The following is a 72089-nucleotide window of genomic DNA, read 5'->3' as shown; positions in this document are numbered from 1 at the left end:
CTTGGGCGCAGTTTGTCCAGGCATTCAGTAAGAAGTATTATAGTCCGGCGGTGCTAGCAACTAAGGTTGATGAATTTATAACCCTGGTTCAAGGGAGCTTTTCGGTCACCGACTATGCTCAGAAGTTTGATCGATTGGCCAAGTTTGCCCCTGAGGTGGTGCCGACTGATACAATGCGAATTCAAAGGTTTGTAAAGGGACTCAAACCAATGATAGCAAGGGATGTTAGGATGACCAGCGCTGAGGTGGCCAGTTATGCAGAGATATTGGATAGAGCTCTTGAGGCTGAATATCTGGAGGATCGAATATGGAAGGATAATGCCGCTAGAAGAGAGAGCCACCGCAACAAGAACTTCCATGAGAACAACAAGAGAAAGGCTATCGAAGGGCAGAATAGTGGGGTTGACAAAAGGCCTAGACCTACACTCCCGAACAGCAGCAACCACAACTCTCAGAACCATAACAACCGCAATAACCGCTTCAATGACCGGAACCGTGGGAACCAACAGGGCAACCGAGTTGAGCATCCTACCTGCCCTAAATGCACAAGGAAACACCCAGGAGAGTGTCAGGCCGGTACCAACAAATGCTTCAAGTGCGGCCAGGCAGGACACTTGCGGAAGAATTGCCCACAATGGAAGGCGGGACAGAATACCAATAACAATCTGGTGCCAGCAAGAGTCTTCGCCTTAACTCAGAACGAAGCGGCCAATAGCAATACCGTGGTTACAGGTCAGCTCCCTATATCTGGTACAATGTGTAGAGTCTTAATTGATTCTGGAGCAACTCATTCCTATGTTTCTATGAATGTGATTGATAGACTGAATATGCCTTGTAAGATGTTTACACATAACTTTAGTACATTGTTGCCATCGGGAGATATGATGTTGTCAAATAAGTGGTTACCGTCAACACCTGTAACGGTAGAAGGTAGAGAGTGCCCAGCAGATCTCATAGAACTAAGTATCCCAGATTATGATGTTATACTAGGCATGGATTGGTTATCCAAGCATGGGGCTACTATAGACTGTCGAAAGAAGATCGTAGAGTTCAGGCCAAAGGAAGGAGAGGTTTTCTCCTTTAAAGGTGAAGTAGCAGGCCTTCGAACACCCATAATATCTGCACTGGAAGCACGGAATATGATGCATCATGGATGTTCGGCATTTCTTGCCAGTGTAGTGGATAAGACCAAGGAGTCAGAACTAAAGCCAGAAAATGTTCACATTGTTTGTGAGTTCCCGGAGGTGTTTCCCGAGGAATTACCAGGGCTACCCCCAGACAGAGAGATCGAGTTTGTAATCGAGCTTGCACCTGAAACTGCACCGATATCTAAGGCACCCTATCGAATGGCGCCAGTAGAGTTAAAGGAACTTAAGAACCAACTATAGGAGTTGTTGGACAAAGGATTCATTAGACCTAGCCATTCGCCATGGGGAGCACCAGTCCTATTTGTGAAGAAGAAGGACGGGAGTATGAGGATGTGCATTGATTATCGAGAACTCAATAAGGTCACCATTAAGAATATGTATCCTTTGCCTAGGATAGACGACCTTTTTGATCAACTACAAGGGGCTTCAGTGTTCTCAAAGATTGATCTGCGGTCTGGGTACCATCAGTTGAAAGTGAAAGAGGGAGACATACCGAAAACAGCCTTCAGAACTCGCTATGGACACTACGAATTCTTAGTGATGTCTTTTGGACTCACCAATGCCCCAGCAGCCTTTATGGATATGATGAATAGGGTATTTAAGGATTTCTTGGACAAGTTCGTAGTAGTGTTCATTGATGATATCCTCATTTACTCAAAGACCAAGGAGGAGCACGAAGAGCACTTGAGATTGACTCTAAACAGATTACGGGAACATCGGTTGTACGCCAAGTTCTCTAAATGCGAATTTTGGCTGGAACAGGTAACCTTCTTAGGGCATATAGTCTCCAAGGATGGGATTGCAGTAGACCCATCAAAGATCGAGGCCATTAGAGACTGGCCCCAGCCAAAGAATGCCTCAGAAGTTCGGAGTTTCTTAGGGTTGGCAGGTTATTATAGAAAGTTTGTCGAGGGTTTTTCAAAGATCGCTACCCCGTTGACCAACTTAACCCGGAAACATCAGAAGTTCGCATGGACAGAAAAATGTGAAGAGAGTTTTCAGACCATGAAGGATAAGTTGATTTCCGCGCCTATCCTTTGTGTTCCCACTGAGGGCGGAAAATTTGTGGTATACTGTGATGCATCAAAGAATGGTTTGGGATGCGTGTTGATGCAAGAAGGGAAGGTGGTAGCTTATGCTTCCAGACAACTCAAGGATTATGAGCAGCGGTATCCCACTCATGACCTTGAATTGGCAGTTGTAGTATTCGCACTCAAGATATGGAGACATCACCTGTACGGAGATAGGTGTGAGATATACACCGACCACAAAAGTCTGAAATTCTTTTTCACACAAAAGGAACTAAACATGAGACAGCGGAGGTGGTTGGAATTAGTAAAGGATTACGATTGCGAGATTCTATACCACCCAGGCAAGGCAAACGTAGTTGCCGATGCTTTGAGCAGGCGGGGACATGGGAGTGTCTCAGCACTGCATGCGATAGAGATGCCTCTTCAGAAAGAGATCATAAATGCCAGGATTGAAATGGTGACAGGAAGTTTGGCAAACCTCACATTGCAATCCTCTTTACTAGAGCAAATCCGAGAAGGACAGAAATTGGATGAAGCCTTGGTGAAACAAGAGGCTTTGGTACAAGAAGGTGGTAACAGCGATTTCACGGTGTCTGATGGTGGATTGCTAAGATTCAAGGGTAGGATTTGTGTACCTGACAGTGCTGAAATTAAGGAAAGTATCATGAAAGAAGCGCACACAACTCCTTATTCCTTGCACCCAGGATCCACGAAAATGTACCAAGACCTCAAGGCACTATATTGGTGGCATGGAATGAAGAGGGACATTGCTGAGTTTGTGGCTAGATGTTTGACATGCCAGCAAGTCAAAGCAGAACACCAGAGACCAGCAGGGTTGCTTCAACCGCTCTATATTCCTGAATGGAAATGGGAGGATATCACAATGGATTTTGTGGTAGGGTTGCCTAGAACTACCAAGCAGCATGACTCAGTGTGGGTGATAGTAGATAGACTCACTAAGTCCGCTCATTTTCTGCCAGTTAAGACCACATACTCGGCGGATCAATATGCTGACTTGTATGTTAGTGAAATAGTGAGAATTCATGGGGTGCCAAAGTCGATAATTTCTGATCGAGGGTCAGTTTTCACATCGAACTTTTGGAAAGGGCTACAGAGAGCTATGGGGTCAAGACTGAAGTTCAGCACTGCTTTTCATCCTCAGACTGATGGTCAGTCTGAGAGGACTATACAGATATTAGAAGACATGTTGAGGTGCTGTGCGTTGGACTTTTCAGAGTCTTGGAACCGATATCTACCTCTAATGGAGTTCTCGTATAACAACAGTTACCAATCTACCATAGGGATGGCTCCCTATGAGATGCTTTATGGGCTTAAATGTAGATCTCCTTTGCACTGGGATGAAGTTGGGGAGAAACGGATTTTAGGGCCTGAAGCAGTTAGTGAGGCTAGTGAGGCGATTGAAAAGATACGCCAAAGGATGCTTACTGCGCAGAGTAGGCAAAAGAGCTACGCTGACCTCAAGAGGAGGGACATCGAGTTTGCTGTAGGCGAGTTTGTTTTCTTGAAAATCTCGCCAATGAAAGGTGTGATGCGTTTTGGAAAGAAAGGGAAGTTAAGCCCTAGATATATCGGTCCATTTGAGATATTGGACAGGATAGGGCAGGTTGCGTACCGTTTGGCACTGCCCCCAGCATTAGCTGAAACGCATAACGTCTTTCACATCTCGATGTTGCGTAAGTATGTGTCAGACCCCTCTCATGTGTTGAGTTACGAGCCGTTACAGCTGAAGCAGAACTTGAGTTATGATGAACAGCCTGAGCGCATTTTAGAAATGGGAATCAAGGAACTGAGATCCAAAAGGATTCCACTAGTCAAGGTCCTGTGGAAGAATAGTACGGAACGAGAAGCAACATGGGAGTTGGAGGATGACATGAAAGCAAGATACCCTGAGTTATTTGGTAAGAAAGAATTTCGGGACGAAATTCCTTTTAAGGAGGGTATATTGTAGTGCACCAAAATTTTTTTTTTTAGATTATTTAAATTTTGTGCTTTATTTGATTTAAATGTTAAGTGTGATGAATTGTTTTATTTAAGTGTTGTTATTATATTTAATTGTTTATTTGTTTTATTTGATGGTTTGTTATTTTATTTAATTGTTAGAAATGTTTTGGTTAATTAATTTAATAAGTGATCAAATGTGTAACATGTTATCTTACTATTAGTGTTACATTTTATTTAAGTGTGACAAATGAGGTATTTATGTGAGCTATGGTGGAATGCACTAAGGTGCATGATAGATAGTAATGCACCCTAGTAATTTAGTGTGTGCTAGTGCATGGTAGCATGGTGCACATGTGTAGATTTTTCTACACATTTTAGGTTTCCTTATTTTAGATTTAATGGAGTTATTTATTTAAAAAAAAAAAGAATAAAAGAAAAGGGAAAGGAGGAGTGGGCGTGTGACCTAGTGGGAATGCAATATATCATTAAAATGGTAAAAAGGATCAAAAATTGAAGACTATAATCATTTGGGGATAGGCTTGATCATGTTTTATTCCTTGTATCTTTTTGAAATAAAGAAAAATCAAGGAAAATAAAAGAGAAATGGAAACTTACCTTAATTTTGCTTGGGAGACTTTATGAGAGGATTTGTGATAAAGGGACTAAGAAAGGAGAGAAGAGCCATTGCTCTTGTGTGTGTGTGTGGCTGCCGTGACCTAGAGAGAGAGAGAGAGAGAGAGAGAGAGAGAGGCGTGTAGAGAGAGAGAGAGAGAGAGAGAGAGAGGAAGAAAGAAAGAAAGGAAGAAGGAAGAAGAAAGTGAAGAGGAACCCCCCTAGAGTATGTCTTCTTGTTTTCTCTTTGTTTAATCTTTATTTGATAATATGATATTGATTTGTGTTATGTTTTGTGTGGGTTTGGATTATTCTTTCTCCTCATGGTGGCTTTCCCATAAAACCCTAGGCTTGAACAAGGGTGTGGAGTTTGTGGTATTGATCTTTTGTGTTCTTGATTCTACAATCAAGAGAGGTAATGGTCTTTTCCTTAGCCTTATATTGTTTTTGGTGGTTGTATTTGAGGTTTTGCTAATGGTGTTAATGGTTGATTTTTGGGTAGGAATGATGTATAGGATTTGGATTTTGTGAGAGTATGATTTGTGTTTAAGGGTTGTGATGTTGATTTTGCTATGCATGAAAAATTGTAATAATCTATGAGCACATGTAAGGTGATTTCGGCCTAGGTACACCCAAGGGTGTTCTTGATTTGTTGTGTGATTTACAAAATATTTGATCCATGTTTTAGGACCTTTGATATATGGGTAAGGGAACAAGTGGTAATCTTGATATTTTTGATCATGAAATGTTGTTAGATGCATGTTTTGTTTTGAATGATTAAATTGTGAGATGCATGAAAATAATGATAGAAATATGCTAGGTTAAAATAAGGCACATGTGAATATGGTATAATTTACTATATGCTATTTTATTGAAAAGGTTTTGTTGGCTTTCATGGAATTGCAACAAATGATTTTAAAAGGATTCATGTGATTATGTTAGTGGAATCATGCATATTATAAGAGCATAATGAGATCTTAGGCATGAATGATTTTATGTAAATTTTTGAGACAAAAGTTGGGTTTTACAAAGAATTAAGCTTGCTGTTTTTTTCAAAATAATTGGGTAAAAGTTGATAAAAAGATGAGATTTCATGCATAAACAATGTTCTTAATGTATGTGTAAATTTTTATGAAATTAAAAGAGGATTTTAAGTTTCATGTTATGATATTTTACCCAATTAATTTCCTACAGAATTTTTATTGAATTTTGAAAAAAAAATGAGTTTATAAAATTGAATATGGTGATTTTAATGATAAAAAAATGGTTGCTGGAATTTTGTAATAAAATGTGAAGAAAGTTTCACTAAAAATGAATTTGATTAATTTTTGGAATAAATTATTTTTCCTAAGTTATGGTAATATTGGAAATTGATATTTTAATGGTATGAATGCATACTTTGATAAATAATGATTTTCTTTATTTTGATTGAGAAAAATATTTAGACTCTATTTATTTGTGATTTTTGAATAAAATAAATAGTGGCTGAAAGTTTGTTTTAAAAAGTTAACAATTGTTATTAAATTGTCACATATGGGTTTTTACTACTTAAAAACTAAGTCTTAAATAAATTAAATCAAAATATAATTTTTCCACACTTAAAATATATTTTTCACATCATTTTTGTAACACAATAATAAAGTATATTTTTCTAAAGAAACATGTTAAAATAGGTATTTTAATTAAACCCAAGCTTGTTGGTTAATTCTTGGTAAATTAATATTTATTTAATGAAAATGTCACATATTTTATTTTGAGCTAAAATAAAATAAAGTTTTGAGAAATTTAATCAACTTAGAAATTTTAAAGAAAGCATGTAATATGGCCATTGATTTTCAAACAATAGAAGCAAGAAATGTAGAGTTATCGTTTTTGAAAACGTCTTTATTACGCAACGTTCCCACGTATGCATGTTACATGCAAATCAAATTTTACGTCCAAAATCATGAATATTATTCAACTATGTAATTTTTATAAAGCAAACATGTTAGCAAAATGGGTAGAACGAGCATTATTCTTTTTGGCAATAATTGCATGTTTTAGTGTAATTGTTATCATGAGTGCATAGCCCATGCACACATGAGTTGTATGGAAGGGCAAAATAGTAATTTTATGAACCTAAGAAATGTTATTTTGATTATGATATAGGCTCGTTGAAAGATTGTGAAATTCTTAGCTTGGACCTGAGGTAAGGAAGTTAGATAGATTTTATGTTTCTATGCTATGAATGGTAAGGCTGTTATATGAATGAACTGTTATGCAATTATGAATGCCTTAATGTGATGATATGATTGAATGTGAAATGTGTATGGATGTTAGATACATCAAACAGAATACGATGTTAGATACATCAAACAGATTTCGATGTCAGATACATCGACCGAGTTACTAAGGACATTGAGACGTGACTCCTAGGGCGGACGCGCCGAGGTTATTCAAGGACCAGTGATCTCCTGTTTACCTCATAGGGTGACATGGACAACTAGCGTTCCATGCTCATCATGTATGCTGTATGTTGTGATATGATGATATGTCACATGTATGTTATGATATGTTGATATGTCACGTTTATGTTATGATATGATGATATGTCATATTTATGTTATGATATGCTGATATATTTATGTTATGATATGCTGATATACTTATGTTATGATATGATGATATGTCACATTTATGTTATGATATGTTGATATGTCACATTTATGCTATGATATGTTGATATGTCACATTTATGGTATGATAAGATGAAATGTTACGATTATGTTATGATAGACCATGATGTTTTAGATGAATGTTAGTGTTTGGTTGTTTGTTGTTTTTCTTACTTGCTTGTACTTCCTTACTGGGCTTTTAGCTCACCCCCTTACTTTCCTTCCAGGTAGCAAATAGGTTTTCTCTATGGCACGCGTGGTGACGTGGGGAGTTCTTCATCATGGGGTGTATGGCGTGGGGAAATCCTATGGACGATAAAACGATCAACGTAGAACGCCATTTTTATTATGTTTGTTTTTAAGAGACTTTTTCCTAAAATTATCAGTGGGACTCTGTTATTTAAATTATTTGGTTTTTTTTTCTTGAACTTTGCATAAAAACCTATGTTTTATTTTAAACTTATGGCGCCAACTTGAATGATTTTAAATAAGTCCCCTGAGACTTTAGTAATGGACGGTATTCTTTTATAAGCTATGGATAATTATTGTATTGGCTAAGCATAAATGGACCGTACGTTGGAGGGTGAAATCCTGCTGAGAGCTAAGGACTCCAAGTATGTCTGTAACGTCCTGCGTTTCGAGTACCTTGAAACGACTCGGGTCAGGATTTTTCCCCGAGTTAAGAATATTATTTTAAATAATATTATATTTGTTTGGAATTTATTTCCATGAGTTATTGCTAGCCAAATTATGAATTTTGTGTTCAAAAGTCAAGAAAAGACTTTCGGTCATGGACCAACACAAAAGCCCTGATCAGGTAAAAATATCGGAAAATAAAATGAAAAACTATGGAAAATATATTTTGGTCATAAAATACATTCATAAAAATTAAAGTTTGGTAAAAAATAATAAACCTAAGGGAAAATGGAAATTTTAGGGCATTTTGTGTTAAATGCTTAATTTGACTGAATTGGGGAATTTTATTCCATGAATGGACCTTAGGTTAACATTTATTGTGCGATTAATTAAATTAAATGTGAGAGACATTTAATTGAATTATTATGTGTTAAGATTTATTTTTAAAACTTAATAAGAGTGAAAAAGGTTATGGGAAGTCAAATTGGATTTTTCTTCTTAAGAAATATTTATTAACCTTTATATAATATATATATATATATAAACACATATATAAACTAAGTGGTGGCCGACCATGTGAAAGAATTAATTGGGTTGACAAAATTTTAATTAAGTTTAATCTCATTTATTTAAGTATTAGGGTAAATAGGCAAGTGGGTAGTAAAACACTCAAGTGTTTATAGGATATTTTTAGAGTTGTATAAACCCTTCTAACCCCCCAAAACCGACCCCCCCTCTCTCTCAATCACTCTCATCTTTTTCTTTTGAAAACACTTTCAAGTTTTCTCTTCATTTTCAAGCTCAAGAACACTAAGAAGGCTTGGAAGCTAAGCTTTGGTCTAGGAAGGGTTTCCCTAAGGTAAAGTTTAAAAAAACTAGACTTTTGTAAAGTTTTAACCATAGATTTTCAATAGATAATTGTCTATGTTGTTGGGGGGAGTTGGTTAAGGTATTGAAAGAGTTTTGAAGGGCTCAAAGCTAGTAGGAACATCCAAACCTTAAGCAAGAACAACAAGAGGTAAAAAAATTACTTTTTATGGTTGTTATTTTATGGTTTTTGTTTTTAAGCATTATTTTGTATATTTAACACTTAAAGTTTCTTATTGGTGATGTAATAAGGCTATGTTAGTTTCTCTATAAATTTTATGATGCTTGTGTGTTGATTTTTGAAAATAGGGACCAAAATCCCTAAGGGTTTTGGTGAGAACCTTAAACAAAATACATGTTTTGAGCTGTGACTTCCAATGGGTTAAACATCCACTGTATATTGATTTTGTAAAATTAAATCATACTGTGATGTTGTTGAGATTGAGTACATAAAATTGAGCTTTTGAAACACTCAAAAATGTTTAAATATGAGTGAGTTATGTTATTTCAAAGTTTAGGTAAAAAAACTATTTTTTTGTATTCTTAATTTCGGGACCATGTTTGGACAGACACTGTATAGTGCAAATGAACCCAATTTTTTCTAAACTTTGGTGGACATATTCTTGGCATAACAATGTATTCCACTGTCAAATTTGGTAACAAAATACGGTATGGTTTGAAAGTTATTAAGTGCTAAAGTTTGGAAAAATTAAGGACTTGAAAATAAGGTCATTTTTACCTCATTGTTGGAAAATAAATTCACCAATAAAAATTTCTCATTTTGACCGAAGATATTACAAAGACCTAAATGGCATACCAAAAATGGAAATGGAAAATTTTGATAACAATTGGGTAAGTAAATTTCAAGTTATGACCTAACAAAGTATGTAGTTAAAAATGTGAAAAAATAAAGTTTTCACACTTAATGTTAAAAAAAAAAAGATGAGATTTTGGAACTTAAGGTAAAAAGTAAAATTTTGCTTATTGCAAGAAAAAAAATTGGTAAGTCTTGAAAACATATTTTGACCTAAAATACCACTTTGAGTTTAGTGAAAATTATTTTTATTAAAGAATTTTTATTCTTTCTAAAAATAAAAGAATTAATTTATTAATAAGTTAATAAATTAAAAGAGGGTTTAAAACCCTATATTTTGAGAAAATAATTAAGTGAATTATTTTTCTAGTAAGTAAACTTGATTAATTGACTTTGGAAAAATTAATTAGTCAAGATGAGAATTTCTTAACGGTTTTCCTCATTAAGATAAAATTAGACTATTTTCTTAAAACGATTTTTAGAGATTAAAACCTTAAGAAAATTAAAAGGAAAATTACGAGTTTATTTTCTTGAAAAATAATTAAGTAATTTAATTAGTATTTTCTGGATATAATACCGGCTAAAATCTTCCATATATTTAACCGAATTGTTGAAAGTACGGGTTAATAGCGATACTTTTAAAGAATAAGATTTTTAGCGGATTTTGGGAAAATACTATTGTGATACCCGAGCCTAGGTATTGAGACCATAGGGTAGGTCTCTCCGAGACTTAGGGTTTAGTCTCAAATATTCTTGTATGAATTTCCTTAATGGGTTTAAAACCAAATAAGGATCTTTAATCCTTACTAATAATTTTGAAAACGACCATACTGCCCAAAATAATAATAATGAATTATGAGTTCCATAATTAATCCGACTATACTGTATGGATAACTACAGTATTGGCTAAGCGTAACTAGACTGTACGTTGGAGGGCGAAATCCTGCTGAGAGTTAAGGACTCCAAGTAAGTCAACTTATATTGTTTGGCTACAACATGAAATGACTATTGTATTGTATGTTAGTATAGGGACACATGCACATATATACATTGTCGTAGAAAGTTACTTAGAGACGAGTCTAGTGAGTGTTGATTGAGAAAATATGATCGGTAGAAAACCGTCATATCCTAGATGGCTGATCCCCATCACACTGCTTGATTTTATTATGTCCGGTTCATTACCGCGACGAGTGGCTAAGAGTTGAGGATTGCTGGTTAAACCTAGGGGCGCCAAAATAAATGGGACCTACGGGCCCTCATGCTTACTTAATTAGTGAGCGGTTAAAACCCGAGCAAGTGCTCTGATAAGTTATTCCCGGATATTGGCCATTTAGTGAGAGTGCCTAGAGATAGTAGGGGTTGCCAAGTTGAGTGAGGCTGAACACTATAGGGGCAACTGCTCACCAGCACCACTGATTAACATAGAAGTATCTGTAAACCCATGTAACTTCGATTACACTCTTGAATAGTAGCAATGCCCTAGGTGACTTGATGGTTACCCTTGTGAGGGATTTACTCTTGGATAAGTAGCGATGCCCTAGGTAACTCGATAGTTACCCTTGATGGGGATATTTATTGGCTAGATCTTAGTGTTGAGACTCGGTTCTCTCTTATAGATTAGCATTTATGCTGGAGGGCGTGATATGCCCGAATTGTTGGAAATTTCCGAGCATTGGTCTCGAATAATAGTTGTGGTATATTATATCTACTTGCTCTGGGATTTTCTGAGTGCAGGGATTTATTTGTTTATATGAAATAGTTGTGATATATTATATCTAGTTGTTCTGGGGTTTTTTGAGTGCAGGGATTTATTTGTTTATGAGAAATAGTTGTGATATAATATATCTGCTTGTTCTGGGATTTTCTGAGTGCAGGAATTTATCTGTTTATATGAAATAATTTATCATTGGTTATCAGGCATGACCATAAGTTTGCCAGGACGCTTTTGCATTCTTGAAATCGATTGTGTAGGGTCCGAATGGATCCGGAACCCTAATTCTTTGCATGCTTTTGTTTTAAAGTTGAACTTACTAAGCGTTTTCGATTACCTAGTTGTTTTCTGTTGTAGGTAAGAACATGGGCAAGGCAGAGCAGTGAGCGCTAGAGTCTACCTTGCGAATGTACATGTGGACCGACCTTTCGGAAAGCCATTATATTTTTGGAAATGTTGTGTTATTTTCCTAAACTAGGCTCACTCTACTCTTTATAAAATATGTTTGTATTAAATGTTAAGTATGGCCATATGACTTTTAAAAAGTTTTTTTTTTTATACAGGTTTTTGAGACATTTGGTTAAATGAAAACATTTATATTTCTGCATTATCGAGTCTTAAAAATCTGGGTCATTACAGTTGGTATCAGAGCTCGAGTTAAGCCGGTTTTGTAGACAACCCACATGTACATTTCGCAAAGATAGACCAACACTCATTGTAAGTACTATCTTTTCATATATGTTTCCTTTGCTTTTTTTTTTTAATTTTATTTACCTCAATTCTATAAATTGTAGGTTATGGTCGATATACCTGAGATAGGTGACCTTGTGACAGGAAACCTACCCATGATCCCTATGCCTAGGATTGATTACTATGAATCTTTAACGATGAGAATCTGTGATGCCTCAAGTACGATCAACAACATTGGCGTGTCATTCGGCAATGAACTCATTACATGAAAGAATTCCTTGATAGAGCCAACATACCCGAGCGACAGGGAGTGCGATATGCTAGAACTTATTTGAGAGGCTTAGCACAGATATGGTTACGTCATAGACGTTGGCGACTGATTCGTAACACATGGGATGACTTTTGTATGCAGATCGAGCTAACATTTGGACCATGGGTTGACCTATCTCCGTGGTTGATAGCATACCTCGAGGCAGAGGAGGATCCGAGAAGCCGGACGAGGATACCGACATAAAGTTGGATATCCTGATGGATAGCCTAGATTAGGTTATGCTGTGAGAGTCTTGTTGATACTTTTTTGTAAAGACTTTGCAAACCTACTAGGTTGTAGGACTTTTATATAGTTGTAGCAGGCAGACATAGAAACCCGACGTGTAGCTAGGGTTCTCTTTTGTATTTATCGTCCCGCTAAATAAAATCCTATGCCATGATCTTTCATGATCATTTTGTATTGCTAGGTTATATCCCTGAATATTGTGACTACATGTTTTGAGTTGAATCATTATGGTTCTTCTTTCTTGTTTATGAACAAAACTGGTAGGCTCATTTATTGCTAGGTTAGTATTCTTCCCTACTATACATTGTGGTATAAAGACTTGCGATGGTGCCTAACACTCGAGCCTAGGGAGGTCGAGTTGTTAATCAACCAGACCCAACCGAGAGAGCGGACGTTGACCAAGATGCAGGTCGTGGCCGAGGCAGAGGAAGGGTCGAGGCCGAGGACAAAGAGTACAGTCGGAACCAAATCTGGCAACTCAGATAGAGGATCTTTGACTTTGTGGCGGCTACCAAAAGGGAAAAGGTAATCTGCGTTGGTATTAACTTCCTGTCCCTATGTGCTTAGGAGCTTTATGATTTTAAATCAAACAAAAATGGCAAGGACAAGAGCTCAGAGAGGAAGGGGTGTTGTTGGCCAGGGCCAAGCCACACCTGCTGCTAAAGCTCAGAACACGCCTATCGCTAGAACTCCAACCCAAACTGCTAGAATTCACGAGATAGCCGAGCAGATGAATAATCTACAAAGGCTAGTGGAGACGCAGGGAGCCCAAATTGAAAGAGGGCAAAAAAGACAGGAGGACTCTGATGCCTTCCAAGCAGAAAGGTTTAGCACCCTTTTGGGACAACTCCCCATGCTACCCAGTAATGCTAAAAATAATGAAGTACCACCCGCAAACGATGAAATACCACCTGAAAACAATGAAGAATAGAACCCTGGCTCGGAGGTTGTCATTGAGCAACCAATACTACCAGTAGAAGCACCAAGAGCTGCCCTAGTGAACCTATATCAGAAAGGTTCGGCAACCAAAATCCACCTATATTCGAGGGGAGCAGTGACCCATCAATGGTAGAGGAATGGATCAATATTTTGGAAATGATCTTCAACTTCATTGGAACTACCGAGAGAGAGAAGGTAGTTTGTGCGACCTATATGTTGAGAAAAGATGCCCACATCTGGTGGGACGCAGCCAAGAAAGGGCATAACATTGCCGAGATGGAATGGCTAGAGTTCTTGACCGTGTTCAATGGCAAGTACTTTAGTAAGGCAGTGATCGAACACAAAGTGAATGAGTTAACTAATCTGAAGCAAGGAACGTCGAGCATACAGGAATACGTTCGAAAATTTGACCAGCTGTCTAGGTTCGGAAAGAACCAGGTGAACATTGAAGATAATAAGACCTGGAGTTTTATGAAGGGCCTACGCAGAGACATTGTCAGGTGTGTAGACACTGGTAAAACTGGCCCGGAGATGTATGCCGAAGCTGTGGAACATGCTCTTCGCCAAGAGTCTTGGGCCGTGTCAGACAAGCCAGAACCATAGAAGAACGAAGACAAAAGGTACACTCCCAACAACCCCGGACAGTTTCAGACCAATCAGAATGGCCCAAGGGGAAAGGTCAACCCGAGGTTTGGCCAGAACTCGAGGCGAACAAAAAATCCAAGAGCCACAAGGCTAATTTTTGGGGGAAATAACAAAAGAAAAGAGAGACCTCCCAATCAGGCAATGGCTAGTCCTAACAAACAGCCAAGACGTGAGTTTGAACAATGGCCACTGTGCAACAAGTGTAACCAACGCCATCGGGGCGAGTGTGGGGTATGTTTTAACTGTGGAAAGCCAGGGCACTTTGATAAAGAGTGTTGAATGCCAGCCAAGGGCAATGAAAATGACCAGCGAAAACAAATTGGAGCTCGAGTTTATGCACTTATGCAAAGCGACAATGGAGCTGGACCATCTGATATGGTGTCACGTCAGATTTCTATCGCCCAAACCTCGACATATGCAGTAATGGGTATTGGTGCATTGAATTCTTTTGTATTTGCATCATTTGTTGAAGAATTAAATAGAAAGCTTGAGCCTATGCATGTTATTTGTGGGGTATCCTTGCCTTCGGGAGAGGATATGCTGGTGCGGACATGGGTTAGAGCCGTACCAGTCTGGATTGAAGGTCGTGAGCTAATGGTGGATCTGTTAGTCTTGGACCTACATGAATACAACATCATATTTAGGATGGATTGGTTAACCAGATATGTAGCCGTTATCAATTGCAAGCGCAGAAAAGTGGTCTTCACCCCAGCGGGAGAAGAACCATTCGAGTTCAAGGGTACGTCAAGAGAAAAGAAGTGTCCCATGATTTTTGCGATGAAGGCGAGAAAAATGTTGAGTGATGGATGCATTGGTTTTCTGGCAAACATAGTGGATAAGGATAAAGAAACGAGCCAACAACCCTCTAATGTACCGGTTGTGTGCAAGTTTCCTGACGTATTTCCTGAAGATCTCCTAGGGATTCCAATAGACCGACAGATTGTGTTTGAGATATAGCTAATTCCGGGAACTGCGGTGATCTCAAAGACTCCTTACAGGATGGCGCCAGCTGAGCTCAAGGAGTTGTAGTTGCAACTACAAGAGTTATTGGAAGAGAAGTTCATAAGACCAAGCCATTCTTCGTGGGGAGCCCCGATCTTATTCGTGAAGAAGAAAGACGACTCGATAAGAATGTGCATTGACTATCGAGAGATGAACAAAGTGACGATCAAGAACTGATATCCATTGCCCAGGATTGATGATCTTTTCGATCAACTAGAAGGAGCGTCAATATTTTCCAAAATAGAAATGCGATCGGGCTATCATCAACTCAAGGTTAAGGAGACGGATACACCAAAGATGGCCTTCAGAACGTGCTACGGTCACTACGAGTTCTTAGTGATGTCCTTTGGACTAACCAATGCACCTGCAACATTCATGGATCTCATGAATCATGTATTTCACGAGTATTGGATAAGTTCGTCGTCGTGTTTATTAACGATATTCTAATATACTTGAAAAGCCAAGAAGAGCATGCAACGCATCTGGGACCGGTCCTTCAACGTTTGCAAGATGAAACGCTTTATGCTAAGTTTTCAAAATGCAAATTCTGGCTAGAGAAAGTTAGTTTTCTGGTGCACATAGTGTCAGGAGACGGAATTTCGGTAGATCCCGCCAAGATAGAAGATGTTAAGCAGTGGAAACCTCTGAAAAATGCTCATGAGGTTAGAAGTTTTCTTTGGTTAGCGGGATATTACCATCGATTTGTGGAAGGATTTTCCAAAATAGTCTCACCAATGACTTCCCTCACCCGCAAAAAATCAAGTATGAATGGACTGACAAGTGCAAGAAGAGTTTTCAGGAGCTGAAGAGGAGATTGACGAATGCCCTAGTGCTGACAATCCCTAATGGCACAGAGGGATATACTAGTTATAGTGATGCCTCAAGCCGAGGGTTGGGAGCAGCACTGATGCAACATGGAAAAGTAATTTCTTATGCTTCTCGACAGCTAAAAAATTACGAGAAGAACTATCCCACTCATGACTTGGAGCTGGCAGCGATGGTTTTCGCACTGAAAATTTGGAGGCACTACCTATACGGGATACACTGCGACATCTACACAAATCACAAAAGCTTGAAGTATTTCTTCACTCAGAAGGAATTAAATATGAGACATCGTCGATGGTTAGAGTTGTTCAACAACTACGACTGCGGCATTCTATACCACCCAGGGAAAGCAAACAAGGTGGCAGCTACATTGAGTCAACAGCCAAGTGCTTACGTGATGACAGTGAAAGAGATTTTGCCGCAGTTACGAGCCGACCTTGCTACCTTGGATTTAGAGATAGTAGTCGGTCAATTGGCTAACCTCTCTATCGAGCCTACCATTATGGAAGCTATAAAAGGCGGGCAGTTAGTCGATCCTTGGGTTCAAGGATAGATGTACGAACTGAGAGAGGAGGGGCGACCAGGATTCCATATCTCCAAAGATGGATTATTGGGGTTCAAGGGCAGAATATGTGTTCCGGAAGATGACGAGATCAAGAAGCAGATCTTTTTTTAGGGACATAATGCTTCTTATGCCATGAATCCAAGTACCACGAAAATGTACCAAGACTTGAAGAAGTACTTTTGGTGGCTTGGGATGAAAAAGGAAATGGAAAAATATGTGGCACATTGCTTGAATTGTCAGCAGACAAAGGCCGAGCATCAACGGCCAGCCGGATTTTTGCTGCCCTTAGAAATTCCAGAATGGAAGTGGGACATGGTCACTATGGACTTTGTCACAGGTCTACCAACCACTCCCAAGGGGCACGATGCCATTTGGGTTATCGTAGATAGGCTGACTAGGTCTGCTCATTTCTTACCGATCAAGGTAACTTATGGGGCACATAAGTTAGCAGATATTTACATTGCAGAAATAATGAAATTGTATGGTGTACCCAACTCCATCGTATCAGATCGCGACAGATGTTTCACCTCAACATTCTAGGATATAATCCAAATAAGATTGGGTACTAAATTGAAGTTCAACACTTCTTTCCACCCGCAAACAGATAGTCAAAGTGAACGAACAATTCAGCTAAGAGCCTGCGTACTCAACTTTCAAGGGTCATGGAATGAGAAGCTTCCACTAATAGTGATATTTCGTTTTTTATGATTACCAACTTAATTATTCAAATTAAATAATTAATTGTTGAACTGTTATTGAAATGTTTAAACAGACACAAAGACTGTTTGAACAGAAATCAGATATGTTTAAACAGTTTGTGACCAGAAGATAAAAACGGATATAAGGTAAAGAACACACGAAATTTTACGTGGTATCAACAATCTTTGCAGATTGCTACTAGTCCACGAGGCCACGCCCAGAGAATGAAATTTATTAGAAGAATATCTAAACGATTACAAAACCAAATTGACTTATACAAATAAAGTCTCCCTCTTGAATTTTTCGCAACTGTTATAATCTAAACTCCTAATCAAATTTCTGAAGTGCTAAGATCTTGAACTCCCTTCAAATCATAACACTTGCACTTTTCCTCCCGAAAAGTGACTCATGAACAATACTTCTCCTGAAGCTTGATGAATAATGTCCAAGTGTGTTCAACCTGCATAATTAACACAAAGAAAACAATACAGAAGTACACTGTGATAAACCACTAAGAACTTGCTGGACTCAAGTTCTTCACATAACAAAAAATCTCTCTAAAACTTGAAAATATTTGGAAAATAATATGCCAAGAGCGATGATCAAAAACCAACGACCTAAGGATGATTATATACTTTTTAGAATCCCTTTAGGTCATGGAAAACAAATCAGAAACCAATCAGCCAACAAATGGAAAATCTTCCAAAACAGGAAAGTCAGAATCTGTTCAAACAGACTGGCAATCCGTTCAAACAGATTCATTGAACCTGGATAGTTTTTAAACCCAGTTTCCTTAAATAAATAAGGAAACAATATATACATTATCTCTGCAAGCTGTACACGATTTCTGGACAAACAAATCAGATCAAAAAATAAAAATAAATGCCAATAATTTCCATTTCAAGAAAATATATTCTTTTATAGGAAATTATATATTTATTTTATTAACATATATATAATAATCTTATTATTAAAACACATTTCAACAAAACAGGATACTACCCATTTCAAAAAAAATATTCTTTAATTAATTTTGTCAATATTGTCAAATATGCCAATAAAGGATTTTACAATCTCCCCCTTTCGCAATTTGATAGACAAAATTAATTCAAAAAAACCTGCAACACAAAAGTTAGTGATAAGTAAAGAGAAAGAACTCCCCCTACAAATATGCACTAACTTATAACAAAGTTTTAAAGAAACTAGACTTAACTCCACCTCAAAATAAGAAGGTCCAGAGTTAAACAAAACAACAAACAAACAGTAGGTTTTTGGAAGTATCTACTCTCCCCCTTTGTGTCTTTCAAAGAAGCCAAAGAACCATAAAACAAAATAACAAAAGAGAGTATCAATGTTCAATAAATAAAACTAAACGACTGGATCTTTGGACAGAGATTGAACAGCCTCCAACACAGAGTGTTGCAGTCCTTCAATTGACATCACTCGATCAGCCAAAGAATCAATAGAGGCTCGAACAACAGCTATTTCTGTTGCAACAAGTCCGGAATCTGTGGCAACAGAGGACGACGCATGAGGAATGTCATCCGAGGCAAACTTCAGAGATTGGGGCTTGACTTTCTTGGTTGATGGAACATCAGTGGCTTCAGAAGGAGGAGCAGAGGCCTTGTAGGAAGCAGCAGTAGTGGGAGCCACCAAGTCTTCTTGATCACATTGGAGATCTTTTTTCTACAAACTCAACACTTTATAAATAACTTGAGGAAAAGGAAGATTCAAGTTTTTCCTATTACCTTTGCGAAACCCAATGATTTGATCATGAATAACCAAAGCCAAATTTATACCAAGACCGGTCCCCACCTTGTACAAAAATGAAGTCATATCAAAAGAGATAGTGGTGGTGTGAGAAGTGGGCTTCCAATTTGTTGTGGCAAACTTATGGAGGACAGCATAAGTGTAGGTGAGATTGGAGATCGAGATGACTGTATTAGATGGCCATACCATTTTTTGCCCTACCAATTCAGTGATAACCGTATCCTTGTCAAGAGAGGCAACATCATCATCATCCTCGACATCAAGGGGAAGATGCAAGGCAAGGGCAATGTCTTGAGGAGAAAAAGAGAACCAATGGCCCCTAACAAACACTTTATTATACAGAGAAGATTTAGGTTCAATAATTTCATTAGTAAGATTGGCATAGAATTCCTTGACTATTCTATCCACAAAACCAGTAAATTTAACCAAAGAACCTGTCCATTTTCGATCTTGAAGCATTGTTAGCACACCATAAGGCCGATGATCACTCAAGACATAATTCCTCTCAATGATAAATTTCCTTTGAGCATAGAGAACCATATCACGAGCATTATCATTATAACAAAAAGTTGAAGAATAAGGTTTGAAATTTACACCTGAACGTTTTGGAGAAGGTGTAGGATCAGAAATAGGTCTCTTCCCTTTAGCCTTGGATGACAAAGGAGTTGCAATTGGTTCTGAGTCAGATTCGGCTTCTTGTTCAGAGGGAACAATGTCTTCTTTTTCTGGCTCATCAGACTCAGCCTCTGATTCTACATTGTCAGGAACTGTTTCATCAGATAAGGTGGTATCATGGGTTGCTTCAGATTTAGACTTTTCTTCCTCAGGGTCGGATTCGGAGGAAGACAGAGAAGGAGGATGAGCCTTCAATCTTTTCTTCGTAGCAGTCAAGGGAGAAGAAGACGCGTCCAATCCCAATTTCCTTTTGGGAGCCACAGAATTTTTCTTGGACTGGCTCAGCTTCAAGGGCAATTTGAGCAACCCAGCAGCAGCAGGTTTGGAAGAAGATGAAACAGATTTTGATTTTGCCCCAGCCGCCAGAGACGAATCAATCAGAAGAGGAGATGGGTCTTTGGCTCAAGAGGGCACCACCACTTCAGATGGTGGTGCAACATCGACAATGTCAGCTAAGATATCTGGAAACACCATGGGGTGTTCATGAGAAAGGGAGAACACCTTCTTGCGCGCCTTGGATTTGCAAGTCTTTCCAACAGATGAGGCAGGTGCTGGAACAGATGGAGCCGCCGTTGACACAGATGGAGGTGGCGATGGAGAGGGCACCTTCCTGGATTGAGAACTAGGGGTCTTCTTAGAGGAAGCACTACGAGTTCTCACCATTGTTTCTTCTCTGAAAAATAGAAAGCACTTACAAAAAAATGAGAGAGAAAAAAAATAGAAGAAGACGAAGTGACTTAGAGAGATTGTGGGTGAGAAGGAAAAGGTTAATGGCAAGCTTTTTAAGGACAACACTTACCCAATTTGGACACCTACGCCAATAAGAGGTTTCCCCTTTTTAAAAAAAAATGATTTAATTAAAAAATAAAAGGAAACAACCTTTAAGACACGATCTACATAAAACTTACCTCTTTTTTTTTTTTTGTATTTTATAAAGGAAAATAGAAGATTTATAAAATCCCAATCCAAAAAAGGTAACAAAAAAAAAATAACCCCACACGATCTTCCTATTGTCCTTTTTCCTTTTTTTTTTAACAATTCTAAACAAGGTACAAAACAATAAAGATACAAATCATGGTATTCCAAATTAAGAAATAAGACAAAATAAATTCCCTAGAGACAAAGAATATATTAAATCACACAAAATAAATGCATAATTTCACATAATTACCACAATGATTCGGTTCACCATGAATTTTCTTGTAAAAAATTTTTATTTTATTTTATTTTATTTTTTTATGTTATATATATATAAATGCACAAAAATATAAAACTCAACAAAAAATTTCTGCTTTGATCAATGTGAGTCATCCTGATAAGAATAAAATCAAGTAAATGAAAAAAGTGTTAGTGTATACCATGGATAAGAACACTTGTGAAAATAGAAAATTAGAAAGAATATTCGAGAGAAATAAACCACAATTCAGTCACAAGCACATATTCTTAAGTGAATCAATCAACATGAATGAGTCTTACGCACATTTTTTTTTTTATAAACTGTGTACAATTTTTCTTGCATAGTTTCAAGCATAAGTGTGTGATAGTGTATGCAAGGGAACATTGCCCAATGACAAATAAGTCTTTTTCGAAATTATAAAAAATTGTAACCCATGAAGATGCTGTCACACTACACCAGTGGTAGCCCTTTTCTATGGTAGCGTATCCTCTTCATAACTCTGAATTACAAAGTTCCAACTTACTCAAAAGACGGCTTTCACACACTGATGTAGGTAGCTTTATTCTTGCACAGGAGCTTGAAACAATGCTACACAAAAGGAAGCTCAATCATTTAAACATTGATTAATTTACTCGAATATGCCTAGGAGGAATTGATTAAATTTATCTCAAGAATATACAACCAAAGGATCATAAACACAAGTCAGATTATCCAGGTTGACACACAACAACATTTTCAAATTGATTAACAATTTTCTAAACCTTAAAAAACACACATTTGATCAAGAGGACAACACAATAACAAGGAAATTTAAAGAGAACAAACCCCCAAAGATTTTCGAAGGAAATCAAAGTGAACCGAATTAAGAGCTTTAGTGAAAATATCAGCAATCTGTTTATGTGTTTCAATATATTCCAAGACAAGAACTTTATTTTCAACTAATTCTCTTATGAAATGATGACGAATATCAATATGTTTAGTACGGGAATGTTGCACAGGATTTTTTGAAATATTAATTGCACTTGTATTATCACAAAAAATAGTTAAAATGTCAAGATCAAACCCATAATCCATCATCATTTGCTTCATCCACAATAGTTGTGCACAACAACTTCCTGCTGCAATGTATTCGGCCTTAGCTGTTGAGAGAGATATAGAATTCTGTTTCTTGCTGTGCCAAGAGACAAGATTATTTCCCAAGAAGAAACATCCTCCACTAGTGCTTTTTCTGTCATCAGTGTTACCTGCCCAATCAGCATCACTAAAACACACCAGATTAGGGTTAGTTTCTTTTGAATACCAAATACCATAATCAGGAGTCCCATGAACATATCGAATGATTCTTTTGACAGCTGCAACATGAGACTCCATGGGATTTCCTTGGTACTTGGCACACACACCAACACTATAACTTAAATCAGGTCGACTAGCAGTGAGATAAAGAAGACTACCAATCATGCTCCTATACAGTGTAGGATCAACTTTGACACCATTTTCATCTTTGGATAGCTTCACAGTCGTTCCCATTGGTGTTTTGGCAACCTTTGAACTTTCAAGTCCAAACTTTTTGACCAGGTTCTTAACATATTTGCTTTGAGAAATAAATGTGCCTTCATCTAACTGCTTGACTTGCAAACCTAAGAAATAAGTCAATTCTCCCACCTTGCTCATTTCAAATTCCTCTTTCATTTGTTTCACAAATACCTGCACCTCATTGTCAGAAGTAGATCCAAACATAATATCATCAACATAAATCTGAGCAATGATTATGTTAGATTTAATATTTTTGATAAACAAAGTTTTATCTACTCCACCCCTTTTGTATCCATAAAGAAACAAGAAATTGAGTGAGTCTCTCATACCAAGCCCGAGGGGCTTGCTTAAAACCGTAAAGAGCTTTCTCCAACTTGTACACATGATCAGGTGCATGGGGATCTTCAAACCCTTTAGGTTGTTCAACATATACCTCTTCATTCAAGATCCCATTGAGAAATGCGCTTTTGACATCCATTTGGAACAACCTGAAACCAATCAAACAAGCAATAGACAATAATAATCTAATTGATTCAAGTCTTGCAACAGGTGCAAATGTTTCATCAAAGTCTATTCCTTCCACTTGTGTGCACCCTTGTGCCACTAATCTTGCTTTATTTCGCACAATTGTACCAAATTCATCAAATTTATTCTTGAAAATCCATTTTGTGCCAATAATATTGGTATGCAACGGTCTTGGCACAAGAATCCACACTTTGTTTCTAAAAAATTGTTCCAATTCCTCCTGCATAGCTTTAATCCAATTTTCATCAGCTAAAGATTCTTTCACATTTTTAGGCTCAAGTAAGGATAAGAAACAAACGAATTGAACAAAATTACTAAACCTTTTTCTTGTGACCATACTGTCTTTTGGATTTCCAAAAATTAAATCTGCTAGATGATTTAATTTAACTCTGGTTGAGGACTCTTTTTGGACTTCATCTGAAATAATATCTGGAAATTTCTTTTCTGTCTGTCCAGAATCTGTTTCATCGGATTCGTGCTCTGTTGACAGATGGACCATACGTTGCAACAGTAGTATCACTGACAAAAGCTTCTTCGTGTTTTTTAGTAGGTTCATTAACAAACTATCAATTTCTTCCTCAGTAGAAAACTCAGAAAAATCCCTGGAATCATCAATAACAACATTAGCTGACTCCATTACAGTTTGGGTTCTCATGTTATACACACGATAAGCCCTACTGTTAGTGGAGTATCCAATAAACATACCTTCATCACTCTTAGCATCAAATTTACCAAGATTTTCTCTATCTCTCAAAATGTAACAAACACATCCAATAACATGAAAGTAAGCCACACTTGGTTTCTTACCTTTCCAAATTTCATAAGATGTTTTAGATGTACCTGGACGGAGAAAAACACGATTTATGATATAGCAAGCAGTGTTAATTGCTTCTGCCCATAACCGTTTGGTCAATTTTTTGCTATTTAGCATCACTTTAGCCGTTTCTTGAAGAGTGCAGTTTTTTCTTTCTACAACTCCATTTTGTTGAGGATTTTTGGGAGCAGAAAACTCATGATAGATAACTACAGACTTACAAAAATCATCATAGACTGAATTCTTAAATTCTTTACCATGATCACTTCTTAGACGAACAATTTTTCCAATGTTGCAATCTTTTTCAACTTTTAATTTCAAGCAAAGAGTTTTAAAGGCATCAAAAGTGTCAGATTTTTCTTTCAAGAAATCCACCCAAGTATATCTAGAAAAATCATCCACACAAACAAAAATATACCTTTTCCCATTTAAACTCTCAATTTGAATTGGACCCATAAGATCCATGTGAAGCAATTCTAAAACTTTCGAAGTATTTATGTCAGAAACACTTTTATGTGTAATTTTTAATTGCTTACCAAGTTGACAACTCTTGCACTTACCATCAGATTCTTTACCTAGCTTAGGTAAACCACGAACACTCCCTGCATGTGACAATTTTTTCAAAGTTTTGAAATTTATGTGACCAAGTTTAGCATGCCACATATCAGTGTTATTACTCACAACAGATTGACACATAATAGATGGCAGAAGAGTGTAGCAATTGTCATTAGATCTATAACCTTCAAGAACATTCTCACCATTCTTGTTTAAAACAAAACAACTCTCTTTATCAAAGTTAACAGTATAACCTTGATCACAAATTTGACTTATGCTTAGAAGATTAGATTTAAGTCCTTCCACAAGTAACACTAGTTTGATTCTAGGCAACCCTTCAAAGTTAAGAGTACCCATACCAAGAACATTACCTTCAATTCCATTGCCAAAAGTAAAAGACCCACAATGCATAGGTTTTATGTCTGTAAGAATAGACTTGTCACCTGTCATGTTTCTTGAACAACCACTGTCAAAATACCAAAAATATGAAGAAGCAGATCTATCATATTCACTAGTAAAACCAACAAAACAATTATTCTTTTTTATCCATATTTTCTTTGATTGAACATTTTCCTTTTTTACTCTTTTGAAATTATCAAAATAATTGAATTTTTCAAAATATTCATTTTTGGAAAAATTCATAAGAGTAAAACACTTAGGACGAATATGACCCTTCCTACCACAAAAATGACAGATTGGAATGAATTTTTCGAACTTACCATTGGATTTACCTGCTGCCTGTGTCCTTTCTGTTGGAACAATCCGAGTAACGGATACAACAGATTTCAGTGAGGATGACACAGGAACATCAGACGATAGCATCCCAGCCGAGATAAACACAGTTTTCTTTGACTTTTGAGAACTTGAAGCACCAAGTCCCACATGACTTCTCTGACCTGCATTCTGTATATTCTCAAAAACATTTGAATCGGGGTTAAGCATTCTAACATTTTTCTCAAGAGTATCCAAATCTTTAGACAACTTATTAATTTCAACATTTTTTGAAATTATTTCTTTTTCAAAATTTTCATTTAATTCAGTAAGTTGTTTAATTTCAAAGGATAATTCTTTATTTTTGCTTACCAATGACCGATTTTCAGAACACACTTTCACCCATGAACCATACATCTTTTTGTAAGATTCACTCAAGGACTCTTCATTCAATTTAGATTCATCACTATCAGAATTTTCTTCATCTTTTGAAACATTATTCAAGCAAACAATTTTTTCATTTTCAGATTTAGAAACAGGTAAAATAGAAGTGAGAGCGACATTACCTTCCTCATCTTCACTACTTTCAGAGTCATTATCACTCCAAGTAGCAATCATACATTTTTTGTTCTTTTTCAAGGTGTTTGCACACTCAGACTGGATGTGACCAAATCCCTCACATTCCCTGCACTGAATACCCTTTTTATTAGTTTGAAAAGGTTTAAGAGAAGAAGGATTACCTTTTGACATCTTGCCATTGAATTTCTTGTTTCCTATCTTATTCATATATTTTAAAAAATTATTTGCCAGCATTTCCATTTCATTATCACCATCTTCATCATCTGAAACTTCCTTTTCAGTGCTCTTGAAAGCTATGGTTTTCTCTTTTTCTTTGGAAGTACTTGGCTTGTCTTTTTGGCGAATCTTTTGATTTAACTCAAAGGTACGAAGTGACCCCATCAATTCTTCTACCTTCATAGTACTGAAGTTTTTTGCCTCTTCCATAGCAGTAAGCTTAACATTGAACCTGTTAGGAAGAACTCGAACGATTTTTCTAACAAGAACAGAATCATCAAGTTTCTCACCAAGTGCAAAATACTCATTAGAAATATCAGATAATCTCTCATAAAATTCAGATAGTGTTTCAGAATCAGACATTCTAAGATCATCAAACCTAGTTTGTAACATAATAAATCTAGACTTTTTAACGTCTACAGTTCCTTCAAACTTAGTTTGAAGAATTTTCCAAGCATCTTTAGCCGAGACACATGTGGAAACAAGTTTTATAAAACTTTCTCCAACACCATTAAATATGGCGTGAAGAGCTTTATTATTATAGCTGGATAATTTTTCTTCTTCTGTATCCCAAATAAGTTCAGATTTTATAATTGTGCTTCCATCTTCACCTTTTTCAGTAGGAGGTGACCATCCAGACAAAATTTCTCTCCATGCTTTCTCATCTTGAGCTTTTATGAAAGCTCTCATCCTAACTTTCCAATATGGATAGTATGAGTCATTTAGCAATGGAGGTCGAGACACCGAACTACCTTCTGCAAAGAAAGACATTTCACACAAAACAAATCAAACTAAAAATAACCACAAGATCTCACTAAGAGTTTAGTAAACTGCTCTAATAACAATTGATATTCCGTTTTTTATGATTACCAACTTAATTATTCAAATTAAATAATTAATTTTTGAACTGTTACAGAAATGTTTAAACAGACACAAAGACTGTTTGAACAGAAACCAGATATGTTTAAACAGTTTGTGACCAGAAGATAAAAATGGACACAAGGTAAAGAACACACGAAATTTTACGTGGTATCAGCAATCTTTGCAGATTGCTACTAGTCCACGAGGCCACGCCCAGAGAATGAAATTTATTAGAAGAATATCTAAACGATTACAAAACCAAATTGACTTATACGAATAAAGACTCCCTCTTGAATTTGTCGCAATTGTTATAATCTAAACTCCTAATCAAATTTCTGAAGTGCTAAGATCTTGAACTCCCTTCAAATCATAACACTTGCACTTTTCCTCCCGAAAAGTGACTCACGAACAAGACTTCTCCCGAAGCTTGATGAATAATGTCCAAGTGTGTTCAACCTGCACAATTAACACAAAGAAAACAATACAGAAGTACACTATAATAAACCACTAAGAACTTGCTGGACTCAAGTTCTTCACATAACAAAAAATCTCTCTAAAACTTGAAAATATTTGGAAAATAATATGCCAAGAGCGATGATCAAAAACCAACGACCTAAGGATGATTATATACTTTTTAGAATCCCTTTAGGTCATGGAAAACAAATCAGAAACCAATCAGCCAATAAATGGAAAATCTTCCAAAACAGGAAAGTCAGAATCTGTTCAAACAGACTGGCAATCCGTTCAAACAGATTCATTGAACTTGGATAGTTTTTAAACCCAGTTTCCTTAAATAAATAAGGAAACAATATATACATTATCTCTGCAAGCTGTACACGATTTCTGGACAAACAAATCAGATCAAAAAATAAAAATAAATACCAATAATTTCCATTTCAAGAAAAGATATTCTTTTATAGAAAATTATATATTTATTTTATTAACATATATATAATAATCTGATTATTAAAACACATTTCAACAAAACAGGAAACTACCCAGTTCAAAAAAATCTTCTTCAATTAATTTTGTCAATATTGTCAAATATGCCAATAAAGGATTTTACAGATAGAGTTCACTTACAATAATTGCTATCATGATTCCATCAAGATGGCTCCGTATGAGGCTTTGTACATAAGGAAATGTCGATCGCCGATTCATTAGCACGAGACCGGTGAAAGAAAGTTTCTTGGATCAGATGAGGTTGATTATATTACCGAGGACATCCGACAGATAAGGCAACACTTGCAAACTTTGGTTGATCGACAACGCAAATATGTCGACCGACACTGGAGACCCCTGGTGTTTAAGGTTGGCGATAATGCGCAGCTGAAGGTAGCTCCGCTACAAGGGGCTATGTGGTTCGGGAAGAAAGGAAAGCTTAGCCCAAGGTTCGTTGGAACTTTCTAAATCATAGAGAGGATCGGGGAAGTAGCTTATCGTTTAGCTCTTCCGCCCGCCCTATCTAAGGTGCATGACGTGTTTCATGTAACCTTGTTGAGAAAATACATGTGCGATCCCTCACATGTACTTAGCTATGAGCAGCTGAGTATTGATCCTCAACTGCTCTATGAGGAGAATCCGGTGATGATTCTAGATCGAAAGGAATAAGTGTTGAGGAACAAGATGGTCTTGTTGGTAAAGGTGCAGTGGTGTAACCATGGCATTGAAGAGGCAACCTGGGAAACAGAATACAAGATGAGGGAGTTGTATCCTCATTTTTTTCAAGTTTCGAGGACGAAACCTCTATAAATTGTAGGTATTGCAACGTCATGCATTTTGGGTACCTTGAAACGACTCGGGTCTGGATTTTTCCCCGAGTTAAGAATATTATTTTAAATAATATTATATTTGTTTGGAATTCATTTCCATGAGTTAATGCTAGCCAAATAATGAATTTTGTGTTTAAAAGTCAAGATAAGACTTTTGGTCTTGGACCGACACAAAAACCCTGATCGGGTAAAAATCTCGGAAAATAAAATGAAACACTATGGAAAATACATTTTGGCATAAAATAAATTCATAAAAATAAAAGTTTGGTAAAAAAATAATAAACCTAAGGGAAAATGGAAATTTTAGGGTATTTTGTGTTACATGCTTAATTTTATCGAATTGGGGAATTTTATTCAATGAATGGACCTTATGTTAAAATTTATTGTGTGATTAATTAAATAAAACGTGAGAGATATTTAATTTAATTATTATGTGTTAAGTTTTGTTTTTAAAACTTAATAAGAGTGAAAAAGGTTATAAGAAGTCAAATTTGATTTTTCTTTTTAGAAATATTTATTAACCTTTATATAATATATATATATAAAGACATATATAAACTAAGTGGTGGCCAGCCATGTGAAGGAATTAATTGGGTTGAGTTTTTTTTAATTAAGGTTAATCCCATTTATTTAAGTTCTAGGGTATATAGGCGAGTGGTAGTAAAACACTCAAGTGTTTATAGGATATTTTTAGAGTTGTATAAACCCTTCTAACCCCCAAAACTGACACCCCCCCTCTCTCTCAATCACTCTCATCTTTTTTTTTTGTTTTGTTTTGAAAACTCTCTCAAGTTTTCTCTCCATTTGCAAGCTCAAGAATACTAAGAAGGCTTGGAAGCTAAGCTTTGGTCTAGGAAGGGTTTCCCTAAGGTAAAGTTTCAAAAAACTAGAATTTTGTAAAGTTTTAACCATAGATTTTTCAGTAGCTAATTGTCTATGTTGTTGGGGGGAGTTGGTTAAGGTATTGAAAGAGTTTTTAAGGGCTCAAAGCTAGTAGGAACATCCAAACCTTAAGCAAGAACAAAAAGAGGTAAAAAGTTTACTTCTTATGGTTGTTATTGTATGGTTTTTATTTTTAAGCATTATTTTGTATATTTAATGCTTAAAGTTTCTTATTGGTGATGTAATAAGGCTATGGTAGTTGCTCTATAATTTTTATGATGCTTGTGTGTTGATTTTTGAAAATAGGGACCAAAATCCCTAAGGGTTTTGGTGAGAACCTTAAACAAAATACAAGTTTTGGCTAAGTGTAACTGGACAGTACGTTGGAGGGTGAAATCCTGCTGGGAGCTAAGGACTCTAAGTAAGTCAACTTACATTGTGTGGCTGCAACATGAAACGACTATTGTATTGTATGTTAGTATAGGGACACATGCACATATATACATTGTCGTAGAAAGTTGCTTAGAGACGTTACTCTAGAGAGTGCCGATTTAGAAAATATGATCGGTAGATATCCGTCATATCCTAGACGGCTGATCCCCGTCACACTGCTTGATTTTATTACGTCTGGTTCATTACCACGCTGGTTATACCTAGGGGCGCCAAAATAAATGGGACCTAGGGGCCCTCATGCTTACTTAATCAGTGAACGGTTAGAACCCGAGCAAGTGCTTTGATAAGTTATTCCCGGATAGTAACCGTGAATATTGTCCATTCAGTGAGAGTGCCTAGAGATATTAGGGGTTGCCAAGTTGAGTGAGGCTGAACACCCTAGGGGTAACTGCTCACCAGCACCACTGATTAACATAGAAGTCTCTGTAAACCCGTGTAACTTCGATTACACTCTTGAATAGTAGCAATGCCATAGGTGACTTGATGATTACCCTTGTGAGGCATTTACTCTTGGATAAGTAGCGATGCCCTAGGTAACTCAATAGTTACCCTTGATGGGGATATTTATTGGCTAGATCTTAGTGTTGAGACTCGGTTCTCCCTTACTATTTAGCAAAATTTTTTGGAGGCGTGATATGGCGGAATTGTTTGAAATTGTCGAGTGTTGGTCTTGAATTATATTGTGATATATTATATCTGCTTGCTCTGGGATTTTCTGAGTGCAGGAATTTATCTGTTTATATGAAATAGTTTGCCATTGGTTTCAGGCATAACCATAAGTTTGCCAGGATGGATCCAGAACCCTAATTTTGTGAGCTATTATTATCCGTAGACAATAACTTGGTAGGTGACCACCTGTCTTCTCTGCATGCTTTTGTTTTAAAGTTGAAATTACTAAGTGTTTTCACTTACCTAGTTGTTTCCTGTTGTAGGTAAGAATAAGGGCAAAGCAAAGCAGTGAGTGCTGGAGTCTACTTTGTGGATGTACATGTGGATCGACATTTTGGGAAGTTGTTTTGTTTTTGGAAATGTTGTTTTATTTTCATAAAATAGGCTCAGTTTACTCTTCATAAACTATGTTTGTATTAAATATTAAGTATGGCAATACGAATTTTAAAATGTTTTTTTTTATATGGGTTTTTGAGACATTTTGTTACATGAAAATGTTTATATTTCCGCATTATTGAGTTTTAAAAATCTGGGACATTACAGTAAGCTCCATGGAGTCTGGCATGCTTCATGGAGTCTGAAGAGCTCCCTAGAGGCTGGCGAGCCATTCTAAGGCTGGTGAGTCTCCCCTCAAGGGGTAATGCCTGAATATAGGTTGTGGGGTCCTCCTAGTGAGCATGATGCAGTCTTCTTCAAAGTAGTTGAGGGTTTACCAACTGGAAGCATTGGAACTCGAAGGAGCCTCCATTCTTAGAGACTTCCTCCCTATTACCACAACCACAAGGGGCATTTATCCCTTCTTTAGGAAAAAATTGACTGTTACACATGCTCATACTTGATTGGTCTTCGTGCTCGCATACACTTTGTTCCCCCAGATTTGTTTAGCACTGATTGTTCTACATCATAGGAGTCTGTCTCCTCTCCACTTTCATTTTATGCTTTATACTCATACTCTAATCATAATTTTTGTGGAGAGTCTCGAGGTTTTCAAATTGGTTGCCACTGAGATGGTTTTCGATGATAGACAACATATTTTAAGATTTTTTATTTCGCCTGATTGGAGGTTAACTAGAAGGAACTTTTTTAAAAGTATTTATCTTTCATTCCGCATTCTCATAGGTGATTTGATCTACCTTGGACAAAGGAGGTGGTATTTATAAGAGCTTTCCCCTCATGGATTCACACCTCAATGTTCTTCAATAGTGCAATTATTGTACTTGCTAACTAATATTAATGTTATAAGAGCTTTTTGTGCTCTGAGGTATGTAACTAATATTAATGCTATGGCAGCTTTTCCTATAGCGAATATCTACACCTCTTTTCATACATATAGAGGCAAAGGGCCAACATCATGACTGTTGGTCTTAAATAAGAAAATTTTCAAAATATGTAGTGGAATGTATAGGGAGGGAATTTAAAAAAAAAATCATTAATACTACATAGGATCATACATATATAGATATATTAAATAACACACGTGAGGAATAGAGATTACCTCTCGTAGCCTATAAAATGTCCTTGAGTCTTTCATTAAAATCAACGATTTTCATTACCTAATGAAAGCTCACACCTTAGCATTCAAAGTCGTTCCTCTAACTCACAAGAATGTGTGTGGGCATATAGGATTCACAGGTTGTTAGGCTCTCTAGATGTACTCAAGACATTAGATCTAGAGAGGTTTGAGAAGAGAAAGGGTATGGAAACTTTTAGAATTTCAGGTTTTGAGAATTCTATCATTTCTTTCTTTTTGAGAGAGTATGATAATGTAGAAACAACTGTCTTAGAAAATAATCACTTCTTTTCAGGTTTATAAATATAATTAAACTATTTTAATTAATCTTTATTTAATTAAAATAAAACTAATTAGTTACAACCTATTTTAATTATTTAATTTAAATCATATTTAAAAGAATAATTAAATAAACAATTTAATTTGAAATGCAAAATTCAAATCTTAGGGATAGGGATGTGTGTGGTGCCACTCACTATCTCATATTGAGTGGCATATGCCACTATTTTCTATCCATGATTTTCTCATTTGTTTGTTTAATTAATTTTAAGACAAGATATTTATCCAAAAGTAAATATTAGTTAATTCAAAATTAATTTTATCTTAAAAACTATCAATTTTAAATAATTATCTTATAGTAAGATCATAATTAAACTCTCGTAAATATTAATCTAAACATGATTAATGTTTATTTGAACTTATATATATATATTTAAAAAAACTATATAGTTAATTAATTAATTCAAAATTAATCAATTGCCCATAATTATCACATAATTATTTTATTACCCTGTAAAAATGAATTCCTTTGCATTAGTTCTTCTCTCTATTAATCTTCCCTATGACGTCCTTACCATTGACGGTGTAGGACAGAGGCGTCCAGGGGACCATGGACCTATAATACAAAGCTCCAATAAACCTGATTATTAATTAAACTCTTTAATTCAATAATCTTATTTATTGACTCCATGATTACTCCACTATAAATATGGAGTTGCACTCTAAGTATTTAAAGAATTATATTATAGAGTTTACTCTTATAGTCCATTGATATAATCAATAAATGTAGTTATATCCTCCATTTATTGGTTCATTAATTTGAGCTGGTCAAGATTACCGAGTTACCCTTCAAATTACCTCTTGTTCCTTAAGTACAATTGATTGACTAGCGAATAATTAATTTATAATCAAATTATAGATTTGAGCTCAATAACTAGTCAGTTCCAGAATTAACCCTTACGGGAACAAATATTTGATCCTTTAGGAAAGCATGGATTCCATTATTGTAAAATAATGTTCCCAACCATTTATGATAGTGAATCTCCAAAACAAAAGTCACTAGTCTCATTATATCAGGAGAACTTAATGAATGAATCAAAAAACCCAAAAAGCACAAACAAGAGTTCATGATTACTCAGGATTTATATTGATCTACAAATGATGCTGTATTATGATAAGACTAAAAATGTTATGGCAAACGGTAAGTTTATAAAGATAATTAATTCATATCGATCCTGTCATATATAATCTCTATTATATACAACACTTTTACCAAGATATCTATCCACATCAGTTATCCGAATCTAGATTACTTGCATCTTGTATGCTTAGTAAATCGTACTAGTAACCACTCATTAAATATTACTTACTGGCTATTTTATTCATTGTATATGATCTTAATTCTCTCGTACTAATACAAGAACATATCCTCATCAATGTATATGAACTTTTTTTTATATTTATACAAATTATTCAAACAATAATTATTACATTCTCTCGCACTAATATAATAATCATGCTTTTAGGGCATAAGCCCTAACAATCTCCCACTAGCCCTCAAAGTAAGTGAGACATCTCTCTCAATCCCATATTTCATACATGACCCATAAACAACTTTGTAGGAAGTGCCTTGGTGAACGACTCTGCTATGTTTTGTTCCAACGCTATTTTCATAACTGTCGCATAACCTTGGTGCACAATTTCTCTTACTAGATGGTATTTCCTATCTATATGTTTTCCTCTCTTGTGGCTTCTAGGTTCCTTAGAGATAGCTACTGCTCCACTGTTATCACAATACAAGATTGGTGACTTCTCCATACCTGGAATTACTTCTAGATCAGTGTAGAACTTCCTAAGTCAACCTGCTTCCTTAGCTTCTTCACAAGTTGCTATATACTCGGCTTCCATGGTTGAATACGAAGTGTTGGATTGTTTAGTACTTCTCCATACTAAAACTCCTCCACCTAGAGTAGACACTAACCTAGATGTCAACTTCTGATTGTAAATCAAAATCATTGTATCAAGAAGGGTTAAACTCACATTCTGAATATAAAATCATATAATCTCTTGTTCTCCGAAGATACTTGGGAATGTGCTTTACTACAATTCAGTGTTCTAAACAATGATTTGATTGATAAAGACTTACGATCCCCACTGCATAGCATATATCGGGCCTAGTACACAACATAACATACATTAGACTCCCAACTACTGAAGCATAGGGACACTTTCTCATGTCCTCTTTTTCGTGAGGTGTCTTTGGACATTGCCTTTTGGAAAGAGTAATTCCATATCTGGTAGGTTACTGACCTTTCTTGGAATTCTCCATCGAGAACATTTCAAGTACCTTATCTATATAATTATCTTGTGAAAGTACCAAGAGATTGTTCTTCCTATCCTTGAGGGTTTGGATTCTCATAACATAGCCCGCTTTGCTCAAATCTTCATTTGGAACTTTTCAGCTAACCACTTCTTCATGTTTGACAGTGTCTTTACATCATTTCCAATGAGGAGAATGTCATCCGCGTAAAAAAATAAGAAAACCACCACTTTACCTTTAATATATTTATACACATATGCTTCGTCAATATTCTATTCGAAGCCATATGTTTTAATTGTTCCATCAAAGGTGATATTCCAAGATTTAGATGCTTTCTTTAATCCATAAATGGATTTTAACAATGTACACAACTTATGATCTTCCCATTTCTTGATGAACCCTTCTGGTTGTACCATATAGATACATTCATTAAGATAGTCATAAAGGAAAGCTGTCCTGATGTCTATTTGCCATATCTCGTAATCATAGATGGTGGCTATGGATAAGAGCATGCATATGGATTTTATCATGGCCACAAGAGAAAATGTTTCTTCAAAATCAACCCCCTTTCTTTGAGTGTAACCTTTGGCTACTAGCCTCACTTTGAAAGTCTCCACTTTTCCATCTACACCTCTTTACTTCTTGAAGATCTGTTTGCACCCAATGGGCTTGACATCTTCAGGTGGGTTTACAAGTTCCAAAACAGTATTGGAATACAACGATTCCATTTCTTGGTTCATGGCCTCTTGCCATTTATCCTTTTTAGGATCATTCACTGCCTTCTTGAAGGTCAATGGGTCATCCTTATCTGTGTCAGAAACAAGGACATATGCCTCATTTTCATAGCGAACAGGTTGTCTCACAATCCTCCCACTATGACGTTACACTGGAGTTTCCTTTTCAGGAATAGTGGATTCCTTGGTTTGTCATTTATAATTTAATGATGATGATGAAGGTGGTGGAATTTTATCAATTGTGAGTTCATCCAAAACTACCTTTCTCCGAGGTTTATAGTTAGTCATATATTCATGTTCAAGGAAGGTCGCATTTGTGGAAACAAATACCTCTTGGTCCTTGTGACTATAGAAATAACCACTTCATGCCTCTGGAGCATAGCCCACGAAAATGCACACTTCAGAACATGAGCATGACATCCCAAAATGCAGAAATGGCACAAACTAGGTTTGTTACTGTTCCACAATTCCAGTGGTGTCTTGCTTGTGGTCTTAGATGGGACTACATTCAAAATGTAAGTCATTTTTTGAAGTGCATATCCCCAAAATGAGAGAGGAAGTCAAGAGTTGCTTAACATAGACTTGACCATGTCCAATAAGGTCCTGGTTCTACTTTCTGAAACACCATTTTGTTGTGGTGTTCCAGGCGTTGTGAGTTGGGATAGAATACCGTGCTCTAGCATGAAATCTTTGAAATCTAAATCAAAATATTCACCGCCTCGATCTGATCAAAGTGTTTTAAGAGTCTTACCTAACTGATTCTCAGCCTCAACTTTGAAGTCCTTAAACTTGTTAAAGGTTTCTAACTTCCTAAGCATTAGGTAAGTATGACCATATATTGAGTAATCGTCAATGAAAGTGACGAAGTACTCATAACCCCCTCTAGCCTGTACGTTTATTGGACCATAGACTGTTGGAAAAACTTATACAAGATCTTTATTTATTTTCATGTATATCTAATATTAAACAAATTAATATGAGATAACATAGAACATGTTTCTAAAATTGAATTCAAAGAGAAATAATGATAAGAATACTTACAGTATATGCAGCAAAATGAATGAGTCCTTCCTTCAGTTTCTCTAACCATTGTATCCAATCTGTTGCAGAGTATTACCAAGAAACTGAACCGATCTTCAATTTTCTTCACAGTCTTCCAAAGTATCCTTAGAATTACCAAGACTAGAGTGAGAAATTTTCAACACATAAGATAGATAAAGAAAGAAGAAGAGAAAATAACAAAGACGCTTAGAAAAAGACTTGTGTTTAGAGAGAATCTAAAGCCTATCAAAAAATCTGACTTGTGACCTGTCACTTGTGAACTTATCAAAACTTGTGTTTTGACTTCTCTCCAAGCACTCATTTTATAGACTCAATTAGGCCATTTAATTTAATTAAAAAATCAATAAAATAATAGCATATTTGAAGCCCTAGGTCGAAATTATCATGGGCTTTAGGCCCGTTAAATTTCCTATTTGATTATAAGCCCATTGGACTTAAAATCAAGGCCTGTATTCTTTTATATTGATTTAATTAATTAAATAATTATTTAAATCCTTTATCAAATTAATTATTTATAATTTGAACCTTGATTTAAAATTCTTTATTAATTTAGATTCCAATTTATCTTAATTAATAAATATGCCCTAATTTCTATTTCTTCTCAAAATTACACAACTCTGTGAAACTATCCAAAATTTACTTGATCAACTTTGATAATTCTAATTGATAATTAAATCAATTAATTGAGACTATCTAGATGATTTTATTAAAGGTACAATGGAGACCATGGGCCTATGAAATCAAGCTAACAAGTTATCATAAATCTAACAAATAAATTTACTAACTTATTAATTCCTCGTGACTCCATTAAAGACTCGGATTGCACTCTTGAATTCATAGAATGCTCTATAACAAATATAGATACGCTATTAGTTATCTATTGTTACAACCATAATTTCCACTCAATCCTCTATAGACGGTCTACAATGAGATAGGACTAAAATACCGTTTTACCCCTCATTGTATTTTATCCTTAAAACACTTAGTTCATTGTAAATGATATTTCAGTAAACTAATATAATTACTGAAATGAGATCTCTATCATTTAACACCTTGAACCAAACTAAAAGGAAACCATCATTTCACTTCTTCATCAGAAGCTATAGATGTTCATATCTATGATTAACACTCCCACTCAATTATACTACCGAGTTCCCAAGATGTAAGTATGGGTTAGTCGGTAGGGTAAGCTGGTAACGAACAAGTCAAAGAACTCAAATAATACAATCAGTTAGAATACTAACCACTCAGAATTGAGATTGACTTGACCTATGGTCAACTATATGATATGAGTAGAATAGATAATAACAATATGTTTACTTATCTTATCAACTGTCAATATCGATCATGTTTGATGTAACAAATACATCCGATCTTATCTACTTTGCTAATGTTCTGGAAAGAACATAACACCACAATGAATAAGTAGATCATATTGTAGATTGACAAGTTAGTGTAAATCCTGTGCACTAACTAATCTTAGGACTAACTTATTTTGAACATATAATCATATTTATATTCCACTGTGATTACGTCACTATAAATACGATTAGCTATATGCTCAGGGTTTAATAGAATTTTATATTAAACAAATAGTCATGAAAATAAAACATGTGAGAAAAGTGATTGACCAAGTCAAAAATGATTTCTATTCTTTTATTGATAATAGATGAGATTACAAAGAAATTAGGTTTTAATTAGGGCATACAACCCCAAGAAACTCCCACTTGAACTAATTGAAACTAATGCCTTAATTTTACTAATCCCATTTCCTTGATATGCTTATCAAATGTAGCTTCTGGTAGTGTCTTTGTAAACAGATCTCCAAGATTGTGTTCAGTTACAATCTTCATAACCTTCACATCTCCCCTGGCCACATATTATCGAATAATGTGATACTTCCTTTCTATATGGTTACTCCTCTTGTGACTTCGAGGTTCTTTCGAGTTGGCTATCGCTCCTGTATTTTCACAAAACACACAAGTGGTTTATCCATTTCTAGAATAACACCAAGATTCGAATAGAACTTCTTTAGCCGGACTATTTCCTTAGCTGCTTCTGACGCGACTATGTACTTAGCCTCCATGGTGGAATCTGAGATTGCAGACTGCTTTACGCTCCTCCATATCACAGCTCCACCCCCAAGAGTAAACACTATTCCAGAAGTAGACTTCCTGTCATCGACATCAGTCTGAAAATCTGAATCAGTGTAGCCTACAGGGTTCAGAACACCACCCTTGTAGACTAACATATAATCCCTCACCTTAAATACTTTAGGATATGCTTAACTGCTATCCAATGTTTTGGTCCTGGGTTTGACTGATACCTTCTCACTACTCCCACTGCATAGCAGATATTTGGTCTAGTACAGAACATAGCATACATCAGACTTCCAACTGCAGATGCATAAGGAAATTTTCTCATTACATCTTCCTCTTCAGGAGTTTGGGGAGACTGCTTCTTTGAAAGATGAATTCCATGGCGGGACGGTAGACGCCCTTTCTTGGAATTTGTCATTGAGAAACGTTCAAGCACTTTATCTATGTAAGCTGCTTGAGATAGAGCTAAGAGTCTATTCTTTCAATCCCTGATGATCTAGATACCTAGAACATAACTTGCCTCACCCAAATACTTTATCTGGAATTGAGTGCTCAGCCAATTCTTCACATCTGATAATTTCTTAACATTGTTTCCAATGAGTAAGATATCATCTACACAAAGAACCAGGAATACCACTATTTGATTTGCCTTCAGTTGGTAAACACAGGGCTCATCAATATTTTTTTCAAAGTGATAGGTTTTGATTATTTCATCAAACCTAAGATTTCAGGAACAAGAAGCTTGCTTAAGTCCATAAATGGACCTATTCAACTTGCAAAATTTTCCTTCTTGTCCAGCTACTTTAAATCCTTCTGGATGATCCATATAAATGACTTCATCAAGCTTTCCATTAAGAAAAGCTTTCTTGACGTCCATTTGCCAGATCTCATAGTCGAGAGCGGCTGCTATGGATAGGAGGATGCGAATGGACTTGAGCATGGCTACGGGAGTAAAAGTTTTCTCATAGTCCACGCCTTCTCTTTGGGTATAACCCTTTGCCACTAATTGAGCTTTATAAGTCTCAATATTTCCATCAACACCTAATTTCTTCTTGTAGATCCACTTGCACAAAATGGCCCTAAAGTCTCTAGGTGCTTCCACAAGATCCCAGACAGAGTTTGAGTACATGGACTCCATTTCTTGTTTCATGGCTTCGAGCCATAGTTCCTTTTCAGGGCTAGCCATTTCCTATTTGAAAGACAACGAATCATCATCACTAGTGTCACCAACAACCAAATTGGTTTCACCATCCAAACCATAGCGAACTAGGTTCCTAAAAACCCTCCCACTACGACGAGGCTCCGTGACTGTTTGCTCAGGAACAGTGGTACATTCTTCATTTAAATCGACTTGCATCAGTTGGACATGAAGAATGGGAATTTCATCTTCAGCTCATGTTGATGACGATGGAACATTGGTTGGAGTCAATTCTTTAACCATCTCCTCTAAACTACTTTGCTGCGAGGTTTGAAATTTTGGACATAGTCATTTTCCAGAAAAGTAGCATTCATAGAAGTATACACTTTATTTTCTGAATGACTATAGAAAAGTCCAACTCGAGTACCTTTAGGATAGCCAACAAACATGCAAACTTCAGTTTTTGGTTCTAGCTTTCCCTCCTTTTTCCTCAAGATGTGGGCGGGACACCCCCAGATTCTATAATGACGTAAACTAGGTTCACGACCATTCCAGCGTTTTAAAGGTGTTTTGGGGATTGATTTAGATGACACGAAATTGAGAATGTTGTTCGTGATTTCAATTGCATGTCCCCTGAATGAAGTTCTTAGAGTTGAGTAACTAAGCATGCATCTAAAAATTTCCAATAAAGTTCTATTTTGGCGTTCCGCTACACCATTTTGTTGCGGAGTACCTGGGGTAGTAAGTTGTGATAAAATCCCAAGTTCAGTTAAATTATCTTGGAAATGCATATCCAAATATTCTCCACCTTATCAAATTGCAAGATCTTTAACGTTTTACGTAATTTGTTCTGAGCCATTGCTAGGAATTCCTGAAACTTTGAAAATGTTTCTGATTTCCTATGCATTAGGTAAAGACATGAGTATCTAGAGTAATCGTCAATGAAAGTGACAAAATACTCAAAACCACCCCTGGCTTGTACATTCAAAGGTCCACAAACATCTAAATGAACAAGTCCAAGTGGTTTTTTGGCCCTATCACCCTTTGCAGAGAATGGACGCTTGGTCAGTTTGCCTTCTAGACAAGATTCACAGACAGGTAATTCACCTAAGGTGAGTTCCCTCAAAGGCCCGTCCGTTGCAAGTCTTTGAATCCTAGCATAGCCCATGTGACCTAGTCTCAAGTGCCATAAATACGTCATATTACCGTTATCGGTCTTTTGACGTTTATTGGTCCTAGGTTTAGCTACTTTGAATAAATCATTGTTAAGAGCGAGGGGTTCGTTAGGTCACAGAATATAAAGCCCGTTTTCCAAACATGCAATGCACAATTATGATCCATTGAAATAAATAGATATATTATAACTTGTGAAAGTCATAACAAATCGTTCTAATTGCAACATGGAAACTGGAATTAAATTTCTACTAAAATCTAGAATAAAAAAATACATCTTTTAAATTAAGTATTTATTTCCAAACTTTAGACGAGCTATTCCTCTAGCTTGGAACTTAACGAACGCTCCGTTCCAAACTCCAAGCTTTAAGCCGCCTTCGTCCACTTCCTCCCACAATTCAAGAAGTTGTAAAGAGTTGCAAACATGGTTCGTAGATTCAGAATCAATAATCCAAACAGATTTATCATTCTCTAAAACACATGTTTCTAAGATAAATGAACTATAATCATTAACTTTGTTTTTCGCTGCTAGAAACTTGGGGCAATCTCGTTTCCACCTTCTCTTTGCAGTGAAAGCACTTATCTTTAACTTTCTTGTTTTTCTTGTTCTTCCCCTTAGGCGTCTGTGCATTTGGTTGTGCACTCGTCTTTGCAGCCTTTGCAGGCTTGGGATTGTTATTTCACCACCTTTCCTCTTGTTTCCAGCTTTTGAAGACGAAGCTTGGTTAGCTTCAGCCTTAGCTGGATCAGCAGCAACAGCAGTAGTCTTATTTTCTCCTCTTTTACTAGGTCTACCCATGATAGGCTCACAAATCTAAATCTCGTTCATGAGCTGCGTCAGACCATAGCTGTGTTGATCACGAACGTACAGACACGATGCCATTCGAGCATTCACGGTGTCATAACATATGTGCGGAGACGGTGCTATCCAAGCATTTACGATGCCATCACGAGCATTAACGGTGCCATCACTAACGTGCGGACACAGTGCTCGTTCTGGGAATTTCTCAATCATGACGAATTCAGAGTTGTCATCAATAAACTCTATGTTGATATTCTGCTTCCAATTAAGGAAGTTTTCTCCAATGAGTTTCTCCATCGAAAGTTGAGAAAGGATGGGAGTAGACACAGACACTACTTAACTTAAAACTACAAATTACCAATAAAATAGAAATCAATCACATTTGCTCAATAAAACTTCTATTCACACAAATTTCAAGAAATAGCACAACATATACAAAAAATATGTAAGATATGTGAAAAAAATACCAAAAACAATCATATCTCTATTTCTTTAGATTTTTAACTAATCTATGATATCCTTGTCCCGGTTGGCGAGAGTAAAAAATACCACTAGTTAAATAGAGTTGTAAACTCATTTAATAATGGACACCACTATTAACAACCTACTATTCGATCAAAATAAGAAACACAAATTCTCTTATTTTATGAGCTAGACCCACTGTTTTGATAATCATAGATTTAGTCCTAGTAGTCACCGTAGGGGTGAGTTTAGTAGAATTTGACCTATAATTATCTATCTTTCGAAATCTAACCTTGTCAAAATAGCTAATCAACACATTCCGTAGGGGGACGAATCAAAGCGCCTCGAGGCCCCATTAAGTTATTGTCGTTGTTAAACTAACGGTGGAGATCGAATATAAATCTTATAATAAGCTCATTATAAATTAAAAAAAGTATTTTTATTATTTATTTTTAGAAAATTAATGACTATGGTTTTCCCAAAAATTGAAAAGATTAAATTTTTAAAACCAAATTCCTATAATTTCCTGTTAATTCCAAAGTGTCACATTGAAACAAATTCAATTAATTTAGAATTAATTTTTTGCTAATCAATATTTAGGTTTAACTAATATAATGAACCTATACAATTAAGTCCAACTTAGGTAAATGGGCCTTAAAAATTGGGCTTGTATGAAGTAGGGCTGGGTCCAGTATGTTGTTCTCACTACATAGGTCCCCAATCTTCCATACAAGGTCCAAAAGACAGGAATTTAAACATTCGTTTTGTTAATTGTTATTAATTGATTAGACCCACTATAGTCATGCAAAGCAAATGTGCCTTCACAAGTGGAACCACCCACAAGAGAGGAATTTAAACTTTACATTTTCTAATGGACCAAAATAAAACCAATCATTTTATGAATATTTTATTTGGCAAAATCCATATATCTAACAAACATATGGGCCACTATATGCATCTAAGCCCAATTGCAAAATACCACATATAGTGCAAACACACATGTTATAATTGGATGGGCCTAATCATGTTCCTATATGAGTAATTCTATGAATTTATAAAAATACCACAATTTATTTCATTTGCAAAAATAACACACTTAATTATCTAGAATTTATCAAAAAAATCAAATTAATTAAATTTGTACAAAAAACAAGTCAATTTAAATGAAATTTATCAACAACTAACAATAGTTAATTTAAATTTCATTTATCAACAATCAACTTGGTTCAGGTTAATTTGAAAAAAAAACTATTAATTTAATTTAAATAGAATTTATCAACAATTAACCAAAGTTAATTTAAATCTCATTTATTAAAAAAATATTTATTAATTGGTTGAAGAAAATGATATTTTTTAAAATTTAACCAATTTAAAATTTTAAAATCAATATCTTAACTGTTTTTCAAAAATATATTGTGTTGTTACAACTATAAGCAAAGATTTTAACCATTTTAAAAATATATATATTAATATTTATGAAAACCCTAAAACATGTTATAAACAGTTAAACAAATTCAAATATCCATGAAAATATCTAACTAACAAATTTCAAATAATTTAAATATTAAAAACTATAGAATAAACATATATTTATATTTTCAAATAAAGATTTAATAAAAATATCAAGTATTTAAAAGAAAATATCTTAAATATCTGATATCTTAATTCTAATAATTTAATATTTTAGAAGATTTTTTTTAAATTTGAATTTGAATCTTTGTAGAAAATATCTAATTATTTAAATTTCAACTAACAAAAATATCTTATTTTAAAAAACATTTTTAAATACAAAAACAAATCTTATATTTTTGGCTTTGATTATAAATAATTATTTTTCACATTTTCAATATTCTTTAATAAAAAAAAAATGGATGAACAGTACCCAGTACTGTTCATCATGCGCGGGTGGCTGGTGCATGCGGGGCGCGCGAACGGTGTGCGCACGCATGGGCAGCCAGGCAAATTTTTTTCAGAAATTTTTTTGTGCAATTTTTCAAACCAAAACCATTTTCTAATTAATTTTTAACATGTTTTACACAAAAATAAAGCATATATAAAAATTAATGGCATATAAAACACAACAAAGTAACCTTAAAATTGCTAATAATCACATAAAATCAATATGCTTCATATAAACATGAAAAACCATCCAATTATTCAAACACATCAAATAATCCAATTTTTAACATGTTCATGCATGAAAATAAAGATTACCAAAGGCTCTGAGGCCAGTTGTTGGAAAAACTTATACATGATATTTATTTATTTTCATGTAGATCTAATACTAAACAAATTAATATGAGATAACCTAGAACATATTTCTAAAATTGAATTCAAAGAGAAACATTGATAAGAATACTTACAGTATACGTAGCGGAATGAATGAGTCCTTCCTTCAGCTTCTCTAACCCTTGTATCCTTTCTGTTGCAGAGTATTACCAAGAAACTGAACCGATCTTCAATTTTCTTCACAGTCTTCCAAAGTATCTTTAGAATCACCTACACTAGAGTGGGAAATTCTCAGCACATGAGATAGATACATAGAGAAGAAGAGAAAAGATCCTTAGAAAATGACTTGTGTCTAGAGAGAATCTAAAACCTATAAGAAAATCTGACTTGTGACTTGTGAACTTATCAGAACTTGTGTTTTGACTTCTCTCTAAGTACTCCTTTTATAGACTCAATTAGGCCATTTAATTTAATTGAAAAATCAATAAAATAATAGCCAATTTGAAGCCCTAGGTCAAAATTATCATGGGCTTTAGGCTCGTGAAATTTCCCATTTGATTATAAACCCATTGGACTTAAAATCAAGGCTTGTATTATTTCTATTGATTTAATTAATTAAATAATTATTTAAATCCTTTATCAAATTAATTATTTATAATTTGAACATTGATTTAAACTTATTTATTAATTTAGATACCAATTTATATTAATTAATAAATCTACCTTAATTTCTCTTTCTTCTCAAAATTACATAACTCTGTGAAACTATCCAAAATTGACTTGGTCAACTTTTATAATTCTAATTGATAATTAAATCAATTAATTGAGACTATCTAGATGATTTTATCCAAGGTATAATGGGGACCATGGGCTTATGAAATTAAGCTCCAATAAGTTATCATAAATCTAACAAATAAATTTACTAACTTATTAATTCCTCGTGACTCCATTAAAGACTCAGAATTGCACTCTTGAATTCATAGAACGCTCTATAACAAATATAGATACGTTATTAATTATCCATTGTTACAACCATAATTGTCACTCAATCCTCTATAGACGGTGTACAATGAGATAGGACTAAAATATCGTTTTACCCCTCATTGTATATTATCCTGAAAACACTTAGTTCATTGTAAATGATATTTCAGTAAACTAATATAATTACTGAAATGAGATCTCTATCATTTAACACCTTGAACCAAACTAAAAGGAAACCATCATTTCACTTCTTCATCAGAAGCTATAGATGTTCATATCTATGATTAACACTCCCACTCAATTATACTACCGAGTTCCCAAGATGTAAGTATAGGTTAGTCGGTAGGGTAAGCTGGTAACGAACAAGTCAAAGAACTCAAATAATACAATCAGTTAGAATACTAACCACTCAGAATTGAGATTGAATTGACCTATGGTCAACTATATGATATGACTAGAATAGATAATAACGGTTTGTTTACTTATCTTATCAACTGTCAATATTGGTCATGTCTGATGTAACAAATACATCTGATCTTATCTACTTTGCTAATATTTTGGAAATAACATAACACCACAATGTGTAAGTAGATCATATCGTAGATTGGCAAGTCAGTGTAAATATTGTGCACTGACTAATCTTAGGACTAACTTATTTTGAACATACAATCATATTTATATTCCACTGTGATTACGTCACTATAAATACGATTAACTATATGCTCGGGATTTAATAGAAGTTTATACTAAACAAATATTCATGAAAATATAATATGTGAGCAAAGTGATTGATCAAGTCAAAAAATAATTTCTATTCTTTTATTGGTAATAAATGAGATTACAAAGAAATTAGGTTTTAATTAGGGCATAAAACCCCAACATAGACATCACTGTGTACAAGCTCTAATGTCTCTTTGCCTCTATTTCCTTTCACTAAGAAATAATGTTTGGTCATTTTCTATTCAAGATACGACTCACAAACTGGAAGAGTTGCAACAGTTAGTTCTCTCAATGATCCATCTTTTGTTAACCGGTTTATTCCGTCTAGACAAATATGTCCTTGTCTAAGATGCCAATGGTATGTGTCATCCACATTTGAAACTTTTGTCTTTTGTTACCTTTTGATTTAGCCACTTTAAATAATTCAGAGTTATTTAGCGATAGTTCATTTGACTTGAGCATATACAATCTGTTGTTTGTTCCGCTTCACAAATCTTGAAACTGTTATTTGAAATAGCAATCACATTATCATCAAAGAATTCTTCATGCAACATAGATAAGGAAACTAAGTTTCTCAAAAATCTAGGAATAAAATAAACATTGTTCTAAATAAGAATATTGTTCCCAAAATATAATCAGACTGTTCCCATTGCTCTATGTGAAACGAGAGCTCCACTTCCAATTCGCATAGTATCCTCAATATTAGCAAGTTCCCTTGATGACTCATGTATATGAAAAAAAGAACAAACATGGTTAGTTACTCCTGAATCTAAGACCAAGGATGACATATCATCTTCCACTATACACGTTTCAAGTACAAGCAAATGAAATTTACATTTCTTTTTCATCTTAGCGAAATAATTTTTACAGTTTCTCTTCCAGTGACCTTCAACTCCACAATGGAAACAATTTCCCTTTGTTTTTTTTTCTTCCAGTTATATTCATTCTTGTTCTTCTTGGCCTTTGGTTCCTTTTTACCTTAATTGGACTCATGTCCTTGTCAATGTTCTTCTTCCTTGTCTTGTTTTTATCCTCAGAGGTTGAAGGTTTCTCCTCTATCACATTTTCCTCTGCCAATTTAGTTATTGTTTTGTTAAGAGACTCAAATGTTTGTGGTTCATTCAATAGATCGGTCATGTTGAACCCCAACTTATTCATAATATAGTTGGTTGTAAATGCAGAGAAAGCAGAAATAAGCGATTTAAGTATGATTCTTACTTGTGTACGCTCATTAATGATAGCCTCATGTATTTCTATTTCGTGCATCATGTTAATCATGCTTAAGACATGTTCACGCACAAGAACACCCTTCTTCATCTCAATAGTCATTTAGGTTCTAGTAGCCTTATGTTTGCTTTGATCACATTGCTACCGAAACATGGGCTGCAGAGATTCCATTATCTCAAAAGCAGTTCCTATGGGTTCATGATTTGTTCTAAGAACATCATTCATGTTCACAAGCATGTAACACTTAACCTTATTATTGTATTGAATCCAGGAATCATATTTGTCCCGAATGTTTTTTAGGGCATTGGCAGCGGGTTCTTCAGGACATTCCTCACTTACGACAAATTTATGGTTCTCACAGATCAACATCAAATTTAGATTCAATTTCCATCTTATAAAATTATCACCATTACGTTTTTCAAGTGATAGTAATGCAGTTATAGGATTGTCATCGTTCGACATTACCGAAAGAAATAAACTACAAAAATATTATAATTTGAAAATAAATATCAATAATTTGGAAAGTAAATATGATGCATGAATGCAAAAATTAAAACAGATAAACTTAACATTTACTATTCCACGATAAAACTTCCCAACCAATAAAGTGTTGCCTTGGGTCGGTCAAGTTAATTTCATATAGCTTATAAGACAATCTTAAAATAACTCATATCTTATGTTTTAAAAATAAACTGCCACTGATATGGTCCAGACACAATTATCCACTACAAAATCTTAATTGTATCTTTTTAACTGTAACACATTATTTTAGAATTTATGACTTAACTTAGAGAGTGTAGCCTTAGGGTCTGTCAAACCCAAAAATCGTAAGAAGCCAACCTTGGTTTAAATATGACCCGAAACCTTCCTTAGGGGGACATAAACAAAGCCGCCTCAAGGCCCTAATCATATTTCATGGTGTTGTACTAATAATGGAGACCATAGGTCACATTGAGATGTTAACTTTCTCCCACTTACTATTTTAGAATATATGTGTTTATTAAGCTAATAACTAATTCTAAACTAATTAATAGATTGTTAATAACCCTATGAATGTAATTAATTACAAAAATCATATAAAAATAAAAGAGCTTCTTTTTATAATTATTGTGATCTAAATAATTACCCATTACATTCATCTAACTTTACTAAAACACCTTTTAAATAAAGTTGGTTATCCTAAAGGCCTATAATAACTATTGCCTTTATTATGGTGAGATTTACCAAGTTTTAACTAATTTAAGACTTACTAGTTTACATTCAATTGATTTACCAAAACAATTCATATAAGCACTTAGCACAATCATAGATGATCATGTTTCTAAAAGATGCATGATTATTCAAAACTGTGTAAGGTTTCATGAATGGCATAAAATAGACTAATGCATGATAAGATTATAAATCATACATCAATTAGAATTTATTGAAATAAATAAAAAATAAATGATGAACAGAATACTATTGGGTATTTCTAAATTTACAACCCTTGAAAAAATAGAAATTTAAATTACAAAATGGGCTTCAGTTGTATATAAGACTCCAAACTACTTCTCTTCTTTTATAGGCCCATCTTTATAATTCATAAGAATCCATTAGGCCCAAATAATTAAATGGAAACAAATTTTCTAATTAATTTATTTAATTAAAACTAATTTTTTCATAAATATCTCTTTTTGTCATCTTTTTAATTTAGTTGAATTTAAATAGTGAAAAGAATCAAATTCAAATAATTATTTGAACTTAAGATAAGATCTTAACCAACTAAAAGATATTTTAATTTTCTAATAAAAATAAAATAAGATAATTATCCTATAAATTAAAATAATTGAAAATATATTTTCACAAAAATAGGATTGTGTTGGGCATCATTGAACGGTGCCTTAGGGTTAGGGTCGACGCATGGAGGGTGAGCCCCCAAGGACTCGGGTGGCAACTGGGGCATGTTGTGCCATTGGCTGGGCTGGTCGACGAGAAAGCATGCGCATGGCTTGGGCGGGCTGAGGAGTTGCTTGGAGGCAAGCTGTGGGGCTGCTCGAAGGCGAGCCTTGGGCCTGTTTGGAAGCATGCGTGGGGCTCGGACGGCAAGCGCAACCCATGTGGCTCGGGCCATATTGTAGGTGCCATCTCATTTTCTTCTATCTTTATGATCTGAATTTTCATAAAAAATTTAAATAAAATCACCAAAATTCCTATGCCCCATATGGCTTACAAAAGATCTAAGAGAAAATTTAAAATTAACGATCCATCATTCACCATACATTCAAAAAACATATCCATCCATTCAATATACATATCAACATACATATAAAAAATGCAAGAAACCCACACATCATTTAATTTATATATATGGACTTCTCTGGTATCAATTGTTAGTATTAAATACGAAAACTACCAAAATATGCAGCGGAATGTACTGCGATGGGATTTTTAAAAAATAATTAATACTAGACAGGATCATACATGTATAGATATATTAAATAACACATATAAGGAATAGAGATTACCTCTTGTACTCTATCAAGTGTCCTTGAGTCTTTTAGTAAAAGCAACGATCTTCCTATCCTTATGAAAGCTCACACCTTAGCCTTCCAAGTCGTTCCTCCAATACACAAGGAAGTGTGTGGGCACGTAAGATTTACAGGTTGACTTAGGCTCTCTAGATGTACTCAGCACATGAGATGTAGAGAGGTTTGAGAAGAGATAAGCTATGGAAACTTCTAGAATTTTAGGTTTTGAGAATTCTATCATTTCTTTCTTTTTGAGACAGTTTGATAAACTAGAAACAACTGACATAGCAAATAATCGATTTTTTCAGGTTTATAAAGATAATTAAACTATTTTAATTAATGTTTGTTTCATTAAAATAAAACTAATCAGTTACAGCCTATTTTAATTATTTAATTTAAAGCATATTTAAAAGAATAAGAATATAATAAATAAAAAAATTAATTTGAAATTCAAAATTCAAATCCCAAGGGTAGGAATGTGTGTGGCACCACTATTTTTTATCCCTGATTTTCTCATTCGTTTGTTTAATTAATGTTAAGACAATATATTTATCCCAAAATAAATATAATTTTATTCAAAATTATCTTTCTCCTAAAAACTATCAGTTTCGAATAATTATATTATAATAAAATAATAATTAAACTTCCTCAAATATTAATTAAAATATGATAATTTTTTTAACTAATATAAAACTTTTAAAATAAAAGCTATATAGTTAATTAATTAAGTAACTCACAATTAATCAATTGTCTATAATTATCACATAATTATTTCCTTGCCCTGAAAAATAAATTCATTTGCAATTTAGTTATTCTCTCTATTAATCTTCCTTCTGAGATCCATACCCTTGATAGTGTAGGATAGAGGCAACTTCAATTACCTAAATTATGTGTAATTTTGAGGATAGCTAAATTGATTTTAAATGCTAATGTTTGGTGCATGGATTTTAGTAATGTTGTAGGATTTTCAGTAGCAAAATACACAAGAAAGACTTTGAAAAAAGATGATGTGAACACCATATACAAATCTTAATGAGATATATTCTAAATGTGACATGGAGAGGTTCACAAGGACTGATTTGGGTTGGTTTTAAGTAGTCCAAAGGAAGGGAATGGGTCTTGCACTTGATAGCAAAAGAAATTGGGCAAAAATATGGTAGTTTCCCTAATTTGTGGTGCCTTAGTTTTATAAAAAATTGAACCCAGCCACCATTAAGAACGGAGAGCTGCCATTGTAGAGAGCGAAAAATACCCAGAAAATGAAGAAAAAGAAGTGGAAAAAATGGAGAAGAAAACATAGAAACAAGGAGAAGGACAATAAGGAAGAAAGACCACTTGGGACATAATTTTTGGGCTTGATTTCTTCTATCCATTTCTCATTTGCATTTAAATTTTAAATTTTTTATTGTGATTGAAACCATGGGCTAGTTTATTATTGTTATTTCCTTGGTTTTAATCACGAGCTAAACACTTTTTAAATTAGAATTATTAATAAACCATTGTATGTAATTTTTGGGGAAATTGTGGCAAGAATGTTTTAGCAATTTTATGTTTGGTTCAATGAAGAGTTATGTTGTACCCTAACCTTAGCACAACTCGTGTACAGCTGGCAATTGAATACGTGGAAAGATACCCAAGTAAAATATATTTATTTACCATGTGAACAGCTCGAGACTCATAATAGTAAGACCCAATATTAGGCAACCTGGATTTACTGTGAGCTCGAAGTAAGATAGCTGTTAAGCAGGAGATCGGGTGAGATATTCAGCTCATGAGGACTTATATATAACGCATACTGAAGGATCCCATGAGTCTCAGTAATTCTTTATACGCACATTAATGACCAGGTTGTATCATATCTATATCATTTATTACCCAAGATAGCAGGAGCGTGTTTATTCTGTTACCAAATCATATCACAATATAAATGGGAATAATCTGTATTAATTATATAATTACACATTTTATTTACACGGTGACCCAAAAACCTGTCTATGGAATTTCCCTATAAATACTGGGCATATTGGAGAGGGAGGGGGGGACCATATTCTGATATACCGAAACTCTGCCTAAATAGAGTTTCGACTCGTGGACTAAATAGAGAGAGAAACAGTAATAATATCGACTCATGGACTCGGTGGATTTTAACCAGTGAACCACGTAAACGTTATGTGCTTTTGAGTGAGTTCTTATTATTTTCATTGCAGTTTACTATCAAGCACTAATCTACCCATTTTATTTCTTCATATACTGTTGGCGAAAAACCGCGTCAACAGTTTGGTGCTTTCATTGAGAGTAAATTAGTGCTTCACAAGTTCCAGTCAACTTTCATCATGGTGGTCACTAGCTCAATGCACGATAATGAGATGGAACAACCTGGTGGGAAGGAGGCCCATCATACCACTGTTCCCAATGAAAGGGGTCCGGATGTTCAGTAACATCCGAGAAAACAACTAGCAGGTTAGGGTGATACTGGGAGTTCGGTGTCGTTACCACCAAATCCTATACCAGGCTGTCTGACTGCCGTTGAGATGGAAAACATGCAGCTAAGGAGCCATCTTGCTAGGGAAAACAAGCAAATTGAGGAGGTCAGCTCGATTATCCCCTCTTACAACCGACGTTAACGTCGAAAAGAGGCAAAGTGGATCTCACAAGTCCCACAGGAATAATCGCTCTAAACCGAGTCGATCTGTAAGGACCGCCACTTGGAGTTATGTGCCTTCAGGGAGAAATCACCTGAATATTCAGCCCACTAACAATCACAGGGGTCATCAGCATGTCAGTCGGTCAGTAAGGACTTCGACCCCAAGCTCGGTGCCTTCTTCACAGATTCTCAGGAATGCCCATGACAACCCACGAGTAGGGGCTGGGACAGGCTCACGAAGGCACAATGCTCCAAGAAATCCCTCTATGCCATGATCGGAGTGCCAGGCACAAAGAACTAGGGACATTGGAGTAGAACAAAGGCGGGCTAACGTAGTCTATCCTGATGGAACGAAGATAGCCTCGCCAATAAGGCATCCTCCGTCACCTGTAAGACATCGAACACCACCTCATCCTCAACGAGATATTCCAGTTCATGGGGACAGTAGGAGAAATCTTCCAATGAACATGTTTTGAGAATCCAGGCCCTCAATCCCAACCGCGAGCTAAAAGCTTCGGAAACAGAAGTTATTGGACGGAGAGCCATCGTAGTGGCAGGTCCGAGAGCGACTTAAGAAATCATTTGAGTTCAGCGCAAAGTCCTTAATATGACCCACAACTCGACTTGCGAGAGCATCTGAACTTGCAAAGAAGGTATCCAGCTCGGGATGAAGATATTAGCTATACTCAACACGAGGGAGGTGTGTCCATAGTACGCGACAATGGGAATACCCCACCTAACCATGCTCGAGCTTGGAGGGATAATAACCCGTCAAACGCGTATGATAGGGTATGAGCTGTTGAACAGCCCCCAGCTAACTCTAGACAGACAAGCTCTAATGGAAGAGCAAATGAAAATACTTGTCCGGGAAGGAAAAGGAACATTGTGACTCAGATGAGGAGCTTGAACCTTTTGCTCCAAACATTGCAGCCGCAACATATCCTATAGGTTTTAGGATGCCGCATATGTTGAAGTTTGATGGAGAGGGAGATCCGTCCAATCACCTCGGAATGTTTAACACCATGATGATTGCCCACAATGTCGGGCTCGACCTAAGGTGTATCTTGTTCCCTTTAATTCTAGTCGGGCCTGCGAGGCAGTGGTTTAAACAATATAAGAGGCATTCCATAAGCTTGTGGAAGAAATTTTCCTTTGATTTCAAAAAAGATTTTCGAGCTTCACGGGCGGCTCGGGTTGAGGCTGATTCATTGGCCAACGTAAAGCAGCAATCTAGCGAGACTGTAAAGGCATATCTGAGCAGATTTTCCAATGTTGTTTCATGAGCTAGGGATGCTGATGACAGTTCCAAGCTCATGGCGATGAGGACAGGAATCCTTGTCGGGGGAAACCTATGGCAGGAACTCCAAAGAAAATGAGTTAAAAGCGTAGACGAGTTCTTGGCTTGAGCTCAAGAATGGATAAAGGTAGAGGAGGCACAAGCTTCTATCGCAAGAACCAGCTAGACCCCCGTCCAACCCGTTGGAGCAGTAACAGATGTTGCAGCTACGACTCAAATCGTTACCCAGAATAACCAAGGGAGGAAAAACAAAAGGAAGGGGAACGATGAGGGTGACTAAATTGGGACGAAGAAAAACAAGTCCGGGGAGAAGTTCAAACCTATCTATGCTACATATACTGACCTAACGGACACCCGAGAGCATATTTTTCTGGCAAATTCTAGTCGGCTTCCATGGAAGAAGCCAGAACCATTGAGAAACTAGAGGGCGAAGAGAGATCCTTAAAAATTATGCCGATTCCATCATGACATTGGTCATAACACCGATAATTGTTGGAAGCTAAAGGATGGTATTGAAACTCTGATCAGAGCTGGGTCATTGGCCCAGTAAGCCCGAAATCGGGTAGTTCCTAATTAGCCCGCCGGGCAGAACCCTCAACCAACGCGAGGAGCTTCGATGGGTCAGTCTGGAGCTTAGGAAAATCAGGTCGAACCTCCTCCGATAGTAGGGGGAGATATAACCACTGTTGCAGGAGAACCTCATTCGGCGGGCACGAGCAGTGGGGCGCAAAAGAGGTACATTAATTAATTGAAGGCTCATAATGGAGTGGAGTTCGTCCTGGAGCAACAGTTATTGAAACAACAGCGATTGGAAAAGCAACCAATCGATTTCACAAAAGAGGATGCTAGCCAAATCCAATTCCCACATAATGACCCACTGGTAGTAACCGTGCAGCTCACCAACCGAGGGGTCCGAAGAATACTGGTAGAAAACAGAAGCTTTGTAAATTTACTTTTTAGGTCCACCCTGAAAAAAATGGGATTGTCACTATGCGATTTGAAAGCGACCTCGATGACTCTGTACGGGTTTTCAGGTGAAGGGTTAGTGACCATAGGGACAATCAGCTGGTGGTGACATTGGGAGAAGAGTCATAAACTGTCTCCAAAATACTCAAGTTCATGGTAATTGATTGTCTTACCAAATACAATGCGATTGTGGGCTGACCTGCGCTGATGGCATTTGAAGCCATAACATCTATTTGACACCTAGCAATAAAATTCCCCTCAACTACAGGGATATGCACAGTCAGAGGCGATCAGCTCGCTGCCAGAGAATACTATAGCATTTCTATGAAGGGAAAGACACAACCCAGGCAGCAGGCAATGGTCATAAATAACGGAGGTGAGAAGTCCTAGGAGGTGGAAGTCAATCGTGGGACGGAGGAACCTCAACAAGAAGAGGACAATGAGGTCGCCCAACATGACAACATTGATCCGCAGATAGGCGATGACAGGTCAAAGTTCAAAGCCATAGAAGAGCTCAAGGAAGTGAACATCAACCGCAAAGAAGCTTCGAGAGTCGTAAAGATTGGGAAGAATCTTAAAGACAAAAGAAAGAAAGAGCTAGTCGATTTTTTTATAGAAGAACCTGGATGTTTTCACCTTGTCGCATGAGGATATGGTGGAAAAAAGTCTGAATATAATAATGCACACATTAAATTTGGACAAGAATGTGCCTGCAAAATCCCAAAAATGGCGACTTTTGGGAATGGTCTGAGCTGAAGTACTAGAGGAAGAGGTAGCTCGATTACTAAAATGTGGGTGTATATGGAAGGCAAAATACTTGATCTGGGTTGCCAATCCTGTGCTGGTCCCGAAGCCGAATGGGAAGTGGAGAACTTGTATCGACATCTTCGACCTAAAAAAAGCTTGTCCCAAGGATTGTTTCCCACTGCCAAGGATATTGACCAGTTGGTAGACGCCACAGCAGGTCATGAGCTCATGTCTTTCACGGAACTATACTCTGGATATAACCAGATCGCGATGAACCCTGTGGACCAAGAGCATACTAGTTTCATGACCAAACATAAGGTATATTGTTACAAAGTTATGCCATTCGGATTGAAAAATGTCGGGGCTACATACCAACGCTTGGTCAACAAAATGTTCGCTAACCAGATCGGGAAAAACATGGACGTGTATGTCGACGACATGTTTGTCATGTCAAAGATTGCCAGTAACCATGTTTCCAATTTGGAAGAATGTTTTGGGATATTAAGGAGATATGAAATGAAGCTGAATCCCCAGAAATGCACTTTCGGGGTGGCATCTAGAAAATTTATAGGATTCATAGTCAACACAAGGGGAATAGAGGCGAATCCTGACAAAATCAGATCGATGTTAGAAATTCCTTCACCCAGGTCAAGTAAAGAAGTTCAAAGCCTCACTGGAAGGGTGACGACTTTAAATTGCTTCATCTCAAAATCCACTAACAAGTGTCTACCATTCTACAACTTGCTCAGAGGAAACAAGAAATTTGAATGGACCGAAGAGTATGAATATGCATTTCACGATCTGAAAACGCACCTGGCAGAGCCCCCGGTATTATCCAAACCAACATCTGGAGAGCTTTTATTTCTTTACTTGGCCATAACAGAGAATGCAGTCAGTGCGGTGTTAGTTCGAGAAGAAGACCGTGTTCAGATTCCAGTGTATTATGTAAGCAAGAGGCTTCTCGGAGCTGAATCACGGTACCCGCTGATAGAGAAGCTGGCATTCTATTTAGTTTTGGCTTCCAGAAAGCTCCGGCGATATTTCTAGTCCCATTCCATCAGCGTCTTAAACAACCAACCTTTATGGCAGGTATTGCAAAAACTTGAAACATCGGGACGTCTCGTAAAATGGGCAATTGAACATAGTCAGTTTGAGATATTATACATGCCATAAACTTCAATCAAGAGTCAAGCCCTTGCTAATTTTATGACTGAATGCACCAGTTTTTCAGGATGCGATCATGAGGGAGCCAGTGCAGAAATTATGGAAAATCTTCATTGATGGGTTATCAAACGAGAATAGATCAGGAGTTGGAATAATCTTATTATTTCCAGAGGGACATTGATTTCATACATCTCTGAGATTCGGATTTCAACCATCCAACAATGAAGCAGAATATGAGGCCTTACTGGCAGGGCCGAGGGTGGGAAAAGAGCTGAAGGCAAAAGCCATCCAATGCTATAGTGATTCCCAACTTGTGGTAAATCGGGTATTGGGAGAGTATCAAGCTCGAGGTATCAAGATGGCGGCCTACCTGACCAAGGTAAAAGGGGAGTTATCTGAATTTGAGTTTAGCTTTAATGAACAGATACCCCGCGAGCAGAACTCTAACGTTGACACTTTGGCACGACTTACTACAACAAAAGAGGCTGAAACATTAAATGTAGTACCAGTGGAGTTCCTGGAGAGCCCAAGTGTACTAGGAGAAGCAATAGAGGTCAGAATGATTGACATAAGACCGACCTGGATGACTCCTATTGTAACGACCCAAATTTACTAATAAGGCTTAAGGGCCTTGATTAGTGTGCTGGGAGGGCATAACTGGATTATATGTGGTTTCATGATTAAAAGCATGTTATATGATTATTTGAATATCTGTGATGCATGACTATGTGTATTAGTATGCATGTAGGCCCTGATTAGGTTAGAAGGGCATAATCGTTATTTTGGCCCGTTGAGGGCATAACTGTATATATTTGTGATAAATGGTTGAGACCACATTATTATGTGGATATATTTGTAATCTTTGACTCGAGGCGATCTTAGTGAGCGGTTTAGCATAAAAGTCACGGCGAGGATTTATACCCGGCTCGGGACGAGCCTGGGGTTATTTCTAGGAATTTAGAGAATATATTGGGGTCTATTTTGATATTGAGGAATATAATTGGTGATTAGTTAGGTGTCTTGAAGTAAGCGGTAAATATTAGAGACATTCAAGGAATTAGTAGGAATTGGGTGTAATGACCAAAATGCCCCTAGGAGGGTCAAAGGCTTAGGAATTATGGGAGGGAAAAGTTGTCATTTGGCTTATAAGGGATAAGTATTATTAGGCTTTATGCCTTAGTGGAATGTGTAGAAGGTAGTAAAGGTCTGAAGGAAAGAAAAGAAAGAAAAGGAAAGAAGGGAAAAACAGGGCAATTTTCAAGAACGGTTTGGGTTTTTCTTCACCAATTTCTTGAGGTCTCTTGGAGCTAGAACTCAGAGGATCTTTAGGCCAAGACTTTGCACTTGGGATCTTGATCAGGTTTGGGAAGTCAGCAGGGGTTAGGCATCCAATTAAGGTAAGGTTTTGAGGTTATAGCTTGATTCTGGTTCTTGGTGTTGATATGGATTTTTAAGCTGAATTTTGGTGGGAATTCTAGGGAATTGAGGCTGAAGCTTTGAAGAGGTGAAGGCTAAACTAGTGTGGAGGATAACCTAAGTTGAGCTCATCCATCAAAGGTAAGAAACTCTGGTTTAAGTTTTGTGATTTCTGTGGTTTTGCTGAGATTTTGAGCTTTAGGTTCAACCATGGTGGATTTTGTGTTTTGGGGTGCATGTGATTGAATTTCTTGTGGTTGGGACTTATGGGATGAGTTAAGGATGTTAGGAGGCTTGTTTTGAAGTTTGGTTGAGTTTTGGAAAGATTTGGCTCGGGAAAATTTGAAGGGGAAAATCTGTGTTGGGTTGTGCTATGACTAGCGCTACAACACTAGTCACTGGGCGCTGTAGCGCTAGGCCCTGAAGTTCCTGAGCCTTTTGGCTCTGTTTGTAGCGCTATAGTGCTCTCCCTAGGGCGCAGTAGCACTACCCTGTTTCCAGAAAGGGGTTTTTGGGTTATTTTCAAGGGTTTTTGCCCGGGGGTTCGGGGTTTGATTCCACCACCCCGTTTGGTGGAATTAGGGCTTCCAGAGGGCTCGGGATTGGTCCTGAGGCTAGGTTTTGGATTTGAGGTTTGGTGATGACTTTGATCTATGGCTGTGATGAGGTGTACACTAGGGCTCAGGCAGGATCGTGCTCGAGGATCAAATTGAACAAAGCTATCGAATCTAAAGGAAAGAAAACTACACCCGGTTATGTGTGTGTGATGGGACTAAGCGCTCCCTATATCTGTATGATGTCATAGATGGTATCGTACCATGGGACATGTGATAAATGGCCTAAGGGTGCCGTAAATAATACTTGCGCACAGGGCGCGGCTCGGCCACTGGTAGTTGAGGACAACTTAATATTCACTGAGCTCGGTTTAAGCGGGCCGGAGTCAGTGGGATAAATAGAGGGTGCGGCCTAAGGGCGTTAACCCTAGTTATCATATGTGAATTGATTACTGATATGAAATGATATACTTGGTATGTTGAATACTTGATTAACATGAATGCTTAGACTATTGAGTACATGCTTATGCGGTATGAGTTATCTGATTGTATGTTGAATGATTATGCTCTGTTATTGTGTTTTCTTGCTGGGCCTTGGCTCACGGGTGCTACGTGGTGCAGGTAAAGGCAAAGGCAAGTTGGACCAACCCTGAGATGGAGAGCTGCGGGGCTGAATGTACATGGTCAGTTGATCGGTTGCCACGGCTGAGGAGTGGAACAGGATGAGAAAAGCCTATTTGTCTGTTTTGCCTTAGAATGGCAGCAACTGTATTTAAATCTTAATTATTTTGTAAACGGTCTTAAACTTATTACTTTTGGGATCCCATGTAAAAATAAAATGTTTATTTATAAGAAATGAAGCTTTTGAGACCAAAATCTTTTAACCCTAGTTTAACTATAGTTTCAGTAACACGTTTCTAACTAAATGACTTGATTAGCAAGTCTTGCACCTTTATAAACACACAGTGTAACGGTCTTGGCTATCCAGGGCGTTACACCTATAATGGAATATCTTGCGACTGGAAAGTTACTTGATGACAAAAAAAAAACGCGAGAAAAATACTTTATCAAGCTCCATGATACGTAATAGTTGATGGAATCCTGTATCGACGAGGTCATTCGTTACCCCTCCTGTGATGTGTTCTGCTCGAGGAAGCTGAAACCATTTTCCAAGAAGTACATGAAGGTTTTTTTGGAGATCATACTGGGGGGCAGAGCCTGGCATTGAAGGTACAGAGACAAGCCTATTTTTGGCCCACTTTAACGAAAGATTCTATCTCATATGTTCAGAAGTGCGACAAATGCCAGCGTTTCGCCATAATTTCCTGAGTTGCTCCAGTCGAGCTAACAATGATTTCATCCCCATGGCCATTTGCAGCATGGGGGATTGAACTGATAGGTTCTTTACCTATGGGAAAAGGAGGAGTTCGATATGCAGTGGTGGCAATCGATTACTTCACGAAGAGGGTAGATGCCGAACCTCTGGCAACCATCACCTCAAAGAGAGTCCTGGATTATGTGGTGAAAAATATCATCTGTCGATTTGGGCTTCCTAAGAAGATTGTGTCAGACAATGGGACACAGCTCGACAGTGATCTCTTCACAAACTTTTGTGAAAGATACGGCATAACGAAGAGTTTCTCATCGGTAGATACCCACAAGCCAATGGTCAGGTCGAGGTTGTAAATAAGACCCTCAAGGTGATCCTAAAGAAAAGGTTGGACGAAACCAAAGGATAATGGCCCGAGTAGCTCCCGCAAGTACTCTGGGCCTATCAAACTTCTCACCGGACCTCCACGGGGCATACTCCTTTCTCACCAACCTTCGAAAGCGAGGCCATGCTTTAAATTAATGCAATGGTGGCTACTCACAGGCAGAGTACTTTTGATCAAGAACAGAATAACGAGCTACTTAGCGTATCCCTTGATCTGATCAAACAAAAAACGAGAGGAATCACAATTACAGCTCGCCCATTATCAATCACTCATTATTTCAATTCAAAAGTCAAGGGACGCAGACTCAGATTGGGCGATCTGGTTCTCAGGAGGGTATTTTTGGCGAATAAGGACCCCAAGGATGGTGTGTTGGGCTCGAATTGAGAAGGACCCTACCAGATCATAGAAGTCTTACGTGAAGGGACTTTTAAAATAGCCCGATTAAATGGGGAAGTAGTCCACAGACTTGGAATGCTCTTCATTTAAAAAATTATTATTAATAATATTACCATCAATGTAAGGCTTATTTATGAAAGCCATTTCAAATAAATGATAGATGGATTATTGAATAACCATTTCTTAGTTTTAATATTGCAAGCTCGTGTTCTCACATTGTAAAAGTAACAGGAAAAGTTTCTACATTATAGTTACTTGGGGGGCACATAACCGAGTTTTTGAGAGAATTAAGCCTACTCGGATAAGATTAAAGACTTGGAAGCTGGGAGAAATTGATTATTCAACGGATTTTTTAAAGCTCGAGTTTTCAATAAACCTAGCACGAACTAAGCTTTAATTTGTTTAAAACCCTGGATATAACCAGGTCCGAAGCTTAGAAACTTGGAGAAATTGATTATTCAATGTCTTTTTTAAAGTTTGAGTTTTCAATAAACCTAGCACAAACTAAGCTTTAATTCGTCTAAAACCGTGGATATAACCAGGTCCGAAGCTTAGAAGCTTGGAGAAATTGATTATTCAACGACTTTTTAAAGTTCGAGTTTTCAATAAACCTAACATGAACTAAACTCTAAAAAGAAAATATTTTAAACCCTAGATATAACCAGGTCTAAGGCCTGATTCTTAACAGGTATAATACTATTAAGCTCATTAAAAACCCTAGATATAACCAGGTCCGAGGCTTGATTCTTAACATGTATGATGCAAATAAGCAAGAAAATTCTTGGATACAACTAAGATTGATAAAATCTATCTCGATCCAAATTCAATCCTTAAGATTTTGAATGTACAAGAGTCTAAGGATTCATAAGCATGAGCAATTCTTGTCCTGGTTGAAAGCCCAGGAACGGTAAAGCATCTCCTCCATTGTTGACGAAGACAGTGCTCCATCGTCATTCTCGACCTGAAACTGGTTAGCATGGCGATTCGCCTCCGCGGCCTGAGCCTGAATGGCATACAACACGGTCTTCACAGATTGCTCGCCCTCCTGAGAAGAGATGAGAGCAGCCCCAGCAACCTGCTCATTCTCTTGAGCAACATTCAGGGTGGCTCTGGCAGTGTTTAGGTCAACTTGGAGTTCTTCGTTCTTGGCCTTGATACAAGCTATGCTTCGGTATTGAGCTAAGACAGACTGCAAAATAACGAAGCAAGTCAAAAAAAAATAATAAACATAATAAAGAAGGGCTAGTAGTGGGAAAAAGACTCATAGTGAGGTTCATCCCCATGGCAGACTCGAGGACATCTTTCGGGCTGTGTTCCTCTATGGCCCTCAAATCCCTAGCATTGGCCTTATACGCATGGCCCACCATATGACTCGCCATCTCATATATGATTCCTCGAAAGGCCTTGGGAATCTTGTCCAGATCATGTGGCTCGACCGATATCTAGACGAGACGAATCTCAATTTGGACTTGAGGTTCGATTTGGATCACTTGGGGGTGTGAGGGAGGCATATGTCAAGGAGGGGGAGGAGGAATTTGCTGGACAGTGACAGTTGTCAACGAAGCTGGTTCCCGAGCAGTGCTCGTAGTTTCACCTTAAAGAGGGGATTGTGTGGTAGCCCCCATTTTAGGGGTGGCCTTCTTTGCCACCCTAGGCCTTTTCACTACAGGACAAATTCTGGATCCCCCAGCCTTGCAGGCACTCCTTAGATCGGGAGCACCTGACGATTCCATATCTTCACCTGAGAAAAGAGCGAACAGATAATTTCATTCACAGGTGTAATGCTTCAAAGGTATTATGAATAAAAAAAAAAAGAGAGAACAAGGTTCCTATCCTCCGGGCGAGGGGAGAAATCTATTACGATCAGCTTGGGTGTATGGCCAGGGCTAGGCACGACCTCCAACTCTGGGATTAATGGAGGGTGGGGGAATCTAAGGCTACAATATCTTGGATCCTAGGGGGTTTAGGTCCCTCCTCGGGGCTGGATTCATCTACGTATTACCTGAATCCAGAAGCAAATACACCTTGGAGCAGAGAAGGCTAGGTCCCACGGTTTGTTCCATATTCTTCGAAGATGGAGGACCTAAAGTTTAGGGTGTTATCAACAACAACGATGCCTTTGGGATAGCTATGATCATAGCACACCACCAAATGATCCACGCATTGGAGGAGGGATACGTTTAGATCCGGATCGGTAGGATATCGACTAACGAGCTGGTTAGGGTTAAAACGGATTAACTTAAAGCTGGCAGTAGCCCGATCTAATTCTATAGAAAGGTATGGCTTACCTTGGCCGGAAGGGCCAGCTGCTACCCCAGACGCAGCTTGCTCAGGAGCAGGCCCTTGATTGGCTTCAGGAGCTTGTCTTTTTCACACAAGTGGCGCCTCTTATTCGTCTTCAGTGGCTGGCATGGCCTCTTGTAAAGAGGGGTGCTTGAGGATAACGGGGAGCAAATCTCGAGTTCTCAGAGCTAAAGTCTGACCCTCGCTGATTAAATTGCATGTCAACATGGTGGCATCATTCACGATCTAGCGATAATCTTTTTCCCTGGGGGAAGACTGGACAAAGTCTCGTACTAGCCCCCAAGGGTCACAGCTTTGCCTGTCCTTGCAAATATAGTTGCACGAGGAACAAACTCAGTCAGGACATATAATTTTTTTTTACAGTGACAGGAATAAAATTTCATGTGTTGAATTCACAAAGACAAAAGACTTACGAGGACAGTTGCAGTACCAGTGTTCACAATTCTTGAACCCATTCAACATAAAGAATAAATCTTTATAGTCATTTGGGTGGCTGGGAAGCTCGATGATGGAGCTGGAGTTAGGAAATCTGGTGAGGTAGTAAAACCCATCACCTCGTCCTTTCTGGTCAGGAATCGCTTTGAGGCAGAGGAAATATAAAATGTCTGCTGGAGTGGGGACCTCCCACTCATGCCTCAGAAACATATATTTTAGTCCCACCAAAATTCTGTAAGAATTTGGGGGGAGCTGGAAGGGAGCCAATTCGATGTAGTTTAAGAAATATACAAAGTATTGGTTCAGTGGGAGGAAAGCACTTGCCTTCAGGTGCTCGTCACTCCAAGTCCTATAGTCATCTTGGAAGGGGGCACAACTCCGTTCACCTTCAAATGTAGGTCGGGCGAGGAGACCGTCAGCTCCCATCTCGATATTATGACTCAAGAGGATTTTGTTCACTTTCCCCTGAGTCGTTATCTTTGAGACTATGTGCTCTACCTCAAAAAAAGTGTTAGGGTTGACGATGACTTCTCTCTCCACCATAGGACCAAAATGTGGGATAGGAGATTCAGAGGCGATCTGCTTGCCTTTATTTTTACTTTGGGTAGATAAGCTCGCGACATTCTTCTTAGGAGGTGCAATAATTCAGATCGCCTGACGACAAAGAGGACTAGTTAGTAGGCAACCTAAGATAGTCTATAACAGTGGTCATGGAGGTATGGAGGATGAAAAGAACTACTTTCAAAGTTTGAAATTTTATACGAGCTAAACTTTGTCCTAGTCTCAACGCGTGGACTCACGTGGTATCCTAGGCTACACACCTCAATTTCTTAAAATCCTCAGATACTTTGGGATCCGTGGGTCAGAAATGTTAGACGCACCACTTTCCTTTGGGAGGCGATTTAATGCAAAACTGCCTAAGGAATCGTAACCCTTAAGCTGCCTAGGTTTAAACATAAAACCCCTTCTTTTTCGATACCCCATTCTTCAAACCAATTTTCCATTAGGATTCTCCCAGATTAGCCTAGAAAATCACCTTGATTTATGAGTGTCCTATTTCTAAATTGGTTTGGGTTCATTCATGAAGCCTAAACCAAAACCCATTTCCTATTGGCACTTAGAAATAGCCTAATGATACTGAACAACGAACATTTTTGAAGTAAAAAGGAAAAATTCATATTGGAAAATGAAGAATAAAAAAAATTCAAACCAGGGGATGAAATACTTACAGAAAATGCGTTCGATTTAGAGGAAATGTAGGTATGGCCACTGGAAGCTCCTTGAAAGCTTCTGAAGTTTTACAAGACGATGAAAGTTTATGGGGATTCTGCAGAAGAAAAAAGGAAACTTGAATGTTTTAAAAGGGAAATTTTTTTAATGTGAAGGTGGTGAGGTCTCAGGACTGATCACCATATTTATACGTAAACCACGAAAATCAATCTGAGCAATCCAATTGAGTTAGTTCGAGATCCAAGAGTCAAGGCTAAATAAACCACATGGTGGCAAAAAGTTGACAAGACAGTTGTTTTAATCCTTGAAACCCGAACGGACGCCAATTGAAGGAAGCCACATATCCAATACTCGAGTAGTGGGTAGGCACGATTTTATATGGCAGAAGTCTAAAAGCCCCTACTGTGTGTGTCAGAAAGTGACGACATCAAACATGAGCAGGAGCTTGGGGGACAAATGTTATACCCTAAACTTGGCACGAGTTCTCTTACGCAACTCGTGTACAGCTGGTAGTTGAATACATGGAAATATACCCAAGTAAAATATAGTTATTTACCATGTGAAGAACTCGAGACTCAGAATGGTCAAACCCAATATTAGGCGTCTTGGATTTACTGCGAACTTGGAGTCAGATAGCTTTCAAGCACGAGCTCGGGTGAGATATTCAGTTAATGAGGAATTAGATATAATGCATGCTGAAGGATCCCAAGAGATTCGAGAATTCTTTATACGCTCATTAATGACCAAGCTATATCGTATCTATATCATTTATTACCCGAGATAGCAGGAGCGTGTTTATTCTGTTACCAAATCATATCCTAATATAAATGGGAATAATCTGTGTTAATTATATACCATATATAATTATGCGTTTTATTTACACGGTGACCCAAAAACCTGTCCATGGAATTTCCCTATAAATACTAGCAATACTGGACAGGGAAGGGGACCATATTCTGATATACCGAAACTCTGCCAAAACAGAGAGAGAAACAGTAATAATATTGACTTGTGGACTAGGTGGATTTTAACCACTGAACCACGTAAAAAGTTTGTGCTTTTGAGTGAGTTCTTATTATTTTCATTGCAGTTTACTATCAAGCACTAATCTACCCATTTTATTTCTTAATATACTGTTGGCGAAAAACTGTGCCAACAAGTTATATGATTGAATGATTACTTTTTGTTTGGCCATCTTGAGTGAGTAATTGAATTGGTATTAATTATGGAAATGTTATTATCAATTGACACAAGCTTGATTGAAGCAAGTTTGAGATGTGATACTATATGAATATATAATCACCTTGTATGGCTTAGAGGAATTAGGTTTAATTGGGTATTCCTAAAATTTGTTTGGCATAGAAATATGTTAAATAATTTGATAATAAAACCATAAATACTTTGAAAAAAGGATTATGACATGTTAAATTCCTAGTCGACTAAACCCAGAATTATTATAGCATTTCTCTGTAGCATTGTTACCATTATTGCATGTTTAGGTCAATTTAGTAATTCTAGCTTGTTTCTTCTCTTAGTTTTTTTTTTTGTCAATTTTATTTGCTTTTAATTAATTTAGTTTTATTTCCTTGTTTTATTTTCATTGAAACTAATTTGTGAGTAATGTGAATTACTTTCTAATTTTTAATCCCTTTGGAGTGATACTTGACTTATCACTTTATTACTTATTTGATAACTGTGTAAACTTGCACACACTAGTTAATTTTGCAACATGTGCCTTGTGGCCGAATGGGATCTCTAATGACCATCAACAAGACTCCCTCGCTACTTGTCCCGGGAAGGGGCTCCACCCAGATTATTTGACGTCTTTACATATCTCCATTGGCGAGATATGCCCATCTTTTTACATTGGTGAATGCTTCGTGCCAGCTGGCCTAATGGCCTCGCTAGGCAACATAAGCCAGGGTCTGCAAATTTCTACCAACTTGGAAAAAGTGGCTTTTCCATTTGTTGATGTAGCCTATCCACTAGGCCACCGATAACGTTTGGCTTCCCCATGAACTAGGTGGACAATAGGCGAGGCATGCCACCTCTTCCTTTATGATTTATTTGTTTTTGTTGGTGGTCATGTCCTCTCGAAGGCAGTGTGAGTTGCCATTCTTGATGGCCTTGGGATTCTTGATACTGATCTTCTTTTTGTTTGACTTTCAAGTATATTCTCAGAGGGACGATCATCTGTGGGGTCATCCTCACAATGTGATGCCATGGCTCGTTGGCGATCCCTTGAGGCTCGGGATCGACCTCGGAGGAGAATCGTTTGCCCATGATAGTGGAGGAGTCAGACTCTTCTCAAAGTTTTAATGGGCCCAAGGTCAATAGGCATGTGCACAATCTCGTTCCCACTTCGGTTCAGGGGAACTTCAAGCTTCCTAGTTTTGATATGTACACACTTTGCATGGAGACTATGAGCAAGCATCACGAGCTGTATGATCATCCTGAGTACCAGCTTCCTGGTCTAGATGAACAACCTGACCGCTTCCTGGAGGGCTGACAAGCTTGGAGTCTCTAGCACTATGACCTTGGGGCCTTCCCTCCCTTGCACAATGATCTACTCAGGGTTGCAAATTATTTTGTTGTGGCACCCTTCCAGCTAGCGCCGAATGCTTACCAAATCAATGTAAGGTTGAACATTTTATATAGGAGCATGGGGTATGATCCTCTGACCCCTTGCAAGATCCATTATTTATACCGTCTTCATATTGATGACTAGAAAGAAATGGATTTTTACCACCTCCATTTGCAAAACGGAGTTCCCAACATGATTGTTACTAAGAAGTCCAACGCCTGTGTTTATCCCATGAGACATTACTTTACCAAGGCATCAACTCCCCTCACACGGTCTTCAAGAGAGTCGATAATTTACTTTTCTTTAGGAATTCGAACACCGTTGCAAATTATTGTAGGTGAGGACGAACTTGTTTGATCTTCCCAACAGTGCAATGACATGTTAAATATTCTCTTTCAGGTACTCTTCCTCTTCCTACGACGCTTCCCGATTATAATAAGTGCTTGAATTATCTTCAGACTAAAGTTGAAGCAAAGTACAAGACTGCCTACTGTATAAACCGATGCACTCCCCCACCACCCACTAGTCATGTCTGTGACGTCCTGTGTTTTGAACACACGTTAGTAGAAGGTTTGAGCTAGTGAATAATTAGGTGGAATATTATTTTGATAAATGATATTATATTAATTTGTGATAATTCGTGAATTTTTATAGCCGCTCTGATGATCTGGTAAAGGATCTAGTTTTATGCAAAGAAAGATTGGTCTCGGACCAAGGGGTAAACCCTAATGGGAGAAAAATATCAGATTAAATAAAATAGGAAATACTATGGCTTAAATATATATATATATATAATTTTTTTGCAACTGAGAATTTATTGTTCAGCCAATAAATTTTAAGAGAATTGGTTGAGGTTTAAATTCCAATCATCCGGACCTAAGAATGAAAATTTCTTGCTCGGGCCTTTAAGTGCAATTTGGTCAATATGTGATAAATTGTCAAAAATTATTTGATAGTGTGACAAATATTATTTTTTGGTCACAAATTATTCAATTAATTTTATTCTTGAAAGTTTAAAAACTATATGTTGAAATTAAGGGAAAAATTAAGAGCATAAAATTACCATAGGGCCCTTGAGTTCTTTATGTGTGAGGTAACTTAAGCAAGGGAAAAAAGGTAAATTCAAAGGGGAAGAGAGAGAGAGAGGGAGGTGGCATAGCCTACGGGTAGGGCCCCTAGGGCTCTCATAAACTAGGTTACATACCCCAAAAGTTAAGGAATGAGAAAAGTCTCTTACCTTTTTACACAAGCTAAAACTAATCATTTCAAAAAAAAAAAAAAAAAAAACACTCTCTCTCTCCAAAACCGAAATACACCTCTTTTTCACCTCCATTGTTGGACGCAATCAAACCCTAAGAGAGCTAGAACTCATCTTCTCTATTGGCGAAGAAAATCTTCAAGAAGAAACCTCCTTGTCTCAAGTAAGTGCAATGTTTCCCTTTGTGTATTTTTCCCTTTCTTCTCCTTCAAACCAGAAACCCTAGGGTTCCTTGTGCATGCATGGGAACTAAAAGCCATACATGGCCTTGTTCTTGTGTTCTATAGTTCAAGGGAAGCATTTACAAGTTGGATCTCAAAGTTTAGCATCATTTGTGATCAAAGCAAGTAACGTAAAAGGTTTTGTAAGCTTGCATGTTTTTACCCCTCATCTAGTTTTCTTCCTACCTTAATCTCTTCTTAAAAATATACATGTGGGACTTGGGGCTCGGTTTTGAGAGTTTAGAGCACAAAGGGAAGTTTTTGAAGGGCTAAGGAATACATCTCCAAGCTAGGGCTTCAAAAGGTAGAAATGTATGGTCATTTCTTTGAGTGTTGTGATGATTTTTGCAGATCTGTTTGTATAGGGTATTTCAATAGTTTTTGGAGCCTATTTTATGCTCAAGTTTGAGATTATGTGATATGATGAATTGCATGCATGCATGTGGCTAGGGTTTATGCTAGAAATGCATGTTGTGGCTAAGTGTGAGTAAAAATGCATGCTGCCAAAATTCGTTGTCTAGCTTCCAACGGGTCAGATCGCCCCTACTGCCTCAATTTATGAAAATAATTTGTGTAGTTGTGTAGTGCTTTGAGAGTAATTTATGTTAGGCTTTGGAAAGTCACAAAAAGGTATTTTTAAGCCCAAGTTATGCACTTTTTGGCATTGAGATGCAAATCTTGAAAAATTTTGGGCAGCATGCGCTGCCCAAATTATTTATCTTTTGAATGGGTTTTTCTAATCTAAAATCTATGAAATTTGGTAGGATGTTATTTGATACATGTATAAGGGTCCATGTAAAATTTTAGAGGAAAATATATTATGGTTTAAGAGAAACAAATTTTCAAAATTTCCCTAAAATCTGGAAAAAACTTCTGGGCAGCAAGCACTACCCAGATTGATTTAATTATTTGAGTGGGTTTTACTATCCCAAAAATTATGAAATTTTGAAAGAAGTTAGTTAAGATATGTATCAGGACCCCTGTAAAATTTAATAGAAAATAGTGTCATTTTTTAAGAGAAACAAATTTCTAAGTTTGCCCTAAAATCTAAAAAATAGTAATTTTTGACCATAACGAAAATTAATTTTTGAGAGGTTAGTTATCCTAACCTAAAACAAGTTTTGACGCGAGACTTTCGCCTAGTTCCCATCCTTATGACAAAGAATAAGTGGACGAAATTTTAAGGGCTTTGGCCAAAATTTTTTTCAACATATGGCAAAGGTTTAAAAATGGATTTTATAACTTTAAATAAAGAAGTAAAAGTAATATTTTGGAAATTAGAAAATGGTTCTTTTTATAAAAGTAACTAAGGATTTTGATGTTAAACAATTCTAAAAGCAGGTTAAGATAAATAAAATATGATTTTTACCATTTTAATAAATTAAGGGTCCAATTGCCCTTCTTTTCAAAAATACCACAAAATAGGTTTAAGATTATTATTATACTTGGTAAAAATAAAAGTTTAGGTTAAAAAGGATCTTTATAAACAAAGGGTGACTTTTCAATAATAATAATTAAAGAGTCTAAAATGAGTATTTTGGTATTATGAAAGGAGATGGTGAACTGCATAATAGAATGAAAATTATGGTATTTTTATAAAGATGTGATTTTGTTAACTCCTTTTTCTAAAACCAGAGTACAAATTGATCAAATCAGAGAATTCCTTCTTGAAGAAATATTAAAACACACGGTATGGAAAGCATGTTACTACGAGACCGATTTTCCTACGATAACTTAAGACTGAAAAGAAAACTTGGCCTTATACACTATGAAGTGTATAAGAGGCTACTGTATAGAGTCTCTGAGAATTTATTGAGTGCAACTATTATAGAATATTAGCAATAAGTATATGAGATAGTTTAATCTGAGTACATTGTACTAATTACAGTAACCACCGAAAGGAAAAATGAATAGCGGTATTAAGGATCCAGCTAGGAACTAAGGACTCCAAGTAAGTTGTCCTTTCCCTTTCTTGGCTATAACATGAACATACTAGTGTGTGCTTGTAGTAGTAGATTACAATAGTTTTATTTGGGTCATTAAGACCAGGGTATGCTTGATACCCACATTTGCAATGCTTATACATTCTGTGACTTAATGGTAAGTGGGTTCGGGTTGGAGCCAGATCCTTAGTGTAATACAGTCCGGGTTGGAGCCAGGACATGGTAAAGTTACAGTTTGGGTTGGAGCCAAGACATGGTAAGATAGTCCGGATTGGAGCCAGGACGTTAAGAGTGATTCTGGGTTGGAGCCAGGATCCTTTGTGTTTGTTCGAATTGATTAAATTGTGTAATTATATATATATCTCGAATTCTTTGGGATTTTCCGAGTGCAGGTTATTAAGATATGTGTGACATGGGTTTTTTGGTACAATCAAAGTATTTGATTCTGATGTGGATATTATTTGAGAATTGTATGATAGGGTTGGAACTTATCTAATACCCTAATGACTGGTGCCGATATCTACCTTAGGTCGACTTGTTATTGGGTTTTAGTATACTTGTGTGTAAGGCTATTCTTACTACGCTTTTTCGCTTACCTAGTTGTTTCATGTTGTAGGTAAGTGCAAGGGCAGAGCGGAGCAGTGAGCGGCGAAGTCTGCTAGTGAATATGTACATATGGCCTGACCTGGGGAGGTTTTTGATGGATCACCATTTTGAAAAGAAAAAGTTGGAATCTCATTATCACTTTTGTGATAATTACTTTATTTTAACTCTGTGGATGAGTATTTGTATTTCCATTTGCTAAACTAAAAGTGTGCGCACACAACCTTTTTAAAAGTTTTTTTAATATGGATTTTCGATATGATGAGTTAAAGTGAAAGTTTTAAATTTCCGCATGATTTTTGGTATTGTATGTTATGGCTTGTTACAGTTTCATCCATAGGGGACAATCTTCTGCTCGGGTAGCGGCTGCGAGAGTCACCGATTCACCCTCCGTTACCATAGGCAAGGGCCTGGATGAAGAGCACATGGCTAGTGAGGACAAGACCAGTGAGGATGAGATTTATGATGATACATATTTTGGGGTCACAACCAGCCAGGTTGAGGTCAGCAAGTATGAGGTTTGCTATGATATTGATAGTGGGGTCTCGACTAGCGAGGATGAGTTCAGTGATTATGAGGTTTGCTAAGATACAGGTAGCGAGGACATGGTCGATGAGGACCAGGTAGACAGTTATGAAGTAAAGCCTTGTTTTTCAGTTTCTCATTCCACTTGCTCATCCACCCGTGTGGCCACAAATGAGGTTGCCATACAGCAAGAGGATGATTTACTTTATAATTTACCCTTCTTGGAGATGTGGGGCACCTTCCCTACGCTTCCCTCGAAAGATCATGTTGTGTCAAACTGCTATAGTTCTCTCCCT

General features: G+C 36.7%; 1 protein-coding gene across 1 annotated transcript; it reads right to left on the bottom strand.

Moving 5' to 3' along the window:
• Positions 1 to 18724: 18724 nt before the first annotated feature.
• On the bottom strand, positions 18725 to 47386 carry LOC133825078 (flocculation protein FLO11-like). Its single transcript, XM_062258071.1, has 6 exons — positions 47036 to 47386; positions 20601 to 20635; positions 20219 to 20474; positions 19723 to 20086; positions 19105 to 19521; positions 18725 to 19017 (listed from the first exon to the last, which is right to left on the bottom strand). The coding sequence occupies exons 1-6, from the start codon at positions 47384 to 47386 to the stop codon at positions 18725 to 18727; spliced, it is 1716 nt and encodes a 571-aa protein (XP_062114055.1).
• Between the last annotated feature and the right edge of the window lie 24703 nt (positions 47387 to 72089).

Source organism: Humulus lupulus, chromosome 3 (assembly GCF_963169125.1).
Source record: "Humulus lupulus chromosome 3, drHumLupu1.1, whole genome shotgun sequence".
Taxonomy (NCBI): Eukaryota; Viridiplantae; Streptophyta; class Magnoliopsida; order Rosales; family Cannabaceae; genus Humulus; species Humulus lupulus.
Note: the sequence above shows the minus strand (reverse complement) of the source record. Positions and strands in the feature narration are given on the sequence as shown.

Coding starts and splice junctions, on each gene's coding strand:
- LOC133825078 (XM_062258071.1), bottom strand. CDS start 47,386: ATGACTATTGAGATGAAGAAGGGTGTTCTTGTGCGTGAACATGTCTTA. Junction 20,636..47,035: donor AGGACATGAGTCCAATTAAG/GTAAAAAGGAAC, acceptor TTTTTTAAAAAG/GGGAAACCTCTTATTGGCGT. Junction 20,087..20,218: donor TTGCACCACCATCTGAAGTG/GTGGTGCCCTCT, acceptor TTGCCCTTGAAG/CTGAGCCAGTCCAAGAAAAA.